Source organism: Aulonocara sp. 'chitande type north' Nkhata Bay, linkage group LG9 (genome assembly GCF_057382095.1).
Source record: "Aulonocara sp. 'chitande type north' Nkhata Bay isolate Kocher_YH1m ecotype deep benthic linkage group LG9, A_spYH_male_GT1.1, whole genome shotgun sequence".
In the NCBI taxonomy this organism is placed as follows: domain Eukaryota; kingdom Metazoa; phylum Chordata; class Actinopteri; order Cichliformes; family Cichlidae; genus Aulonocara; species Aulonocara sp. 'chitande type north' Nkhata Bay.
The window spans coordinates 10,977,577-11,049,665 of NC_141352.1; the positions used below are offsets into that span (position 1 = coordinate 10,977,577).

The 72,089-nt window shown below is 39.5% G+C and overlaps 4 protein-coding genes, 1 long non-coding RNA gene and 2 pseudogenes across 6 annotated transcripts in view; 5 read left to right on the forward strand and 2 right to left on the reverse strand.

Moving 5' to 3' along the window:
- The first annotated feature begins 4,624 nt into the window (after positions 1-4,624).
- On the forward strand, positions 4,625-6,415 carry LOC147321676 (uncharacterized). The gene is made up of 2 exons (XR_015130877.1): positions 4,625-5,127; positions 5,858-6,415. It is a non-coding gene; the product is annotated as an uncharacterized LOC147321676 (long non-coding RNA).
- Positions 6,416-14,728: 8,313 nt separating this feature from the next.
- LOC147321677 (uncharacterized) lies at positions 14,729-16,708 on the reverse strand. Its single transcript, XM_086305102.1, has one exon. The coding sequence runs from the start codon at positions 16,706-16,708 to the stop codon at positions 14,729-14,731; it is 1,980 nt and encodes a 659-aa protein (XP_086161228.1).
- Positions 16,709-22,518: 5,810 nt separating this feature from the next.
- Positions 22,519-24,507, reverse strand: LOC147321678 (uncharacterized). Its single transcript, XM_086305103.1, has one exon. The coding sequence runs from the start codon at positions 24,505-24,507 to the stop codon at positions 22,519-22,521; it is 1,989 nt and encodes a 662-aa protein (XP_086161229.1).
- A 6,098-nt stretch (positions 24,508-30,605) lies between these two features.
- LOC147321679 (caspase recruitment domain-containing protein 8-like) lies at positions 30,606-32,242 on the forward strand. The gene has a single exon (XM_086305104.1). It carries the CDS (start codon positions 30,606-30,608, stop codon positions 31,989-31,991), a length of 1,386 nt encoding a protein of 461 aa, XP_086161230.1. The 3' UTR covers positions 31,992-32,242.
- Positions 32,243-34,606: 2,364 nt separating this feature from the next.
- LOC147321680 (uncharacterized) lies at positions 34,607-37,263 on the forward strand (annotated as a pseudogene).
- Positions 37,264-45,061: 7,798 nt separating this feature from the next.
- On the forward strand, positions 45,062-46,509 carry LOC147321681 (NACHT, LRR and PYD domains-containing protein 1a allele 5-like). Its single transcript, XM_086305018.1, has 2 exons — positions 45,062-45,116; positions 45,275-46,509. Exons 1-2 carry the CDS (start codon positions 45,062-45,064, stop codon positions 46,507-46,509), a joined length of 1,290 nt encoding a protein of 429 aa, XP_086161144.1.
- A 21,869-nt stretch (positions 46,510-68,378) lies between these two features.
- Positions 68,379-72,089, forward strand: part of LOC147321682 (NACHT, LRR and PYD domains-containing protein 1a allele 5-like) — a 6,284-nt pseudogene continuing 2,573 nt past the window's right edge. Inside the window, exons 1-2 of the transcript XR_015130999.1 lie at positions 68,379-68,541; positions 71,571-72,089. The exon at positions 71,571-72,089 is cut by the window's right edge and continues 2,573 nt beyond it. The product of XR_015130999.1 is annotated as an NACHT, LRR and PYD domains-containing protein 1a allele 5-like (transcript). The remainder of the gene's footprint in view (positions 68,542-71,570) is intronic.

Sequence of the window (72,089 nt, forward strand, 5' to 3'; positions counted from 1 at the left end):
TAGTGCCTCTGTGCTGTCTTTCAGTCTAGCTTTGTCCAGCCGTTGGTAGGATTTCTCAGTATCACTTGTTCTGTTTGGCGGTTGTATATGCTGTAAAGCAGCCTGTCCTTCCATAATGGCTCCTCTTTATGCTCCTCTTCTTTCTTGGGTTTCTGCTGCCTGAGCTATTCTCTAAGCACATGATCAGTTGTGGCCATCTTGCTGATGTTGGAACACTGAGAAACGAGTTATTTTACCGTTAGTTTACATATTTGATGTCAAAGAATCCATAGGTCCCACATACTTTTCATGTAACCCCTTCTGCAGGGATTACTCGTGTAGCATTCCAGTAGCTCCCTATTCTCATTCCTTTTCCACTTATGCCTTCTTGTTCCAGTAGCCCACTTCTCATCAGTGTGTCCTGGTTCCTCAATACTTGACACAGACCTTGTTAATCCAAGCAACGTCCAAGCAATTAAAATCTTTCTTTTTTACCAGAGGTTTATTATAAATCACTGTTCTTTATATTTTTGTATTCAACGTGCCCTTGCAAATGAGATGCCACATTCTCTGTTTGCGTTTGCTTGATGTGTTATAGTCAACAAGTGTTGCATGTATGTAGCTTAACGGTCACCACAACTTTTATTCGTGGTGGAATTATGTTTGAATTGCCACAAAAAACAGAATGAAGAATTTGAAAACCTCCCACAAAGCGGGTTTTTGCTAGCACTTTAACAGTGACTTTAAGCTTATATTTGTTTTGTTTTTCATTCATACCGCCACCACCTCATATTAAACTCTCACTTCATAATAATTATCCCCTTCTCTACCACCACTCTGTATCATTTCTCTCTGTTCTTCATTGTTGTCTTTCTTAGGTCAATAAGCAGCAGCTACAGGCAGTAAAGGAGCGTTTTCTTGCTTTCCTCAATGGAGAAACTCAAATTGTGGCTGATGAAGCTTTCTGCAATGCCGTGAGAAGCTACTATGAGGTAAATTGATTGAGTGAGTTTTGTAAAACATTTTTCACAGAAACAAATGTGATTTTAGCTTTACAATTCTATGGCAGGACAGGGACTCTCTTCAGGCATTGCCTTAATTCCTGTTATGTTGTTTCTGACCCACAAACTGTCTGACAGAAAGGTGGAACCAACCTGACGATATACTCTTATAGTTACTTGACTATGTCCTTCTTATTTGTTTTCAACAGAGGTGGTGAATTTACCCAGTTTGTCAATATTAATGCTGACATGAAACAACTAGAACTATCTTTATTCTTTGTAAAGCTGACTGAGGCTAGTATGAAACAAAAGATAACTTTTCATGCTTATAAACTGCCTTGAATGCTGTAGCAACATATATAAGTATAAGTAAATCCTATTTTTCATTTCTACTGAGTTATTGTTATTGATGATGCACTACTTAATTTGAAAAGTGAATCTTTAGTGGCAACAGCTTTCTTGCTGGGAGCTTCTACTGTTTCAAGCTGACAGGCCTATTGTCTCATTTATTAAGATTTTCTTGTTAAGTTTATTAAGTTTATTTATTAAGTTTCCTTCAAAATGCTGTCAGAGTAAAACTGAAAGAAATCAACAGACATATCCTGCTCAGACACTCATTTACATACAGTGGGGCAAAAAAATATTTAGTCAGCCACCGATTGTGCAAGTTCCCCCACTTAAAATGATGACAGAGGTCAGTAATTTGCACCAGAGGTACACTTCAACTGTGAGAGACAGAATGTGGAAAAAAAATCCATGAATCCACATGGTAGGATTTGTAAAGAATTTATTCGTAAATCAGGGTGGAAAATAAGTATTTGGTCAATAACAAAAATATTCAATTCAATTCAATTTTATTTATATAGCGCCAAATCACAACATAAGTCGCCTCAAGGCGCATCATAGATACAGAGAAAAAAAAAACAACAATCATATGACCCCCTAAGAGCAAGCACTTTGGGAACAGTGGGAAGGAAAAACTCCCTTTTAACAGGAAGAAACCTCCGGCAGAACCAGGCTCAGGGAGGGGCGGCCATCTGCTGCGACCGGTTGGGGTGAGAGAAGGAAGACAGGATAAAATGATATAATAATAATATATTATTATTATTAATAATAATATAATAAAAATACAACTCAATGCTTTGTAACATAACCTTTGTTGGCAATAACAGAGGTCAAACGTTTACTATAGGTCTTTACCAGGTTTGCACACACAGTAGCTGGTATTTTGGCCCATTCCTCCATGCAGATCTTCTCGAGAGCAGTGATGTTTTGGGGCTGTCGCCGAGCAACACGGACTTTCAACTCCCGCCACAGATCTTCTATGGGGTTGAGGTCTGGAGACTGGCTAGGCCACTCCAGGACTTTCAAATGCTTCTTACGGAGCCACTCCTTTGTTGCCCGGGCGGTGTGTTTTGGATCATTGTCATGTTGGAAGACCCAGCCTCGTTTCATCTTCAAAGTTCTCACTGATGGAAGGAGGTTTTGGCTCAAAATCTCACGATACATGGCCCCATTCATTCTGTCCTTAACACGGATCAGTCGTCCTGTCCCCTTGGCAGAAAAACAGCCCCATAGCATGATGTTTCCACCCCCATGCTTCACAGTAGGTATGGTGTTCTTGGGATGCAACTCAGTATTCTTCGTCCTCCAAACACGACGAGTTGAGTTTATACCAAAAAGTTCTACTTTGGTTTCATCTGACCACATGACTGTGGCGTGAATAAGGCACGGCGGGACCACGGAGCAACGTTCAGAGCCAACTTTATTTAATTCACGTCACACCACACACACACCAACCCCTGAGTCCCCGTGTTATAACACGGCGGGCGTGATTGCGGATGCCGTGCAGGTGCGTCCGCACGGCACCGCAGACCACGCCCCACCACAATGACATTCTCCCAATCCTCTGCTGTATCATCCATGTGCTCTCTGGCAAACTTCAGACGGGCCTGGACATGCACTGGCTTCAGCAGCGGAACACGTCTGGCACTGCGGGATTTGATTCCCTGCCGTTGTAGTGTGTTACTGATGGTGACCTTTGTTACTTTGGTCCCAGCTCTCTGCAGGTCATTCACCAGGTCCCCCCGTGTGGTTCTGGGATCTTTGGTCACCGTTCTCATGATCATTTTGACCCCACGGGATGAGATCTTGCGTGGAGCCCCAGATCGAGGGAGATTATCAGTGGTCTTGTATGTCTTCCATTTTCTGATGATTGCTCCCACAGTTGATTTTTTCACACCAAGCTGCTTGCCTATTGTAGATTCACTCTTCCCAGTCTGGTGCAGGTCTACAATACTTTTCCTGGTGTCCTTCGAAAGCTCTTTGGTCTTGGCCATGGCGGAGTTTGGAGTCTGACTGTTTGAGGCTGTGGACAGGTGTCTTTTATACAGATGATGAGTTCAAACAGGTGCCATTCATACAGGTAACGAGTGGGGGACAGAAAAGCTTCTTACAGAAGACGTTACAGGTCTGTGAGAGCCAGAGATTTTCCTTGTTTGAGGTGACCAAATACTTATTTTCCACCCTAATTTACGAATAAATTCTTTACAAATCCTACCATGTGGATTCATGGATTTTTTTTTCACATTCTGTCTCTCACAGTTGAAGTGTACCTCTGGTGCAAATTACTGACCTCTGTCATCATTTTAAGTGGGGGAACTTGCACAATCGGTGGCTGACTAAATACTTTTTTGCCCCACTGTAGGTTGCCATATAAACAATGGAGACACACTGTAAACAACAATGTAAAAAACAACAAGTCCTACTGTATAAATGCTGCATTAAACATGAAAGTTTTATACAATGTCACAAAACTAGGCAGCTGGGCAACTTTCCTAAGCACAACAATAATGCATCTCTGCGATGCTAATTGATACAGCCTTCTTCAAATGTGGCCAAAAAAATGACGCAAAACTCAGTCATATGTCTTCCGCACACCCAAGTGCCCTGACCTATCATGAGCTAGGTTCAACACCTGACCACGATACTTTGATGGAATTACTACCTGGAACACTGGATCCCCCCCCAAAGTCCTCCCCATGGGGCACCCACTTCCTCACCAGAACACCATCCTGCAAAAAATAGCCAGCCACACTTTTCACCTCCAGAGCTGACAACACAGACTCCAACTGCCATTCCAAGGATGGGTCAGCCCTCTGCGCACTCATCAACTCACTGCGGGGCACATCCAGAGGCAAAGCTGGCAAAGTCAGTAAAACAGGTTCATCCTTAACAGCGGCTTCTGTACACTCACCTTTACTTATTGCCCGTGTAACAGCACAGGCCGGGTAAGAGAAGTGACGACTGCTGGCACTATCCAACCGATCTAACCTGGAAGGCGAATCCGTAACTACTAGTGCTGATGACACCTTTCCCCACACCTGACCTCCGGCCAAATCATTACCTAGAATGATATCCACCCCTTCCACTGGCAATGCAGGCCTAACCCCCACTAAAACCTCACCAATTCGCCCTCAGTGTTCAACCTATGCACCGAAACCGGAACCACCATTATCCCCATTCCTCGCATAAGGATCTTATCCCCAGTAGCTGTCTCATCTGAAAGTGGGAGAATGGACCCCACAGCATAAGAGTTGACAGCGCCAGTGTCTCTCAAGATCCTAACTGAGACTTACGGTGTGTTCACACCGAACGCGATGGGCGCGTGAAAAAAGCCCCAAACGCCCCTAACTTGACGCGTGCACATTCGCACCTCTACGCGTGTCCAAGAAAAATCCATCGCGCCCCAAAATATCATATTTTAACGCGCGTGAACCGGAAATGTGGGAGGGATGTGGGAGGAAGTTTTGCAAGACCGGTATCTTTGCAAGATGGCAGCTGTCGAGCTAGCGCTTGAAGAGAGAGTCTCCCTTCTCTATTTACTGTGGAGAGCAGAGTAGCGGCGTAAAGGACATCCTTGCCGTACCTGGGTCCATCAGGTCCTCCAGAGGCGTGAGCAGTTTGGTGAGTTTCACCACTTGCTCCAGGAGCTGCGCCTGGATGACGGCCGATTCCAGCGCTATCACCGTCATTCACTCGGCCAGTTTGAGGACCTGCTGTCCCGCGTCGGTCCCAGCATTGCCCGCCTAGACACCGACTACAGGCGCTCAATCCCACCTGCAGAGCGCCTGTCCGTCTGCCTGAGGTTAGTAAAAGTGTTTAATACGTAGTCCTTTATTGATACCTGTGCTAATATATGCTAAACCATCCATTTATACACTGCTAACATGGATGTGCTATGCTAACAGTGAATGCTCTCGGTGTTTGCTGATATCAAACTGTAGCATTAGGACCACTGAGTTAACCTTTGTAGTGATGCTCACTCCTTTTTATTTAGACCTGGTTTAATTCTGGGATAGTTGAATATTTGTATATAATCCCTGCAGCTGTCAGACTCTATAGCAGGGGTCACAGCCTTTATTAAAACAGAGTTAGATAAAACTGTGAACAGTTTGATTCATCTCTAGTTACATGGTTCTATCTTGATAAGCTGTCTTATCACAGATTAATTTTTCAAAAATATTAATGATTTAAGCAAGGAAAGGGCTACATGTCAACATACAACTCTTTATTTCTATTAATGTCTCACTTCATTCCTACCTGATTGACATGTTTAGGAATTATGAGTGATTGGCTCACTGTAGTTGCGAAAGTTGCTACCAATCAAATTATAATATGTTAAAGTTAAAACAAAACACAACTGTTTTAGATATTATCTAATATACATTTTGTAATTATCCTTATAATTACAAAATGTTTTATGTAAGATTTAAGTTTTGTGATTAAATCTGACATCACCAAAGTATTTTGGAATTTGAATAATGTATTTTGTAACTGCAGTACACATAATACTGATTTTGAACAATTTTGTCCAGGTTCCTTGTCACCGCGGACTCCTTCAGCACCAAGCGTTCAGTTACAGAGTCGGTGTGTCAGATCACCCCCCAGGCAGCGACGGCCATCTGGGACTGTCTAGTGGACGACTTCATGGCTGTGCCTTCACCTGGAGACTGGCGGTCCATCACAGAGGGACTCCAGTAGCGCTGGAACTTCCCTCTGTGCTGTGCAGCTCTGGATGGGAAGCACGTCCAGACAAAGGCACCCCATATATCATATAGGAGACACACACATTGATATACACTAAATATTTATTTCATTTCTTTTTTGTGGTGCCCAAATTTATGCACCTGCTTGATTTTGTTTAAATAATTATTGCACACTTTTTGCAAATCCAGTAAACTTCTTTTCACTTCTCAAATATCACTGTGTGAGTCTCCTGTATGATATATTTAACTGACATTTTTTTATTGTAACAACCAACGATTTATACAGGAAAATGATGTCTATTAACAAGGTTGCCCAAACTTCTGCATCCCACTGTATTAGTATATTTTGTCATTAGTATAATATGAAATAAATTCTACATGTGTCAAGTCGTGTGCCAACATTTGCTGTGTAGTAGAACTGAGACATTAGTCATTATAAAAATTTATTTGAAATAATGTTAAAATTCTCACACAGAAATACATTAAACATAAATATATAAAATATAAGTAGCGAGCGATACAAAGTTATCTCGGTTGTTTGGATGATTATATTCCAGCTTGATCCAAAAGTATGCAAAAAGAAATATGCGCATATTCAGTGAAACTGGAACAGGACGCAACGCTGTAAACAGCCTGAGTGTGTTTAACAAACCGAGGTTGTCCAACCTGCATTTCAGCTTCGCTCCTGATCTGGACAGAGCCACGTTTTTACACTCGTACGTGACAATCAGGGCCCGAAATCTCTCTGGATGTGCGCTCTGTATAAAAATGTTCATGCCACAACTAAAAAAAAAATTAAAAATAAACGCCACTTTAATTAACAGAGAAATGTTAATCGTTACAGACAAACACGGCCCGCTGACGCCGGGGTGCAAACGGGAGTTCTAAAAAGTTTGTAAGAAAGAATTTGTTTCTGTAAGCTCTTCTTTTCTTAACTTTCATATTTTTAAAATGTTCTCTACAAATGTTTTAAAATGTTTCTCTGCAGATAACCCAAATGTTCACATTCTACATTACCTGAAGCTTCCTTAACGTTTCAGTCTTGATTTCCTTTTTCGGTGTGATCCACCGACTGCACCTGCCAAGATCTGACTTTGCCTTCGACCAGTAAGTTTTAAGAATATATAAACGAAAACGGCTTAAAATCACTTTACCACCTATCGACCTTGATCCCATGTACACCTCAGCTATTAGAAATGTTTTTGTTCATTTCAAAGTCCAGCAGGGCGCGGCCGACCTGTACACGTCACCAGTATCTCACCCTTTTAGTTTATTTCGATTTATTGTTTTTTGCTTTGTGTTTAATAAATTTTCAAATCTAATTGAAAATTTGTGATGGGCTCCGCCAGGGCTGCCCTTTGTCTCCGGTTCTGTTCATAATTTTTATGGACAGGATTTCTAGGCGCAGCCAAGTGGCGGAGGGCTTTCGCTTTGGTGGCCTCAGAATCTCATCTCTGATTTTTGCGGATGATGTGGTTCTGTTGGCTTCATCGGGTGAGGGCCTCCAGCTCGCACTGGAGCGGTTCGCAGCCGAGTGTGAAGCAGCGGGAATGAGGATCAGCACCTCCAAATCTGAGGCCATGGTTCTCAGCCGGAAAAGGGTGGAGTGCCCACTCCGGGTTGGGGATGAGTTCCTGCCCCAAGTGGAGGAGTTCAAGTATCTCGGGGTCTTGTTCGCGAGTGATGGGAGAAGGGAGCCGGAGATCGACAGACGGATTGGGGCTGCAGCTGCAGTGATGCGGACGCTGCACCGGTCCGTCGTGGTGAAGAGGGAGCTGAGTGTAAAAGCGAAGCTCTCAATTTACCGGTCGATCTACGTCCCTACCCTCACCTATGGCCACGAGCTGTGGGTAGTGACCGAAAGAACGAGATCGCGGATACAAGCGGCAGAAATGAGCTTCCTCCGAAGGGTGGCTGGCCTCTCCCTTAGAGATAGGGTGAGAGGTTCAGCCATCCGGGAGGGGCTCAGAGTAGAGCCGCTGCTGCTCCACATCGAAAGGAGTCAGCTGAGGTGGTTCGGGCATCTGACAAGGATGCCCCCTGGGCGCCTCCTGGGTGAGGTGTTCGAGGCATGTCCCACCGGGAGGAGGCCCCGGGGCAGACCCAGGACACGCTGGAGAGATTATATCTCTCGGCTAGCCTGGGAACGCCTTGGTATTCCCCCGGATAAGCTGGAGGAGGTGGCTGGGGAGAGGGAGGTCTGGGCCTCTTTGCTTAGGCTGCTGCCCCCGCGACCCGGCCTCGGATAAAGCGGATGAAAATGGATGGATGGATCTAATTTAAATCCAATCTAAACTATTTTGCTTGTAAGAAAGGAACATGCTGCTTTCAAAAAGCATAGATTAGAAGTGGGCAGAGATTTATAGTTAAAGAAAGTGAAACAAAAAGTAATGTATAAAAACAAACGCTGAGCTGTCTGACTGCTCCAGTAATTATGTAACAACAAATGCAGTTCCTGCTTTTTTGTTTGTTTGCTTGTTTTAATCAATTTTAAATCATGCTTTTTATTTGTTTTTGTTTCTAATGTCTCTGTAAAGCACTTTGAATCACCTTGTTGTTGAATTGTGCTATACAAATAAACTTGCCTTGCCTCTCTCTCTCTCTCATTTATTTTTTTTTAAGTAAATGATTCACTCTCACCTGTGTTTTCACACATTTAATCTAATATTGTTATTGTTAGTTCTGGTTTAGGACTACAGCTGAAAAAACTGTGACTACATTTTCGAAGGTATGTTTTGGCGCATCAGTAAAAACCTCAGTATGGAAACATCAGGTTTTACAAATCCACGATCAAGACACACGAAGCAGACGATGTCCGACCTGCTTTTCAGCTTCGCTCCTGACCTGGACAGAGCCACAGTCTCTACTTTCATTTTTACACCTGTGCGTGACAATCAGCGCCCGAAACCTCTCTGAATGTTTGAAAAATGTTCGGCGGGGCCGACCTGTACACGTCACCAGTATCTCACCCTTTTAGTTTAATTCGATTTATTGTTTTTTACTTTTTTGTTTAATAAACTTTCAGATCTCATTTAAATCCTTTGCAAACTATTTCGCTTCTACCAAAGGAAAATGCTGCTTTCAAAAAGCATAGATTAGAAGTGGGCAGAGATTTATAGTTAAAGAAAGTGAAACAAAAAGTAATGTATAAAAACAAACGCTGAGCTGTCTGACCGCTCCAGTAATTATGTAACAACAAATGCAGTTCCTGCTTTCTTGTTTTTCACTTTTTCCAGGATTTTGATTAAATTAACCTAAATGAATCCAAAATGTCTTGGAAAGCTCAGAATTACATGTCAGGGTTTTGGTAGCTGGCAGTCAGTCCTGATCACCTTCACTAAATCCCTGTCCAACAAAGTAGTATTGAGGCCTTATTGATTTAACTTGAGCTCCAGTCCTGAGTTTTATGTTTATGTGGGTGGTTCAGTTTTTTCTGGGATACATTGCCATGGTAACCTATGGTCAAAATAAGAGATCCGTATAAATGCCCAGGGACCAATCGAATTTGTAAAAAAATAGCATCACCTGGATTAGTGAGAGGAAAGATCCCTCAGACGTCAGTGGGTGGATGGTGTCTAATGCTTTTAAGAGCATCAGAAGTTTCTGTATTCACCCAAAAAACATCAGGAAAAATTATCAGTTCTTAGAAGCAACATAATACTCACAAATTTAAATTAAGTTATTATTTATACATATCAATATAGGTGACCTTTTATTAGGTTTGGTAGTAGACCAAGTCTGTGTGTGACTTGTGTTTTGTGTCGTACAGATAAGCATTCATCTAATGGAATCGCAGGTTAGAACAATGTAGCTTTAATACTGAGATTTCCACAGTCAGCGTTTTAGGAAGAGCAACGGTGAATGCATGTCATTCTAAAAGTACCGTAGCAAAGTTTAAGGCTATCATTTATTCAATGTTATGTGCCAACTAAGCAAACAGCAGCTGCTGCTACTCCCTCAACAGTCGATTGTCCTGTTTATTCTGGTTCATCCTGCACGCAAACATCACACGATGCTCATTCTCGAGTTACTTAAAGTTTTGCGGGTGACAGTCTGTACTTCTGCGTGACAATGTATACATGTGTGGTCTGTTCATCAGGGATTCCCAAACGCTGACACTGTCCACAACACAACGGGTAAATGGCATCGCCTCAAAAAAAGAGGACGTGGTTTAAATAAGTAAAGAAATGTTCAGGCCACAAATAACCACAACATAAACACTTGTTTGTTTAAAACTCAGATGTTAATCAAAAAGAAGAAAAATATGAATACATTTAAAAGTTAGTTTTTGATCTGTAAATTAGAAAATTGTTTTGTTCCCGGGTGCAGCACCGTTTTCCTTTGAAGTCTCTCCCTCTTTCCTCCACCTTTAATCTTCTTTGAAATATTTGAAATATTATCATCAGAGATGCAGAAAGACCCTGCGTGTAGCTTTGAGCCCCAGAAACAATCAACAGATGCTGATCGTATTGAGTTTCATGCAAACAACCATAGACACTCATTCTCCTCTTAAAGTTTCGCATGTAACACTCTTGTTTCTGCGTGACAATGTATACACGTGTGGTCTATTCATCAGGGATTTCCAAAAGTCACACTGGTCACATCAAAATGGGTTAATCTATCACTTAAGAAAAAGGTGATAAATTGAGTACACAACCACAAACTATGTACACACTTATTTAAAACTCAGATTTTAATCAAAGAGGAATAGGAATACGATTAAAAGTAAAAATTTGAACTCTAAATTCAGGAAGCTATTTAAAAAAAAACAAAAAAAACTATATTTATATATATATATATATATATATATATATATATATATATTAGGGGTGCAACGATATTCGTATCGATATTGAACCGTTCGATACAGTGCTTTCGGTTCGGTACGCATATGTATCGAACAATACAATTTTTTTCAATTTTTTTTTTTTTTTTTTTTTTTTGTGTCCCGTTTGGATCTATAGCCATCAGAATTGTTGTCTTGAGGCCAAGAAAGATGCCAAGAGGATTTATTTTAAGTGGATCATCATATTGGTCCATTTGATTGACCTTTATTATAATTATGAATTTATTTTATTTTCAGTTGCAAACGGGACAGACATGACTGTGGGATAGGACAGGGGGAAAGAATGAAAGAAAGAGGGGGAGAGAAAGAAAGAAAACCAAAGGGGAGAAAAAAAAAAGAACAATACAAAATTTGTAATTTATTTTATCAACTTTCCTTCTGACGATGCTGTCTGTGTTGAGCGCTCAGTGAATCTGCATTTGACTACTCCGCCTAGGCTCGAGAGTGCAGCCTAGGCGGAGTAGTCGAACGCAGATTCACTGAGCACTCAACACAGACAGCATCGTCAGAAGGAAGAGCGCAGGGCAAGCTAGCGAGACAGAAGTGGACCTCCCCACCCTCATTCAGATCTGGCGTTTGGAATTATTTTGGTTTTCATGTGACGTATGACCCTGAAGGTAAGCGAGTCATGGACTAAAGTAAAACAGTATGTTGGATGTGCCATGCAATGCTCAATTACATGGGTGGGAGCTAGTGTGTTAGCGCAGTTAGCTCGTTAACGTGTTGGCCGTCTAGCCCCTCTGTATAGGGTAGCTCGTTAACGGAGATTTGCCGTATTGTGGCGTTAAGGTCATTTCAACGAGATTAACCTGAAAGCACTAGTGGGAACACAACGAATATGACTGCACATTTACACCGACATCATCCTAGTGCAAAGACAAAAACAACAAGCATGCTACTAACTTTAGCCGAGTCATTTAGACAGCTGTTAGCACAGGATTCTCCTTATGGAGACCTGATATGTTTAATATGCTGCTGAGAATATAGCCCAGAAGAAACGGATAGTATAGCTTTTATTTTGGAAAGAGACATTTCTCTGTAATAAACTCTCTTTTCCAAATATGAGTGATTCCTCAATCAGATACAGGGCTCGCAATATCGCTAGCCCGACGTCCCGGGGCTATCTCTGCCCTGCCTGTCGGGCTATTGTAGGAAGGAAAAATATATGTCAATGCTTTTGCATTCTTTCAGAAATGTAGCTGGGTAATTATGTCATTGGCATCGGTGAGCCACTGTCAATATGTGACATATTGAAATCATGTTTGAATTTGCGCTTGTTTTTTTGCTTTCACTTTGCAATCGCGCGAACTGTGTATAGAGAGCGACAGCACTGATCTGTGAGTGATGATAATTTGTGCACCAATTCCTCTGACATCGTCTTATTAATTGTTAGCTTACTATGCAAACATGACAAGTGAAATCTCCCGCAGCTTAAACATGTGAGAGGTTGATCGCGCAGAGAATCGCTGAGCTTATGTGAGTGCGGCAGGATATATATTTCACTACGATGACCTGGATGATTGAGAACCTTCACAGACAGATATATATTTTAGTTCTGCTGAGCCAAATAAGACAGGTCAGGGTGAAGAAGTGACAGCCAAAGAAAAGCTTACCGCAAAACGGAGAAGTTATGACAAATCAGACTATAAGGCAAAAAGAAAGTGCAGCTTTATGGTTTCATGGACAAAATAATTTCTGTGGCTGCAATATGACGAGCTAAAAAACAACACGCACAAGGGTTAGGGTTAAATTTAAAAACTGTACTTTTGTGTTAAAATATATATTTATAATTTTAATAAATGACAAATTAAAAAGGCATGAACATTTTTTTTGTATCGAAAAAATATCGAACCGTGAATTTTGTGTATCGTTGCACCCCTAATATATATATATATATATATATATTAGGGGTGCAACGATACACAAAATTCACGGTTCGATATTTTTTCGATACAAAAAAAATGTTCATGCCTTTTTGTCATTTATTAAATTTTCACGGCACATTCTGCACCACATCTCTGTGCGTTCATCATTTGTTTGAAGCCAGCTCACCTCCTGCAACCACTTTTCTGAGAATACGCGCTTCTTTTGTGGTTCGGCCTTCTGACATTTCTTTGGAGGTGGAGGAACATCACAGTAATTGCTTAAAGGAGCTTCTTCGACATCTTTAAGAGTTCTAAACAAATGTCTGTCCTCCTGAAAATCTTATGTACGCAAACACGTTGTTGCAACTTCTTATCTTGTGCGTGTTTTTTATTTTGACAGCGAATGCGCACCTGCGGACCACTTATGTGCAGCCCTGGTTATTTAGCTCGTCATATTGCAGCCACAGAAATTCTTTTGTCCATGAAACCATAAAGCTGCACTTTCTTTTTGCCTTATAGTCTGATTTGTCATAACTTCTCCGTTTTGTGGTAAGCTTTTCTTTGGCTGTCACTTCTTCACCCTGACCTGTCTTATTTGGCTCAGCAGAACTGAAATGCTTTTACACACTCACTCACATAAGCTCAGCGATTCTCTGCGCGATCAACCTCTCACATGTTTAAGCTGCGGGAGATTTCACTTGTCATGTTTGCATAGTAAGCTAACGATTAATAAGACGATGTCAGAGGAATTGGTGCACAAATTATCATCACTCACAGATCAGTGCTGTCGCTCTCTATACACAGTTCGCACGATTGCAAAGTGAAAGCAAAAAAACAAGCGCAAATTCAAACGCATTTCAATATGTCACATATTGACAGTGGCTCACCGATGCCAATGACATAATTACCCAGCTACATTTCCGAAAGAATGCAAAAGCATTGACATATATTTTTCCTTCCTATGACAGCCCGACGGGCAGGGCAGAGATAGATTTTGGTAGCCCGACTGAAAAAATCGCTAGCCCGACGTCCCGGGGCTTGACAAATTGGTCTCCCTGTGTGAGTTTTTTGGCTGCAAGAGGGAGAAAGGAGAATTGGAAAGGCTCCTCACAGATTTGCTGTCAGATACCAGAACTGCAGACAACTCACGCTCACAGAAGGCCTTCAAAATGAAGGTAAGCAGAGCCTGTGTCATTACCGAAATTTAAATGTGAGCAGTGAGCGCTCAAAGTTTTCGCAGTCAAGCTGATAGAGCATCTATATGATATGATATAAAGCACAAAAAATTGAATTACAAGTTGATTATATAAGATTTAAAAAGGGGTTTGTGCAAGGTTTTAAGGTTGAATAAATAAAAATGAATGACAAATTGAACACGGCAGTAGTGGGTGCATAATTTTCATAGAGCTGTTTATATATTCATAAGTCACATTTGGCATCACTGTTTTATCAGAGCTGCAGAAATGCACCGAGGAACTCGGGAGAAAAAATAAGATGAGACATTGCATCTTTTAGATTTTTCAAACAAAGAAAAAAACCGTAGAAATTAGTCCACAATGAAAAGTACAAGAAAACTCATGGTTAAATAAATACCTGACAGAAAAAACTGATTCACATTCAATCATGAAAAAAATCCTTATGTTTTAAACAGCTCTGTATATACAAAAAAATAAAAGCAAATAATTAAAGACAAAGCAACATGCTGCTGTTTGTCTTCATGAAAAATTCAGAAACACATATACATGAGACATATCCATACAGATACTTCTGTATGGATTCATCTGTATGCATGTAATAATAATTAATAATAACTATTCATGAAAAAGTACTGAAATCAGTTCACAAGCTGTTAGAGTTTCATACTTTAAGTTACATTAAAATCCATTCAGACAATGGTAATAAAAATAATTTAAAAAAAGGTTGCATGACACACACTAGAGAAATGCGTCATAAATGTAATTATTCTTACTGTCTGTTCACATGGATGCGTCAGACCAACCCAAGATATTCACAGAGGAAGGGGTCAAGCTCACACAGAAACTCAATCATCTGTGAACTGGCAGCTTCACCTTTCTTCCTCACAGTGTCGATAACAAAGCGAGCTCTGTCTCTTCTGTTTTGTATGACGTCTGCTGCATCCATCTCAGCATCAGTTATCACCCTTTCATCCAGCAGTTTGTCCATCAGATTGCTGAGAACAGGTCCTGATATACTTTTGATGAAGCAGCTCCGTAGAGCTGATAGTCTCTTTATTGGATCAGTGTCCAAAGTATCAGTTTTCCCTCCGCTGGGCAACAGACAAACCTCTCTTTCCCAAACACAGCTGGAGCTGCTCTTGTCTCCCAGACTCAGGTTAATATCTGTGAGGATTTTTTTTAAGACTACCTGAAATGATGGGAAGTAGCTTTCATGGTGCTCCTCATCAAAATCAGCTTCTTTGGGTTGAACTTTAATCAGGTCATGCTCAGGATCAGTGACCAGAGTGTAAACCTGCTTTGGGTGCAGTTTACAGTGAGATGATGTCTCTATGTATCTCTCAGTTTTGTCTGACGTCTTCCTGTTACGCAGAATTTTGCTGAACACAATATTTCGTGGCAGCATGAACACAGTGAGGACAGATCTGAGATCAGGATCAACTGGGGGTTTGTAGAAGAGCAGAACCAAAGCTTGGACTGGGTCAGGGGGAGAGTCTTCATCCTTCACATTACCATAACCAGAAAACCCTGTGATGTTTATAAAAGCATGACTTTCTGTTATCTTGTGGGGGGTAATAAACTCGATGCCCTCCTCCTTCACATGAGCGACCTGCAAGAACTGACCTCCACCTGTGGAGATGAGCTCACAGTGTGGGAGACAAAGCTGACACACAGACTGCTGCTGACATTTGATGTCAAACAGGGGTCCTGCAGGCTTCTTGTGGTGTTGGGCCAGCAGCCTCCTGTTCCAAGGGACAGTCCTGTAAACCACGTCTCCTTCTGCCTTCATGTCAAACACCAGGCCGGTCACACTGCACTGGTACAGGCCTGCACAGGAGCACTGGAACGTGTAGTTTTCATCATCAAAATCATCAGTGATAACTGGTGTAAACCCCTTTAACCTCATGTCAGGTGAGCTTGCTGCTTGTATCAAGTTCTTGATTGGTGTTTTGGTCAGTGAAGACAGGCTGTGAGAACGAGTCAAGTAGCAGGAATCTGTGGAGGAGAACTGTACACGAGAACTGTGTGAAAGGGTATTGGTTGATGACATGTTCTTAGTCATGACAGGAGGATCTGCTTCTCTTGACTTGTTTTTTATCCATGGAGAAGAAACTCTGCAACCATCTTCTTCAATTGTTCCTTCACTTATATATTTAGGCAACCCAGTGGATTTACAGGGTGATGAAGTCTTGCCCATCAGGTCTGTGGAGCCAAACTTAATTTCACCACATTTACCTTCAGTATACTGGTGAGATGTGTTTTGTTCCTCTTGTGAATCTTCCATCTCATGAAAAACAACAGTAACAGACAAATTAAACTGTCTAAAATCACTGTCTTCCACTTTGAGCTCCTTACAAACAATTGCCGGCTCCCGTGATGGGGAAGGATTGTGGCTTAAAGGTTTACGTTTCTCCTTTCTGTCTGACTTCTTCAACTTAAAATGTAAAATCTTGAATCGATGTTTATAAGCTGAAATCTTTTTTTCTTTAGGTAGTGAAATACTCCTGTAGCAGACACCATCATCATCATTGTCGTCGTCTGTGTTCAGCTGTGTTCTGATGTTTTCATCACTGATGCAGTATGTCCTACAGGAGGGCCTTCTGAGAAAGAAGCACCAACCTGCTCTTACATCCTCCTCACCTTCTTCATCATGTGACTTAAATGCATAATTTGTGTCTTCTTCTGTTTTTCCTTCACTTATTGGATCATCTCTAACTTTAGTGATTTCTCTCTTTTTCTCCTTTAAGTGTCTGTTCTTAAATAAACACTTCATCTTTTCTTCTTTAAATGTCTCTTGTTTAAAGAAGCTGCTTCAGTCTTCTTTTTGGCTCTGATGGTATCCGTCACTTTCTTGAACCTGGAAAACCAATTGTAGACTTTGTTTTATTCTGTAAGAATCATTCAGTAGCTGGTGTGTATACAGAATAAATACAAATCATTATTTACGCCTACACATTCAATTCAATTTTATTTATAGAGTGCAAAATCACAACAACAGTCGCCTCAACGCACTTTATATTGTAAAGTAGACCCTACAATAATACATACAGAGAAAAACTCAACAATCATAAGACCCCCTATGAGCAAGCACTTTGGTGACAGTGGGGACGAAAAACTCCCTTTTGACAGGAAGAAACCTCCGGCAGAACCAGGCTCAGGGAGGGGCATCTTGTCTAATGTAGACAAGATGCAATCCCGGATTGAAAATGCTGATTTGAGATGGTTTGTAGTGGACCTGTGTGGTTAAGATTTGGAATTGCAAATAAATAACACAGAATTGAATAAATAAAACAATCCAAAATTGAATTCAAAATCCTGCTCCTCACATACAAGGTCTTAAATAATCATCTTTTACTCCAGCAGAGTTCATTCGAGTTCGTTAATTAAACAAATGTATACAAATATTATAATATCATATAACATCTGTAGGGCTCTGCACAGCATGGAGGCTGCATCACATGAAAGTACCTGGCTGGAAAAAAATGTTCAGTGAGAGAGAAGTTACTTACAAAGGCTACACAGCAGTACACTGAAGCAACCTCCACTTTGTCACCAACACTTGTGACCAGACAAAAAATATGAGCACACGTTTTCCCCACACACCAGCTGGTGTTTATACAGGAAGTAAAAAGAACACAAAAGTGTCCGAACGCATCAGAGCCTGATTAAGTGACGCTAAAAGAAAAAGGCAAGAAAGAATTTAACATAACATAAACCAATGAACAAGATGTGTTTCACTCGGACATTTCAGCTTAAACTATATTTTCATTTTTCGTTAATAGTTTTATTATTTAATCATTGAATTTCATTGAATAAGTGCAATGAATATATTGTCCTATTTGAGCCAAGTAGCTTATTTGTCTCTCTCTTATTTATTTTTCTTTTCCGGCAAACGAACTCATGTGTGTTTTCACACATTTAAACTGATGTTGTTATTTTACTCCTGTAGAGAACTACTGTTGACATCAGTTTTTACAAATCCATAATCAAGAAACACGAAGCAATTAATTATTTTTCTTTGTTTTTGTTTTTTAAGCGAGCGATACAAAGTTATCTCGGTTGTTTGGATGATTATATTCCAGCTTGATCCAAAAGTATGCAAAAAGAAATATGCGCATATTCAGTGAAACTGGAACAGGACGCAACGCTGTAAACAGCCTGGGTGTGTTTAACAAACCGAGGATGTCCAACCTGCATTTCAGCTTCGCTCCTGATCTGGACAGAGCCACGTTTTTACACTCGTACGTGACAATCAGGGCCCGAAATCTCTCTGGATGTGCGCTCTGTACAAAAATGTTCATGCCACAACTAAAAATAAAAATAAAAATAAACGCCACTTTAATTAACAGAGAAATGTTAATCGTTACAGACAAACACGGCCCGCTGACGCCGGGGTGCAAACGGGAGTTCTAAAAAGTTTGTAAGAAAGAATTTGTTTCTGTAAGCTCTTCTTTTCTTAACTTTCATATTTTTAAAATGTTCTCTACAAATGTTTTAAAATGTTTCTCTGCAGATAACCCAAATGTTCACATTCTACATTACCTGAAGCTTCCTTAACGTTTCAGCCTTGATTTCCTTTTTCGGTGTGATCCACCGACTGCACCTGCCAAGATCTGACTTTGCCTTCGACCAGTAAGTTTTAAGAATATATAAACGAAAACGGCTTAAAATCACTTTACCACCTATCGACCTTGATCCCATGTACACCTCAGCTATTAGAAATGTTTTTGTTCATTTCAAAGTCCAGCAGGGCGCGGCCGACCTGTACACGTCACCAGTATCTCACCCTTTTAGTTTATTTTGATTTATTGTTTTTTGCTTTGTGTTTAATAAACTTTCAGATCTCATTTAAATCCAATCTAAACTATTTTGCTTGTAAGAAAGGAACATGCTGCTTTCAAAAAGCATAGATTAGAAGTGGGCAGAGATTTATAGTTAAAGAAAGTGAAACAAAAAGTAATGTATAAAAACAAACGCTGAGCTGTCTGACTGCTCCGGTAATTATGTAACAACAAATGCAGTTCCTGCTTTCTTGTTTTTCACTTTTTCCGGGTTTTTGATTAAATTAACCTAAATGAATCCAAAATGTCTTGGAAAGCTCAGAATTACATGTCAGGGTTTTGGTAGCTGGCAGTCAGTCCTGATCACCTTCACTAAATCCCTGTCCAACAAAGCAGTATTGAGGCCTTATTGATTTAACTTGAGCTCCAGTCCTGAGTTTTATGTTTATGTGGGTGGTTCAGGTTTTTCTGGGATACATTGCCATGGTAACCTATGGTCAAAATAAGAGATCCGTATAAATGCCCAGGGACCAATCGAATTTGTAAAAAAAATAGCATCACCTGGATTAGTGAGAGGAAAGATCCCTCAGACCTCAGTGGGTGGATGGTGTCTAATGTTTTTAAGAGCATCAGAAGTTTCTGTATTCACCCAAAAAACATCAGGAAAAATATCAGTTCTTAGAAGCAACATAATACTCACAAATTTAAATTAAGTTATTGTTTATACATATCAATATAGGTGACCTTTTATTAGGTTTGGTAGTAGACCAAGTCTGTGTGTGACTTGTGTTTTGTGTTGTACAGATAAGCTTTCGTCTGATGGAATCGCAGGTTAGAACAATGTAGCTTTAATACTGAGATTTCCACAGTCAGCGTTTTTGAAGAGCAACGGTGAATGCATGTCATTCTAAAAGTACCGTAGCAAAGTTTAAGGCTATCATTTATTCAATGTTATGTGCCAACTAAGCAAACAGCAGCTGCTGCTACTCCCTCAACAGTCGATTGTCCTGTTTATTCTGGTTCATCCTCCACGCAAACATCACACGACGCTCATTCTCGAGTTACTTAAAGTTTTGCGGGTGACAGTCTGTACTTCTGCGTGACAATGTATACATGTGTGGTCTGTTCATCAGGGATTCCCAAACGCTGACACTGTCTGCACCACAAATGGGTAAATGGCATCGCCTCAAAAAAGAGGACGTGGTTTAAATAAGTAAAGAAATGTTCAGGCCACAAATAACCACAACATAAACACTTGTTTGTTTAAAACTCAGATGTTAATCAAAAAGAAGAAAAATATGAATACATTTAAAAGTTAGTTTTTGATCTGTAAATTAGAAAATTGTTTTGTTCCGGGTGCAGCACCGTTTTCCTTTGAAGTCTCTCCCTCTTTCCTCCACCTTTAATCTTCTTTGAAATATTTGAAATATTATCATCAGAGATGCAGAAAGACCCTGCGTGTAGCTTTGAGCCCCAGAAACAATCAACAGATGCTGATCGTATTGAGTTTCATGCAAACAACCATAGACACTCATTCTCCTCTTAAAGTTTCGCATGTAACACTCTTGTTTCTGCGTGACAATGTATACACGTGTGGTCTATTCATCAGGGATTTCCAAAAGTCACACTGGTCACATCAAAATGGGTTAATCTATCACTTAAGAAAAAGGTGATAAATTGAGTACACAACCACAAACTATGTACACACTTATTTAAAACTCAGATTTTAATCAAAGAGGAATAGGAATACGATTAAAAGTAAAAATTTGAACTCTAAATTCAGGAAGCTATTTAAAAAAAAACAAAAAAAACCTATATATATATATATATATATATATATATATATATATATATAGGGGTGCAACGATACACAAAATTCACGGTTCGATATTTTTTCGATACAAAAAAAATGTTCATGCCTTTTTGTCATTTATTAAATTTTCACGGCACATTCTGCACCACATCTCTGTGCGTTCATCATTTGTTTGAAGCCAGCTCACCTCCTGCAACCACTTTTCTGAGAATACGCGCTTCTTTTGTGGTTCGGCCTTCTGACATTTCTTTGGAGGTGGAGGAACATCACAGTAATTGCTTAAAGGAGCTTCTTCGACATCTTTAAGAGTTCTAAACAAATGTCTGTCCTCCTGAAAATCTTATGTACGCAAACACGTTGTTGCAACTTCTTATCTTGTGCGTGTTTTTTATTTTGACAGCGAATGCGCACCTGCGGACCACTTATGTGCAGCCCTGGTTATTTAGCTCGTCATATTGCAGCCACAGAAATTCTTTTGTCCATGAAACCATAAAGCTGCACTTTCTTTTTGCCTTATAGTCTGATTTGTCATAACTTCTCCGTTTTGTGGTAAGCTTTTCTTTGGCTGTCACTTCTTCACCCTGACCTGTCTTATTTGGCTCAGCAGAACTGAAATGCTTTTACACACTCACTCACATAAGCTCAGCGATTCTCTGCGCGATCAACCTCTCACATGTTTAAGCTGCGGGAGATTTCACTTGTCATGTTTGCATAGTAAGCTAACGATTAATAAGACGATGTCAGAGGAATTGGTGCACAAATTATCATCACTCACAGATCAGTGCTGTCGCTCTCTATACACAGTTCGCACGATTGCAAAGTGAAAGCAAAAAAACAAGCGCAAATTCAAACGCATTTCAATATGTCACATATTGACAGTGGCTCACCGATGCCAATGACATAATTACCCAGCTACATTTCTGAAAGAATGCAAAAGCATTGACATATATTTTTCCTTCCTATGACAGCCCGACGGGCAGGGCAGAGATAGATTTTGGTAGCCCGACTGAAAAAATCGCTAGCCCGACGTCCCGGGGCTTGACAAATTGGTCTCCCTGTGTGAGTTTTTTGGCTGCAAGAGGGAGAAAGGAGAATTGGAAAGGCTCCTCACAGATTTGCTGTCAGATACCAGAACTGCAGACAACTCACGCTCACAGAAGGCCTTCAAAATGAAGGTAAGCAGAGCCTGTGTCATTACCGAAATTTAAATGTGAGCAGTGAGCGCTCAAAGTTTTCGCAGTCAAGCTGATAGAGCATCTATATGATATGATATAAAGCACAAAAAATTGAATTACAAGTTGATTATATAAGATTTAAAAAGGGGTTTGTGCAAGGTTTTAAGGTTGAATAAATAAAAATGAATGACAAATTGAACACGGCAGTAGTGGGTGCATAATTTTCATAGAGCTGTTTATATATTCATAAGTCACATTTGGCATCACTGTTTTATCAGAGCTGCAGAAATGCACCGAGGAACTCGGGAGAAAAAATAAGATGAGACATTGCATCTTTTAGATTTTTCAAACAAAGAAAAAAACCGTAGAAATTAGTCCACAATGAAAAGTACAAGAAAACTCATGGTTAAATAAATACCTGACAGAAAAAACTGATTCACATTCAATCATGAAAAAAATCCTTATGTTTTAAACAGCTCTGTATATACAAAAAAATAAAAGCAAATAATTAAAGACAAAGCAACATGCTGCTGTTTGTCTTCATGAAAAATTCAGAAACACATATACATGAGACATATCCATACAGATACTTCTGTATGGATTCATCTGTATGCATGTAATAATAATTAATAATAACTATTCATGAAAAAGTACTGAAATCAGTTCACAAGCTGTTAGAGTTTCATACTTTAAGTTACATTAAAATCCATTCAGACAATGGTAATAAAAATAATTTAAAAAAAGGTTGCATGACACACACTAGAGAAATGCGTCATAAATGTAATTATTCTTACTGTCTGTTCACATGGATGCGTCAGACCAACCCAAGATATTCACAGAGGAAGGGGTCAAGCTCACACAGAAACTCAATCATCTGTGAACTGGCAGCTTCACCTTTCTTCCTCACAGTGTCGATAACAAAGCGAGCTCTGTCACTTCTGTTTTGTATGACGTCTGCTGCATCCATCTCAGCATCAGTTATCACCCTTTCATCCAGCAGTTTGTCCATCAGACTGCTGAGAACAGGTCCTGATATACTTTTGATGAAGCAGCTCCGTAGAGCTGATAGTCTCTTTATTGGATCAGTGTCCAAAGTATCAGTTTTCCCTCCGCTGGGCAACAGACAAACCTCTCTTTCCCAAACACAGCTGGAGCTGCTCTTGTCTCCCAGACTCAGGTTAATATCTGTGAGGATTTTTTTTAAGACTACCTGAAATGATGGGAAGTAGCTTTCATGGTGCTCCTCATCAAAATCAGCTTCTTTGGGTTGAACTTTAATCAGGTCATGCTCAGGATCAGTGACCAGAGTGTAAACCTGCTTTGGGTGCAGTTTACAGTGAGATGATGTCTCTATGTATCTCTCAGTTTTGTCTGACGTCTTCCTGTTACGCAGAATTTTGCTGAACACAATATTTCGTGGCAGCATGAACACAGTGAGGACAGATCTGAGATCAGGATCAACTGGGGGTTTGTAGAAGAGCAGAACCAAAGCTTGGACTGGGTCAGGGGGAGAGTCTTCATCCTTCACATTACCATAACCAGAAAACCCTGTGATGTTTATAAAAGCATGACTTTCTGTTATCTTGTGGGGGGTAATAAACTCGATACCCTCCTCCTTCACATGAGCGACCTGCAAGAACTGACCTCCACCTGTGGAGATGAGCTCACAGTGTGGGAGATGAAGCTGACACACAGACTGCTGCTGACATTTGATGTCAAACAGGGGTCCTGCAGGCTTCTTGTGGTGTTGGGCCAGCAGCCTCCTGTTCCAAGGGACAGTCCTGTAAACCACGTCTCCTTCTGCCTGCATGACAAACACCAGGCCGGTCACACTGCACTGGTACAGGCCTGCACAGGAGCACTGGAACAGGTAGGTTTCATCATCAAACTCATCAGCAGTAATGCCAGGTGTAAACCCCTTTAACCTCATGTCAGGTAAGCTTGCTGCTTGCATCAAGTTCTTGATTGGTGTTTTGGTCAGTGAAGACAGGCTGTGAGAACGAGTCAAGTAGCAGGAATCTGTGGAGGAGAACTGTACATGAGAACTCTGTGAAAGGGTATTGGTTGATGACATGTTCTTAGTCATGACAGGAGGATCTGCTTCTCTTGACTTGTTTTTTATCCATGGAGAAGAAACTCTGCAACCATCTTCTTTAATTGTTCCTTCACTTAAATATTTAGGCAACCCAGTGGATTTACAGGGTGATGAAGTCTTGCCCATCAGGTCTGTGGAGCCAAACTTAATTTCACCACATTTACCTTCAGTATACTGGTGAGATGTGTTTTGTTCCTCTTGTGAATCTTCCATCTCATGAAAAACAACAGTAAAAGAGCCAGACAAATTAAACTGTCTAAAATCACTGTCTTCCACTTTGAGCTCCTTACAAACAATTGCCGGCTCCCGTGATGGGGAAGGATTGTGGCTTAAAGGTTTACGGTTCTCCTTTCTGTCTGACTTCGTCAACTTAAAACGTAAACTCTTGAATCGATGTTTATAAGCTGAAATCTTTTTTTCTTTAGGTAGTGAAGTACTCCTGTAGCAGACACCATCATCATCATTGTCGTCGTCTGTGTTCAGCTGTGTTCTGATGTTTTCATCACTGATGCAGTATGTCCTACAGGAGAGCCTTCTGAGAAAGAAGCACCAACCTGCTCTTACATCCTCCTCACCTTCTTCATCATGTGACTTAAATGCATAATTTGTGTCTTCTTCTGTTTTTCCTTCACTTATTGGATCATCTCTAACTTTAGTGATTTCTCTCTTTTTCTCCTTTAAGTGTCTGTTCTTAAATAAACACTTCATCTTTTCTTCTTTAAATGTCTCTTGTTTAAAGAAGCTGCTTCAGTCTTCTTTTTGGCTCTGATGGTATCCGTCACTTTCTTGAACCTGGAAAACCAATTGTAGACTTTGTTTTATTCTGTAAGAATCATTCAGTAGCTGGTGTGTATACAGAATAAATACAAATCATTATTTACGCCTACACATTCAATTTTATTTATAGAGTGCAAAATCACAACAACAGTCGCCTCAACGCACTTTATATTGTAAAGTAGACCCTACAATAATACATACAGAGAAAAACTCAACAATCATAAGACCCCCTATGAGCAAGCACTTTGGTGACAGTGGGGACGAAAAACTCCCTTTTAACAGGAAGAAACCTCCGGCAGAACCAGGCTCAGGGAGGGGCATCTTGTCTAATGTAGACAAGATGCAATCCCGGATTGAAAATGCTGATTTGAGATGGTTTGTAGTGGACCTGTGTGGTTAAGATTTGGAATTGCAAATAAATAACACAGAATTGAATAAATAAAACAATCCAAAATTGAATTCAAAATCCTGCTCCTCACATACAAGGTCTTAAATAATCATCTTTTACTCCAGCAGAGTTCATTCGAGTTCGTTAATTAAACAAATGTATACAAATATTATAATATCATATAACATCTGTAGGGCTCTGCACAGCATGGAGGCTGCATCACATGAAAGTACCTGGCTGGAAAAAAATGTTCAGTGAGAGAGAAGTTACTTACAAAGGCTACACAGCAGTACACTGAAGTCACTCCACTTTGTCACCAACACTTGTGACCAGACAAAAAATATGAGCACACGTTTTCCCCACACACCAGCTGGTGTTTATACAGGAAGTAAAAAGAACACAAAAGTGTCAGAACGCATCAGAGCCTGATTAAGTGACGCTAAAAGAAAAAGGCAAGAAAGAATTTAACATAACATAAACCAATGAACAAGATGTGTTTCACTCGGACATTTCAGCTTAAACTATATTTTCATTTTTCGTTAATAGTTTTATTATTTAATCATTGAATTTTATTGAATAAGTGCAATGAATATATTGTCCTATTTGAGCCAAGTAGCTTATTTGTCTCTCTCTTATTTATTTTTCTTTTCCGGCTCATGTGTTTTCACACATTTAAACTGATGTTGTTATTTTACTCCTGTAGAGAACTACTGTTGACATCAGTTTTTACAAATCCATAATCAAGAAACACGAAGCAATTAATTATTTTTCTTTGTTTTTGTTTTTTAAGCGAGCGATACAAAGTTATCTCGGTTGTTTGGATGATTATATTCCAGCTTGATCCAAAAGTATGCAAAAAGAAATATGCGCATATTCAGTGAAACTGGAACAGGACGCAACGCTGTAAACAGCCTGGGTGTGTTTAACAAACCGAGGATGTCCAACCTGCATTTCAGCTTCGCTCCTGATCTGGACAGAGCCACGTTTTTACACTCGTACGTGACAATCAGGGCCCGAAATCTCTCTGGATGTGCCCTCTGTACAAAAATGTTCATGCCACAACGAAAAATAAAAATAAAAATAAAAATAAAAATAAAAATAAACCCTACTTTAATTAACAGAGAAATGTTAATCGTTACAGACAAACACGGCCCGCTGACGCCGGGGTGCAAACGGGAGTTCTAAAAAGTTTGTAAGAAAGAATTTGTTTCTGTAAGCTCTTCTTTTCTTAACTTTCATATTTTTAAAATGTTCTCTACAAATGTTTTAAAATGTTTCTCTGCAGATAACCCAAATGTTCACATTCTACATTACCTGAAGCTTCCTTAACGTTTCAGCCTTGATTTCCTTTTTCGGTGTGATCCACCGACTGCACCTGCCAAGATCTGACTTTACCTTCGACCAGTAAGTTTTAAGAATATATAAACGAAAACGGCTTAAAATCACTTTACCACCTATCGACCTTGATCCCATGTACACCTCAGCTATTAGAAATGTTTTTTGTTCATTTCAAAGTCCAGCAGGGCGGGGCGACCTGTACACGTCACCAGTATCTCACCCTTTTAGTTTATTTTGATTTATTGTTTTTTGCTTTGTGTTTAATAAACTTTCAAATCTAATTTAAATCCAATCTAAACTATTTTGCTTGTAAGAAAGGAACATGCTGCTTTCAAAAAGCATAGATTAGAAGTGGGCAGAGATTTATAGTTAAAGAAAGTGAAACAAAAAGTAATGTATAAAAACAAACGCTGAGCTGTCTGACTGCTCCAGTAATTATGTAACAACAAATGCAGTTCCTGCTTTTTTGTTTGTTTGCTTGTTTTAATCAATTTTAAATCATGCTTTTTATTTGTTTTTGTTTCTAATGTCTCTGTAAAGCACTTTGAATCACCTTGTTGTTGAATTGTGCTATACAAATAAACTTGCCTTGCCTCTCTCTCTCTCTCTTTCTCTCTCTCCCTCTCATTTATTTTTTTTAATTTCCGGTAAATGATTCACTCTCACCTGTGTTTTCACACATTTAATCTAATATTGTTATTGTTAGTTCTGGTTTAGGACTACAGCTGACAAACCTGTGACTACATTTTCGAAGGTATGTTTCTGCGCATCAGTAAAAACCTCAGTATGGAAACATCAGGTTTTACAAATCCACGATCAAGACACACGAAGCAGGCGATGTCCGACCTGCTTTTCAGCTTCGCTCCTGACCTGGACAGAGCCACAGTGTCTACTTTCATTTTTACACGCGTGCGTGACAATCAGCGCCCGAAACCTCTCTGAATGTTTGAAAAATGTTCGGCGGGGCCGACCTGTACACGTCACCAGTATCTCACCCTTTTAGTTTATTTCGATTTATTGTTTTTTGCTTTTTTGTTTAATAAACTTTCAAATCTCATTTAAATCCTTTGCAAACTATTTTGCTTCTAACAAAGGAACATGCTGCTTTCAACAAGCATAGATTAGAAGTGGGCAGAGATTTATAGTTAAAGAAAGTGAAACAAAAAGTAATGTATAAAAACAAACGCTGAGCTGTCTGACCGCTCCAGTAATTATGTAACAACAAATGCAGGTCCTGCTTTCTTGTTTTTCCTTTTTCCAGGATTTTGATTAAATTAACCTAAATGAATCCAAAATGTCTTGGAAAGCTCAAATAAACTGATGCACACACAGTCTTTCTGAGTTTTATTCTAAACTGTTATTAACTGAATATTTCAGACATTTTCTGGTCCAAATGATTGGACCCAGCACTAATCTCTTTAGAGCCATGAGTTCAGTTTGCTTTTCCATTTTTCAAAGCATGCAGTGCTATGGTGGCCCTGAAAGGTCAAACGGATTTCAACTTAGGAAAAACACCAGTAAATTGGTTTCTGTCACCTCTGCAGCTGTTCCTTCAGATACTTGTGTTGCCACAAACACTGCAGTTTTTTTAAAGTAAGCAGCATTTATTCAGTTTGTCTTTTGTGTGTTTTGGCATAATTTTTCTCATTGCTGTTTTTTTCTTAAGTTGTACTCCATTTCCATCCACTTCTCAGACCCACCATAATGTCCTCTACAGGGCAGCAATATAGAAGCAAGAGCTCACATTTATCATGGGTCAGACCGACCACATGTCCCGTATATGATAACCAGTTTGTTTCTTTCCGTTCAGTTTACTCACAAACTCTGTGTTTTATTTTCTGTCAGACTCCTGTTACGTTGCTCTTTGGTGTTTTGCTCAGTGAAGGCAGGCTGTGAGAATGAATCAGGAAGCAGGAAGCTGTGAAGGAGAGCTGGAGGTCAGAATTACATGTCAGGGTTTTGGTAGCTGGCAGTCAGTCCTGATCACCTTCACTAAATCCCTGTCCAACAAAGCAGTATTGAGGCCTTATTGATTTAACTTGAGCTCCAGTCCTGAGTTTTATGTTTATGTGGGTGGTTCAGTTTTTTCTGGGATACATTGCCATGGTAACCTATGGTCAAAATAAGAGATCCGTATAAATGCCCAGGGACCAATCGAATTTGTAAAAAAAATAGCATCACCTGGATTAGTGAGAGGAAAGATCCCTCAGACCTCAGTGGGTGGATGGTGTCTAATGTTTTTAAGAGCATCAGAAGTTTCTGTATTCACCCAAAAAACATCAGGAAAAAATATCAGTTCTTAGAAGCAACATAATACTCACAAATTTATTGTTTATACATATCAATATAGGTGACCTTTTATTAGGTTTGGTAGTAGACCAAGTCTGTGTGTGACTTGTGTTTTGTGTCGTACAGATAAGCATTCGTCTGATGGAATCGCAGGTTAGAACAATGTAGCTTTAACACTGAGATTTCCACAGTCAGCGTTTTAGGAAGAGCAACGGTGAATGCATGTCATTCTAAAAGTACCGTAGCAAAGTTTAAGGCTATCATTTATTCAATGTTATGTGCCAACTAAGCAAACAGCAGCTGCTGCTACTCCCTCAACAGTCGATTGTCCTGTTTATTCTGGTTCATCCTGCACGCAAACATCACAAGACGCTCATTCTCGAGTTACTTAAAGTTTTGCGGGTGACAGTCTGTACTTCTGCGTGACAATGTATACATGTGTGGTCTGTTCATCAGGGATTCCCAAACGCTGACACTGTCCACAACACAACGGGTAAATGGCAACTCTTCAAGAAAAGAGGACGTGGTTTAAATAAGTAAAGAAATGTTCAGGCCACAAATAACCACAACATAAACACTTGTTTGTTTAAAACTCAGATGTTAATCAAAAAGAAGAAAAATCTAAATACAAATAAAAGTTTTTGTTTTTGAACTGTACATTTGAAATTATTGTTTTCCAGGGTGCAGCACCGTTTTTCTTTGAAGTCTCTCCCTCTTTCCTCCACCTTTAATCTTCTTGTGTTCTCCATTCGATCATCCAACTAAATAAATATCAGAGAAGCAGAACGACGTCCTGCAGGACCCTGCGTGTGCAATGCGCGTAGCTTTGAGCCCCAGAAACAATCAACAGATGCTGAAAGATGCTGATCGTAGTGAGTTTCATGCAAACAACACGAGACACTCATTCTCTACTTAAAGTTTACCAGCTACACCTGTCTTATCTATGACCTATGACACCTTTCTCTGTAAGATCTTTAACAAAGTCTTAATAATAAAGTCCTTTAAAAAAAGTTTCAGTTTTTAATGAGCAATTATAGAGAAGCTATATCAGATTCCCTTATGAGAGAAATGAGTAATATAACATTGCTGCCGTCATCGGTCCATTACAGGGACATTATTGTAGATTATTTGAGTGCTTGGACTCGTGGGAGAACCCCAAGTTCGATTCCAGCTGCAGGAATCACTCGGCTGTAGTAGGTTTTCTGAGCACACAGACTGTGATCAGATGACCTGCTGTGGATGGTTCTAAGGTTTACTGCTTTTTGTGGATTTAGCCATCATATTGTATAAGCACCTGTCACGTTAGAGATGCTTTCAAACCCCTGGTCATTGTCTAAACACCATCAGCTGAAAATCACATTTTAAAATCTCTGCACTTATTGGCAATTATTTAGTTTTGCACACTTAATCACTGTGGTAGGCTGCCACTTATGAAACCCCTAAATGACATCACAGTCGGCTGGGAAAGAGGAAGGAGTCACACGACAGATTGGAATAAAAAGACATGACAACCTGTCTAAAAGATTCAGTTATAAGAAAACGACGGACAAGTTACTGGGTAGGTGAGATCTCTTTTTTTCTGTCTTTAATGCATGTAGGTTTATGTAAAACTAGATAAGTTTACATAGTTTATCCAGTTTATTCTGATGTCAGTTTTCATAAGAAAAGGTCAAATTAGAAATGCAATACAGCACTGCTAGTCCCCAGCCTAGATAGAAAACAGACCTATTAATTGCACTTGTGTGAATACTATGCATTTAATTTTTGCTGAAAGCGTTTAACTTGTAATAATCTTGTGATTATTATTATTATTTGCCAAATTCCTTTATTTAAAAAAGTTACATATGCTGAGAACAAACTAGCAGCACACAGAGTTTTTAATAATTTCTGTCATGATCTCTTTTAAAACAAATCTGAGATCACACTATTTCAAAATGTTTTATAAGAGTTGAGAGTGAAAAGTGTTGCAATGAAGAGTTTATTTTTAATGTTTCACAGATGCAAACAAGACAGGATGAAACTCAGACAGAAACATCCGCACTGCTTTGATGCAGGAGACGCACCACTGAAGAAAAAGAAAAAGCTTAATGGACAGACTTCTGTACCAATGAACACACAATCTAACAGTCAGAGTGTTAATGGGCAGGAAAGCCTAGAAGAAATCAAACATACTGGTGCTATTACATATAATGCAATGATCCAGAACAAAGGTCGGCGTCAGTCACTGATCACAACACAACGAAGGACGGATTTAACACAAGCAACCTGTTCACCTGACATGAAGCCACAAAGCTGCTTTGAAGAGTTTACACCTATCATCACTGCTGATGAGTCTGAAGATGAAACCTACACGTTCCAGTGCTCCAGTGCAGGCCTGTACCAGTGCAGTGTGACCGGCCTGGTGTTTGACATGAAGGCAGAAGGAGACGTGGTTTACAGGACTGTCCCTTGGAACAGGAGGCTGCTGGCCCAACACCACAAGAAGCCTGCAGGACCCCTGTTTGACATCAAATGTCAGCAGCAGTCTGTGTGTCAGCTTCATCTCCCACACTGTGAGCTCATCTCCACAGGTGGAGGTCAGTTCTTGCAGGTCGCACATGTGAAGGATGAAGGCATTGAGTTCATCCGCCCTCATCAGATAACAGAAACTCATGTTGTTATAAACATCACAGGGTTTTCTGGTTTTGGTATTGTGAAGGATGAAGACTCTCCCGCTGACCCAGTCCAAGCTTTGGTTCTGCTCTTCTACAAACCCCCAGAAGAACTTAATCTCAGATCCTTCCTCAATGTATTGTTGTTGCCAAGGAACATCATGATCCATGATGTTAAAAACAAGAGGAGGGAATTAGTTGGTGAAGAGATGTACATAGATGTACCCTCAAAATGTATTCTGTATCCAAAACAAGTTTACACTCTGTCCACTGTTCCTGACGATGACCTGATTGTAGTTCAACCAAATGAGGCAGAGTTTGATGAGGAGCATCTTAACTACTCCATCACAACCTTCCAGGTGATTTTAAAAACAATCATTACAGATATTAACCTGAGTGTGATACACCAGGGTAGCTCCAGCTGTATCTGGGAAAGAGAGGTTTGTCTTTTGCCCAACAGAGTTAGAGACATGACTGCTTCTCCAAAAAAGAGGCTTTTAAATGTAAGGAGCTCATTCATTGATAGGATATCAGGACCTGTTCTCAGCAGTCTGATGGACAAACTCCTGGAGAAAGGGTTGATGGTTGATGGTGACAGGGAGGAAGCAGACACAATGCAAACCAGGAGCGATAGAGCTCGTTTTGTTATCGACACTGTGAGAAGGAAAGGTGAAGCTGCCAGTTCACAGATGATTGCGTTTCTGCGTGAGCTTGACGCCTTCCTCCACAGAAATCTTTTTTTGATTTGATGTATCTGGCAAATTTTGTTATGTTTGCCTAGATCTGATTGAGTCTTTCAGGCTTCAGCTACAAAATCAATAACCACGAGTGATCCAGTGTCGCCCATGCATCATTGTGTTGGAGGTTGATTTTAGTTTAATTTGTCCAAATAGGACTAATGCAGCTTTTTTTGATCTTTAAGCAAAGTTTAATCCTGACCTTTATCTTCAGACTGAAATCTGGTTTGTACCTTGTGGTGAATCCTCTTGGGGTTTTTTGTTTCTTTGTTTTGTTTGTTTTGTGAAGGCTCCTGTTTATGATACGTACACATAGACCACCCAGATAGCAAGGAAACATTGAAACAATGTTGAGTCAATATCAGGCGATGTCATTGAATCAATGTTGAAGTGTGACGTTGACCTAACGTCACTCTTGCACCCTTTTTTAACGTTGAAACAACGTCAGGTTTTGATGTTGAATCAATGTTGAAACCTGACATTGATTCAACGTTATATTTTCTAATACTGTTGACATTAAAACAATGTCAGATTCTGATATTGAAACACTGTTGAGCTATGGTGTTGATTTTCCACCTCTTTCGCACAGTTGCTTTTTATTAAAACAACAGTTAAATCATGACTGGAAATCTACCTTTCTTTATAGGTATTTTAACCAATACTAAACTACTGCATGTTTCCATCAATACTTCAACCACCTAAACACATAATTGTACTTATTCCTCAAATTGGACACCCTTTATAAAAAAATGTCTCACAATGTATCATGTCAATATTAATATCCTAAAATAAGAAAGCATTGCATGTGATGTAACAGAGAAAAAAAACTAAACAATAAAAGGTCAATAGACATGTTTCGTTTGCTAAATACTTTATTAAAAGACAGTTTCCTATTTACATTTATATGTTTCACAGAAGTTTGTAATTTTTACTCTGGGATGGGGATGGATGGTGTGGTCCTGCGCCACCCAAACGATCTGGGGCGTATCGGAGCCATCTCTGGACTGCTTATGCAAAGACAAACTCGGACATAGAATTATGCTGCATTTTTCTGACTTTTTCTTTCAAGTCTCTCCATCTCTCCTCCACCTTTAACCTTCTTCCGTTACCCTATTTCATCAGCCAACTTAAGTTGTCATCGGAGAAGCAGGGAGACCTCCTATAAGACCCTGCAAACAATTAATAGGTGCTTAAAGAAGAGCATGGAGGAATCCTGAGAACTGCGTGGGGTTGTTCCTCTCATTTAATTCATAATGTTGTTGATGGTTCATGCAAATCCACTGGTGAACAACACGAGACGGTTATTGTCACGTTACTTAAAGTTTTGCTGACAGTTGTGGTAGTCTGTACATCTGCGCCACAATGTATGCATGTGCGGTCTGTTCAAAACTAGTTAATGCCATCAATTCCAAAAAAAAGAGGATGTGGTAAAGAAAAGCACATTTCACAGACAACCACCCAAACCCCGATTTTAACCAGAGAAAAGAAAAAAACAATAAATGTAAAAGTAAGGATTTGAACTGTACATTTGAGAAGCTATTTTAAAAACATTTAGACTATATTTGTAATTATTGCTCTCCGCTAATACTTTTAAATTCTCCATAATTATGCTTTGGGTAAAGCTTTAATTTGACTTGATTTCCCAGCTGCACTTGTCCAAGTTATGACTCCAACTTTGCTCTTTAAGGTTTGTTGAAAATAGTAAAGAATAATAATAAAGGCCTTCAGGAAAAAAGTTATTTTTAATCATCCATCTTTATCCCATGTACAAGTCAGTTATTGTGAAAAGTTTCTGTTTACGGTAAACTTAAACCTATGTTCCTACCACCGCCATCATCGCCAACATGATGCGTTTTTGGAGTTTGACAGGTTTTTTTGTTCCATGAATAAGAACAAACAAAAAATAATAAAAGTTCTACAAACACTTTTATCATTTCGTTTGAGAAAATAACAGAAAATAAAGAAGCACAATATTAACATATATTTTCCTCTTTTTTCACAGTGAAAATAAAAACAATATTGTAATCATGTGACGTATGAATGAAACTGAAAGAAAAACCATGACGTCTGCTGTTACGTATAATCATATTGCTGGTGAAACGCTTTCGTGTTCTCCACTTTTCGGATATTTCACTCAATTCATTTAAATTCTCATATAAACAATATAAATATTTCAGAAACTTTTACGTACACAGGAAGCTGCATCATGTTTCTGTTTACACAAAATATTATATGTCTTACATAAAACCCCTGAGTTATCAAACAGTTTGCGTGGTAAACAGCTCTTTGAGAAGACTTATGTTCTGATATTTTAGTATTAGATTCACTATCAGAAATGTGTGATGTAACATTGCTGCCTTTCTCGCTCCATTGCAGTGACATTATTTAAGCTCTGAGCTTAGACTCGTGGGGGAACTCTAAGTTCCAGTCTACCTGAGGGAATCACTCACTTTAAACTAAGTCGTGTACATTTTGAGCTCCAGCAGATTTTCTGTGCAGACAGATAGTAATCAGATTACTTGATGAGGATTTCTAATTTTTTTCTGCTTTTTGCCATCTTTGTACATCACGTGGCAAATGGAAACAAGTGTTCATCTTGTCCAGTTTTCCTTTAAGTGAAGTATTTCATGTACTGGAACAGTTTCACTCTCGGTAAGGGTGGACTTATTCCAGGCCAGGAATTTGACAATAAGAGCAAATATTCAATGTTGTTAGTGGGATTTGAACCCGCACCCCCAGGGAAAACTGCAACCTGAACGCAGCACAATAAGCCGCTTGGCCATCCTGACACACTTCTGCTGAATAATCGTGCACAGCTACTGATGTCCACTCAACCACATTAAGTATATAAAAAATAAATAAATAAAACGATTATTCCTTTTTTTTTATATGATCTGCAATTTATTTTCACATTTCAGCATTACACCTGATGATGGACACAAACCTAAAGATCGCACTATCTCTATCTATCTGTAATAAAAATGATTACAAAGAAAATGTAATGAACTTTTTTGTGTGTTTTGTAAGCTGGATAGAGATAGAGCCATCTGACTTCCAATCTCGGTAGAAACTGAGTTTTGGGAGGTGAAACCATAAGACATGCACTATAGTGCATGTCTTCTCTGACACATTGAAATTGTGTTTTCAGTTAGAGTTGTATAAAATCAAGCAGCTGACTCTAATGTCTGCCTTTAGAAACACTTGTGAATCACTATGTGGTACTAAACTGTCTACTGTCTCACTCACTTACTGAGAGGACAGACGGATGCTCCACTTGACTGTCGCGTCTCTTACCCTCTCTGTTTTTCACATAATGATATTATCCTATATCCTCGCATGTGATTGGCCACAATATGGAGCGATTGGAGCATAACTGAGCCACTTTGTGAGAGCTGAGCAGCGAAAGGAAATTAAGTGAGGGTAGAAATGACTGAAAGATTATTATGGTCTGTTTTGAGTTTTGTTCAAAAAAGAATGACTTCATATATATATATATATATTGGCGTAATGGTCTATTTGATTCACCTTTTATTGTTTATTTTATTTATTTATTTATTTTCACTTGCTAGATACGGGACAGACTTGAATGAGGAAAAGAAAAGGGAGAAAGGAAGAGGGGGGAAAAACAGCGGACAAGAGGGATGGGGATAAAGGGCAAAAAACAAAAACCAACTAAATAAGCAGACAAAAATACATATATCGATCACCTGGATCACCTGTTGAGAAAGAAAAAAGAAAACAAGCAGAAGAGAACAAGAGTAATAGAATAAACAACATCATGATGATCTATGGGAATGTGACAGTAAATACTAAATATTAAACATTATTGTGCAGCACGTAATATCAACAGCGCACAGTGTGCTTTGAGGTAGGAGCCAAAAAGGGTGTAGTTTGTGTGTGTGACCACCCGTGTGTACACCTGTATTTTAAAAACCAAAAAACCTATACTTGTGATTCTTGCTCTCCACAAATATTTTTAAATTCTCCATACTTAAAATCAGATATCCTCTGGTCTTCTCTGAATAAACCTTGATTTGATTTCTCAGCTACACATGTCCAAATTCAATCATTAGGATTTTCTTCTGTTCATTTGAAGCCCAGTTGATGGACACGGTCCTGCTACATCATCTACATCACAAACTTTTTGTAGTTTCTCGTTTTCGTTTAAAGAGGAAAAATAATAATAAAAGACCAAAAACATTCATCAACATTTCAAATTATTTTTCCTCATTTTATTTCAACATTTCAAGAATTATAGATTAGATTATAGATTAACAAAGAAGCAGAACAGAAACATCAGATTTTAAAATGGAAGACTGAAGATAAAAGCTACATTTTTTAGGTGACTCATGATGAACGAAACAAATAAAAAGTCAAAATGTTGTGCTGTTGAGTAAAATCATGTTATTGATCAAAAGCTTTCTTGTTTTCCACTTTTCTGATTTTTTGCTTAATACACTTACATTCTCATTTAAAAAATAAAAAGGTTTTCAGAAACATTTACATACAGAGGAAGCTGCGTCACGTTGTTACAAAGTCACGTTGTTGTAAACATCACAGGGTTTACTGCTTTCGGTAATGTTAGTGAGGAAGACTCTCTGACCCAGTCCGAGCGTTGATTCTGCTCTTCTACAAACCTCCAGTTGATCCTCATCCCAGGTCTGTCCTCAGTGTGCTGTTGGTGCCGAGGACTGTAGTGATTCGTCATGTTAAGCACACCAGGAGTAAATTAATTGGTGAAGAGATGTATATAGACATACCCTTAAGATGTAGTCTGTTTCCAAAGCAGGTTTACACTCTGTCCACTGCTCCTGATGATGACCTGATTGTAGTTCAACCAAATGAAGCAGAGTTTCATGGAGAGTGTTTTAACAGCTCAGTTGCATCATTCCAGGTGATTTTCAACAGAGTCATTACAGATGTTAACCTGAGTGTGACACACCAGAGCAGCTCCAGCTGTGTCTGGAAAAGTGAGGTTTGTCTTTTGCCCAACAGAGTGAGAACATTGAGTCTCCCTCCAAATGAGAAGCTGTTAAATGTACGGAGCTCCATTATTAAAGGGATATCAGGACCTGTTCTCAGCAGTCTGATGGACAAACTGCTGGAGGAAAGAGTGATAACTGATGCTGAGAGGGAGGAAGCAATCGTAATACAAAACAGAAGAGACAGAGCTCATTTTGTTATCGACACTGTGAGAAACAAAGGTGAACGTGCTACTTCACAGATGATTGAGTCTCTGTGGGAACTTGACTCCTTCTTCTGTGAGTACACTGGGCTGATTTGAGGCATCTGGTAAATTTTGCTGAATTTGTCTTCAGGCTTCAGTTACAAACATCAACATCTTACTTTGATCGAAATAGGACTGCTCCAGCTCTTTTTGATCTTTAAGCAAAGTTGAATCCAGCTTTTTTCTCTAGACTGAAACTGGCTATTAATATTAATGTTACATGGCACAAAGCCCGCTGGAACACGAGACCACTAACTGCACAACAAAACAAGACTAGACAGAGCTCTTTGTCAGCCAAAGTCGAGGAAAAGATTCCTTCACCTGAACTCGACCAACTTCAACTGATTCCTTCGCTAGAGCCCTTTTTATTGTCAGCAAGCAATCATTCATGAATATGCAATTACACATACACGTGACATTCTTGAACAACATCAGTGTCTGTATTGTGTGCGTGTGTGTGTTTCCAGTCATACTATACATAGACATACGACCTTTCAATAAACTTAAACTGTATGCAGAAAAGCAGAAGTAAGCATCTTGCTAAACTATACAAAACAAACAAGAACTTGCAGTAGGTCATGTCTCAAAGAACATTTAAAGGTGTGAAAAAGTGTGTGCACTTTGAGATAACGAACAAGACAGTCGGGTCTCTGCAGCTATAATGGAAATTATAACGTCGAGGCTGCTTCCTCTCATCTCATGGTACAGAAGTGCACACAGAACCTCATCAGACCTAATAAGGATAGGATTTTTATCAGCATACAAATGATTAAATATTTCTAAGCATAAATGACAACCTTAAATTATTAATTCTGACAGTAACAATTAAAATATAATAATAATATCTTTAGTTTAATCTGAGATTTTCTTTGACTGGATGTAGTGAGTAAAAAAATGCAAACACAAACCACATTTTATCTGCATAATTTGAAACAGCTTTTATCAGAATTGTTAATGTGAAATACAAGATTGCATAAAAAAACTTGCAACTTTAACCACACAACACTCAAGTCATCACTGCTCTCATATGCAGACTGGCCATTGTCTAGTTTCCACCACGAATGTCCATCTATGAGGTTCTTTCACTTTAGTGCCCAGTTTTGATTTTAACAGTCAGTTTCATTTCACTACAAACGAGGTTTCTGTTAATGACGTGACAGTTTCACAGTTTTGCACGACAAAAGGAATTAATTTATTATGGGGCACATTTCAAATGCAGTGCATGGTTAAACATTTCACGGACCTGACCTGACTTCACTGTTAATGTTTTTAAACGTTCACCATGACCATGGTTCAATAAATATTAACATTTACAAACTGAAAACACATGTTTGAAAATAAAAATATGAAGTTATCCTTGACATCACTGCTGATGACTCTGATGATGAAAACTACCTGTTCCAGTGCTCCAGTGCAGGGCTGCACCAGTGCAGTGTGACCGGCCTGGTGTTTGTCATGAAGGCAGAAGGAGACGTGGTTTACAGGACTGTCCCCTGGAACAGGAGGCTGCTGGCCCAACACCACAAGAAGCCTGCAGGACCCATGTTTGACATCAAATGTCAGCAGCAGTCAGTGTGTCAGCTTCGTCTCCCACACTGTGAGCTCATCTCCACAGGTGGAGGTCACAAACAAACCCCAAGTTGTTGCTGCAGATGAATTTAGCGATTTGTCAAGTAAAACAGACCAGGACTGAATTAACTGGAAGAGAATTTACATGGATAGGACTGGACTGGAATCTGTCATAAATTACAGGATGGACCGTCACTCTTTTGATCCGACAGTGCAGCCTAAAAGGCCGCTGCGCACCAGCCGTACAAGCATTGACACACCTCATTTTCAGTATTGACACTGGATTGCCCAATCAAACCTCTTAATGCGACCAGCCCCTCCCCTACCTTAGCTGTGCGCTCACGCAGCTTGTAAAAAAATATAGGGTGGAAGAAGTGAAGGAAAGATACAGCTGAAAAACTGAGAGACAACCGTAAAAAGAAACTAAAAACAGATGCAGCAAAATGTGTAAAATTAGCCTATACTGGTCTTCACAATCCATAGCAAAAGTATTAACAACAAGGGGTATTGCATAGTTTTATACTTGCAAGTGAGCCTGCTTGTGATAAAAGTAAGTATAGCATTTCAGTAATAACAAGTTCCAACCCAAATAACTGATTTGCTGCCTGGAGCAGCAGGTAAGCCAGGTGTTGAAGCTGGGATAAAACATGCAAAACCGCTATTAGCCATTGTCACGTGACTTGGGAGTTTTGAACCACACCTCGGAGCAGTCGTTCAAAAGATCTACACAGAAGCTCAACCAGTGTCAGCGTTGAGCATCTCATAACAAAAATTTAGATCATGTCATTACTTGAATGGACCTAGAAAAACTAAAGGTGATAAAGCTGTGTGAGGTCAGACTGTAGAGGGAGAGTGTTTGATTCACCGCAGTGTTTCTGCTCTGTGACGACAGTCGTGTTAACTGCAGAGATTTTACACACTGAAATGGAGACTAACATCAGAAGCTTGGACCCCACACAGCTGATTTTCATAGTTTCATCACTAAAACTATTTAAAGTCACCTGAAAAAGATCTAACTGACCGCAGGTATCAGCGGGTAACTCACGTGACAAACAAAGACAACTGCTTATCTTTTTTGTGATCAACATTTTATTGATTTAAAACGGGGTTGGGGGGGGGGGGGGGGGGGGGGTAGGTACAGACATATACAGCACAACTGTAAACTGCAGTAGCAAAGCAAACATTAGCAAACAAGGCATAGGGATAGCAAAGAAAAGACAACTGCTTATCTTATCCAGTTTACCTTTAACTGAAGTATTGCATCTACTGGAACACTTTCACTGAGTTTTTATTGGTGTCAGCAAGCTGAGTTATGGATTACAGGACGCAGTGTTGGAGGAATTGTACAGCACAGGCCAGTTATTCCAGACCAGGAATTTGAGTGCTTCCAGGAGTACACACGGGACACATTATTGCTGTCTTTCTCTATAAAGATATTTTAGGAGAAAATTATGCAATTATTCAAAAACATCAAGTCTGATGAACAAGTGTGGAAAGGTTGTGTGTCACAATCAAGAATGCTGTGGACTCAAGAGCAGACTCAATTGCTCGAACTATGTACAATTTATTTGAAGGAAAAAAAAATACTTAAACAAGGCTGGGTCTAACAGAAACTATACGCAGGAACTGAGGGAGACCAGAGGACGGAAAAACGGACGTGAAACACAAGGAGAACATGGGTGGGAGCTTCTGCAAACACAGGAGACAGGTTTTACTGATCTGGAAAACAATTAAAGGGCTGAGGTGAGTGGTACTAGTGGAGAGTCTTGTGCTTACTTGAAAACACCGGCTATGAGGCAGAGGAGGGGTTGCTGTGGGAGCGTCCCAGGGATGGCTGGGAATACGGGGAAGCTGGTCCAGGTTCCAGGGTGTCCAGGAGGCAGGGATCCACCGTTGAAGTATGGGCAGGAGGGCAGGCCGAGGAGATGGTGAGTGTGTAGTCCTAGGGTTCTAGGCAGACTGGAGAATGGAGTGAAAACGGAACCAGCGCTGCTGATGAGCACGACGGGTGATGTATCTGGAGAACACATTAACCCACAATCCAGGCAAACGGAGTCCAAACACAGCGCAGGCCAAGTTTAACACTAGTGGTAGCAGGACAAACTGGTGAGGAGTGGCAGGCAGCGCTAGCTTAAAAACCCTCCAGATGGAGGACCGGAAATTGGAAGCAGGTGATGACCTGGCCAACTCTACCCCAGGGGACGGGCAACAGGAAACTGGACCACACCCGACCAGACACTCCCACGGCATATGACATTGTGAGAGTCTTCAGTAATAAGTCTACAAAGGTGTACAAAATAACAACAATTACTCCATTATTATTATTTTTTTATAAATGTAGCACAAAAGTAAAAAACAAAATAAAACAAGAAAAATATATACCCATGATGTTGTTATTGACGAGTGTATCACTGCTGTTCATGAACCAGTAAAAAGCCACTACAATTAGCCTGCACCAGCAGGTGTAGTTGAAGAAACACAAAAAACAGCTAGAAAAATTTGCATTTCCTGTGAAAATGCTGTGTGGATGCTGTAAAGCTGAAGCTGTCTGCAAAAACTAGCTGAAAAAGCTGAAAAGTTGCAGAAATTGTAAAAACTTTGCCGAAACATAACCGAAGAACTTTGCGAAGGTTTAATTACTTAGAAGAACTGCAATATCTTAGAGGAAACATGATACTTGGCAGAAATACAATAACGTAGCAGAACTTAGCAGAAATATTGTAACTTAGCAGAAACATGATAACTATAAGAAGTACAAGAATTTAGGAGAAATAGTATAAGATAACAGAAATAATATATTTAGCCAAAAATACTTAAACATTACAGAAATACTATGATTTAGAAAAATACTACAACATAGCAAAAATACTGTGATTTAGCAGAGACACTGTGATGTACCATGAATACTATAATTTTGCACAAATACTCTGGTTTAGCACAAATATTATAACATAGCAGAAATACCATTATATAGCAGAAATGCTATATTTAGAAAAAAAACATGTAATTTAGTAAAAATACTATAATTTAGCAGAAATACTATGATATAGCTTAATTAATATGATTTAGATTACATACTATGATTAAGCAGAATAGTAATAACTTAAGTTCAAAGATTAGAAAAGTAAAATGACCAGCTGAAAAAAAAAAAACAGAACATGGTTAAGTTCCCTGAAAACTAATTGTTGTCTGCCTGTGAAAAGAAAATAAAGAAATAAAAATGAATTTAAAAAAAACAACACCAAGAAAGACCGGCCAACAGATACACACAATTACAAATATGGACATACATACACACACAGGATCTATGCCAGTCAACCAGTGCAGCCCTTTTACACACACAGGCACAGAGAGAGACCGGCTTTTTGCTGTCTATTTCTCATATTGAGGATTCCCCTCAAACAAATGGCCATAATTTCCTAACCGTAGGGGCTAGAATGGTCATTCTTAGACCGTTTTGTTCAGAAGAGATGGGGAAATCTTCAAGTGTTGACCATTGATAATTTAAATATGAATTATTAAAGATATATGACTTGTAATGCACCATAACTGAGTAGAGGCGAAGCGAAAACCGCCTTGACTTGCCCTCAAACAACCTATTGTAAGTCTAAATCTATATGGAGCATCGATATCATTCTTTCACCGTAAGAGACAGCAGGCTTTGGTGAACAGTCATGAAAATTTTCAGGTCTCTGTGGAAATCCATCAAAAAGATATGACAAGAGAAAAAAGTGCCTCATTTCCAGAGTCTGAAATCTGAAGAAATCTGAGCGAAGGACGAATTTCCTACCCTCAAACAAAAGTAACTCATCTCAAAACGGTAATAGGTGATAAAAGAATTCTTCAATTGTGAGTGTCAGGAGTGTCTGAAGATATATTGGCACAAGCCTTATGTCTTAACTTCGCTTCGTTAAGGAGATATGACGATTCGAAAATGCCTCTCATTACAGAAATGCAGCGGTGATTTTGAACAAACTCTCCATTGACTTTCTATGGAGAGTTTTCAGACTTTGTGTTGGTCTGAGGACATTTTCTGAAAGCCAGCAAAAATACCTACGTTTTGATGTATAATTTGTCAGGGTTGAGTGAAAATTGATCGAGTAGCAAGAAGTTGTTCAGACATGAAGAGGAGATTCACAAAGGTACAGTGGCCACTCAAAGCCACCTGCGTAGCAACCATATCAACACATGTATTTTCTGAAAAATCATAAAGATGAAGCTGAAAACTTAAATAGGGATAAGATTAAAACAGTAACAGATATGAAAAAGCTGAATCATACATGAATAGCCCAAAAATTTGAGAACATTTTAAAGTTTGACTGGTTGTTCTACATGAAAGTATGACAAAGTAGTTAAGTTTCAAAAACAAGCAAGTTTTAGCAGAATTTTGGAAATTTCCCATTGATTTCAATGGGACAGAAAATTGCATAAAGAGCTTAATATTTTAAAAAGTATAATAGTCATACTTAAAGTCAAAGCACCCATCTCCGGAAATAGCAGAATATTGTGAAATTTGAATGGTGAAAATAGCACAAAAATTGTGAAAGTAGTTAAAGTCCAAAAAACGTATGGAAGCAACTGGAAGAATAAGAATAAAGTATAAAGAGAAACAGGAACTCAATTGTGTGGATGCTTAATCCACACATCAATAAAAATAATTTTGGAATGACATATATAAAGCTCTCAATACAGTTTTCTAACAACCATTAATAAAGGACCAACAGTGAGCCATTTTAGGAGTCTTACCAAATGGTTTTGCGGGAAATGATAAAAAGTAACTCTTAAGAATCTTGTTTACAGCAGCACTAAAGTGTATCACCATTAAATGGCTGAATCTTGACCCACCTTCATATAATATGTGGCTTGATAAAGTAAGAAAGATTTACCAGATGGAGGAAATAACATCTGCTCTGCGGATTCAGAGAGAATTGTTTACTGAGCGTTGGCGACCCATACATGCTTTACTGTTTCAATAATTTAGCATAGGTCTGTTTCTTTTTGTTTATTTATGGCTATTAAGATTGTCACATGTTATTTAGTATTACATTAAGTTTTGGTTTTTTTTTTCCTTCTTCTTGTTTGTTTGTTTGTTTGTGTTTTGTTTTGTTTGGCTTCCTAGTATTGTTTGTGTTTCCCTATTGCAGTTTTTATTTTAATCTGTACTTCTGCATTGCTATTCCTGTAACTGTCCTACTTGCGAACATTGACAAGTACAAGTTGCAATGTTGTAAATTATAATAAAAACTGAGTTTAAAAAAAACTCTGGTTTTTCACTTAATACGCTTAAATTCTAATTTAAGCAATAAAAAGCTTTTCAGAAACATTTACATACACAGAGAGCTGCATCACGTCTCTATTTGCACAAAATATTACATCACTTAAATTAAACTCCTTAATTATCAAACACTTAAATGACTGAATGGTAAATAGCTCTTTGAGAAGTGATGTTGTGATATTTCAATATCAGATTCCCTTCAGAAGCCTTTAGAAATAATGTAACATCACTGGCTTCCTCGGTCCAGCGACATTATTTAAGGTCATTTACGACCTTGGACTCGTAGGGGAACCCTCGGTTCTAGTCTGCCTGGAGAAATCACTCACTTTAGACTACATGGTGTACATTTTGTACTGTGATCTCCAGCAGATTTTCGGTGCAGACTGTGATCAGATTACTTGCTGCTGCTGATGATTCGAAAGTTTTCTGTGGATTTAGACTTCTATATTCTTCTGCTTCAAACCATTGGTCAGTGGTCAAACACAGCCAGCTGAAATTCTGATTTTACAGCGGATCTTGTGGGCACTTGTGGGAAGTTGTTTTGCTAGAGCAAACTGAAAAACTCTCAAATGACACGACATTCAGGTGGGAAGGAGAAAGGACTCACATGATCCAGCCAACCCATCCATCCAATAAAAAGACATCTGACGATCTGTTTGAAAGATTTGGGTTATGAGAACCCAATAGACAACTCACTGGGTAAGTCAGATCTTTGTTTTTCTTGTTTTTTTGTCTGTCCTGCATGTAGGTTTAGGCAAAAATAAATAAATGAACAAAACACATAAAAACAATACAAGTTTCCTGTTTCCAATAAGAAAATCCAGCAGAGACCAGAAATGAACTTCTTAACTCTTAATTGAACTTAACAGAGTTTAACTCTTCTGTTTATTATTGTTGTTGTTATTGTTGTTGTTGTTGTTGTTGTTGTTGTTGTTGTTGTTGTTGTTGTTGTTGATCATATATTTTGTTAAATTGCTGTGTGGTAGAGAGTGCCGCGACGGACCGAGTTCGATGGCGTTCCCTTGTCACCCGATGTGCCAATCGGCACGGGAGGATCCAAGTCTAAGTAAGAGAGTATAGAGATTACTTTGTGTGATGATGAGGAAAATCTGGACCCAAAAGCAGATTTCTGAGGGAATTGTTCCAGATGGCTGATTTGCCCTCTTGCTTCCCATCTACAAACTGTCCCACTGCCATTGAATCCTCTATTTTATTTCTCTGCAGATTTCCATGAGCCGAGTGAAATATCCAACTCTGTGAATCGCTCTAAGGACTTGCCGTCACTGAGAACAACATTAAAGAAGGATTTAACACAAGCAGCAAGTTCACGTGACATGAAGCCACAAAGCTGCTTTGAAGAGTTTACACCTATCATCACTGCTGATGAGTCTGATCATGAAACCTACCGGTTCCAGTGCTCCAGTGCAGGCCTGTACCAGTGCAGTGTGACCGGCCTGGTGTTTGTCATGAAGGCAGAAGGAGACGTGGTTTACAGGACTGTCCCTTGGAACAGGAGGCTGCTGGCCCAACACCACAAGAAGCCTGCAGGACCCCTGTTTGACATCAAAAGTCAGCAGCAGTCTGTGTGTCAGCTTTGTCTCCCACACTGTGAGCTCATCTCCACAGGTGGAGGTCAGTTCTTGCAGGTCGCTCATGTGGATAACCTTGAAGATATCGAGTTTATCACCCCTCTGCAGATAACAGAAACTCATGTTGTTATAAACATCACAGGGTTTTCTGGTTATGGTATTGTCAGAGATGACAACTCTCCCCCTGACCCAATCCAAGCTTTGATTCTCCTCTTCTACAAACCCCCAGTTGATCCTCATCCCAGGTCTGTCCTCAGTGTGTTGTTGGTGCCGAGGAATGTAGTGATTCGTCATGTTAAGCGTACCAGGAGGGTATTAAATGGTGAAGAGATGTATATAGACATACCTTCGAGATGTAGTCTATTTCCAAACCAGGTTTACACTCTGTCCACTGCTCCTGATGATGACCTGATTGTAGTTCAACCAAATGAAGCAGAGTTTCATGGAGAGTATTTTAACAGCTCAGTTGCATCATTCCAGGTGATTTTCAACAGAGTCATTACAGATGTTAACCTGAGTGTGACACACCAGAGCAGCTCCAGCTGTGTCTGGAAAAGTGAGGTTTGTCTTTTGCCCAACAGAGTGAGAACATTGAGTCTCCCTCCAAATGAGAAGCTGTTAAATGTACGGAGCTCCATTATTAAAGGGATATCAGGACCTGTTCTCAGCAGTCTGATGGACAAACTGCTGGAGGAAAGAGTGATAACTGATGCTGAGAGGGAGGAAGCAATTGTAATACAAAACAGAAGAGACAGAGCTCGTTTTGTTATCGACACTGTGAGAAACAAAGGTGAACGTGCTACTTCACAGATGATTGAGTCTCTGTGGGAACTTGACTCCTTCTTCTGTGAGTACGTTGGGCTGATTTGAGGCATCTGGTAAATTTTGCTGAATTTGTCTTCAGGCTTCACTTACAAACCTCAACATCTTAGTTTGATCGAAATAGGACTGCTCCAGCTCTTTTTGATCTTTAAGCAAAGTTGAATCCAGCTTTTTTCTCTAGACTGAAACTGGCTATTAATATTAATGTTACATGGCACAAAGCCCGCTGGAACACGAGACCACTAACTGCACGACAAAACAAGACTAGACAGAGCTCTTTGTCAGCCAAAGTCGAGGAAAAGATTCCTTCACCTGAACTCGACCAACTTCAACTGATTCCTTCGCTAGAGCCCTTTTTATTGTCAGCAAGCAATCATTCATGAATATGCAATTACACATACACGTGACATTCTTGAACAACATCAGTGTCTGTATTGTGTGTGTGTGTGTTTCCAGCCATACTATACATAGACATACGACCTTTCAATAAACTTAAACTGTATGCAGAAAAGCAGAAGTAAGCATCTTGCTAAACTATACAAAACAAACAAGAACTTGCAGTAGGTCATGTCTCAAAGAACATTTAAAGGTGTGAAAAAGTGTGTGCACTTTGAGATAACGAACAAGACAGTCGGGTCTCTGCAGCTATAATGGAAATTATAACGTCGAGGCTGCTTCCTCTCATCTCATGGTACACAAGTGCACACAGAACCTCATCAGACCTAATAAGGATAAGATTTTTATCAGCATACAAATGATTAAATATTTCTAAGCATAAATGACAACCTTAAATTATTAATTCTGACAGTAACAATTAAAATATAATAATAATATCTTTAGTTTAATCTGAGATTTCCTTTGACTGGATGTAGTGAGTAAAAAAAGTGCAAACACAAACCACATTTTATCTTCATAATTTGAAACAGCTTTTAACAGAATTGTTAATGTGAAATACAAGATTGCATAAAAAAGATTTCCAACAGTTAATCCATTATTTTAGTTTTTTTAACTCCCAAAATTAAAAGTAAATGTCTGCACTTTAACCTCATATTAAACACATATTTGCAACTTTAATGTGTTTTAGCTAAAAAAATAAACTAAAATTGTTATTGTGCAGTAATTTCCTGATGTATCTGTATATATTTGATCCATCTCTGTTGTGTATTTGTGGATTTTTTTTTAATGAGGCTAAAACAAATGGCAGGAATTTGATCTTGTTGGCCCAAAATGATCTGATGTGATTGCTTATTGTTGTCAAGTCTTAAAATATTTTATATTTGCTAAAGATTTGTTCACTTTATGATTCAGTGTTCACCGTAAATTTGACTTGAATCCAACTTTTTTTGAGTACTAAATGCTATGTATTGTCTATCTGAATCGATCGCCCTGTAATTAAAAAGAAAGAATGAAAATAAATTACTTGTGCATGTAATGAAGTTTGGCTGAGTTTCCTCACAATGACACTGAAGGCCTTCACACGCTCGACCAATGTGAACATTTCAGGTGTTAAAAATGTAACATGACGGTTCGTTATGTGGCTCTGAATCTCTCTGAACTATTAGAAACAGCAAGATGAAGATGGATAACTTTCTTAGCAGCACCTTTAATCTCCACACAACAAAAACAACACTTCCTGTGTGCAGCCCCCATGAGACTTCGCTAGCCAATCAGAAGCCAGGAAATCCTAGACTCAGGTAACTGCAGCATTCAGTACGTACTTATTACTGCTTTGAAAGTGCATGTGTAAACATTCAAATATGTAAATATGTAAATATCAAAACATGTAACCATCAAATGTAAAAATAAAATGGTTACATAACTAGCTCTGTAATCCTCATAAACACTCCATTGTGTATTAAATGACATATAAATTTACTTCCAAACTTTACAAAATTATTTGTCTGTTCTTCATGCAGCCGTTCACACCAACTGCCTGCCACCAACACCAACCAAGCTCAATTTTCCCAGCTTAACAGATCTCATCAATCAGATCACTGCACAAGTGAATCAAAATGTGCATCAACACTGAACTTACAACGAGAAGAAACAGTTAAAGACACACAGCTAAACGCTGCTCCAGGTCATCTCTGAAATGATTTCTCTGCCTCGTTAGATGTGATCTCAACTTTGCCAAGAAGACTTCAAAGTGTCCCATTAAGATCCTGAAAGCAGTTTTGATTCAGCTTCAACTCCTAAATAAAACTATGAACTTCTCCCACCTGCTGCCTTCTACTGGTTGTCAGATGAACGCTCAAATAACAGACACTCCAAACTGCCAAAATAACATAATACAGAAATGAAGAAAACCAATATAGAACAAGAACATAATCCCTTCACGAAACCTGAATGAAATCCATCCATCCATTTTCTTCCCCTTATCCGGGGTCGCAGGGGCAGCAGCCCAGGCAGAGAAGCCCAGACCTCCCTCTCCCCAGCCACCTCCTCCAGCTTATCCGGGGGAACACCAAAGCGTTCCCAGGCCAGCCGAGAGATATAATCTCTCCAGCGTGTCCTGGGTCTGCCCCGGGGCCTCCTCACGGTGGGACATGGCAGTCTCTCTCTCATATTTTAGGAGAAAATTATGCGATTATTCAAAAACATCAAGTCTGATGAACAAGGGTGGAGAGGTTGTGAGAGTCTTCAGTAATAAGTCTACAAAGGTGTACAAAATAACAACAACCACCACCATCATCGCCCAACATGATGCGTTTTTGAAGTTTGACAATTTTGCTTAATGAATTAAAAAATGATAAAAGTTTTACAGACACTTTTATCATTTCGTTTGAGGAAATAACAGAAAAATAAAGAAGCGCAATATTGACATATATTTTCGTTTTTATTTTCACAGTGAAAAAAACAATCATGTGACTTATGAATGAAACTGAAGGAAAGACTATGTCATCTGCTGTTACGTATAATCATATTGTTGGTGAAAAGCTTTCATGTTCTCCACTTTTCTGACATTTCACTTAATTCATTTAAATTCTCATATAAAAAATGTAAAGATTTCAGAAAGTTTCACGTAAACACAAAGCTGCATCATGTCTCTGTTTACACAAAATATTATATGTCTTACATAAAACCCCTGAGTTATCAAACAGTTTACGTGGCACACAGCTCTTTGAGTAGACTTATGTTCTGATATTTTAGTATCAGATTCACTATCAGAAATGTGTGATGTAACATTGCTGCCTTTCTCCTCCATTACAGTGACATTATTTAATCTCTGAGCTCAGACTCGTGGGGGAACTCTAAGTTCCAGTCTACCTGAGGGAATCACTCACTTTAAACTAAGTCGTGTACATTTGTACATTTTGAGCTCCAGCAGATTTTCTGTGCAGACAGACTGATCTTTGTACATCATGTGACAAACAGAAACAACTCTTCATCTTGTCCAGTTTACCTTGAAGTGGAGTATTTCATGTACTGGAACAGTTTCACTGGTATCGGCAAGGGTGGACTTACTCCAGGCCAGGAATTTGACAGCAAAGGTGAAGACTCAATGTCAGGAGTGAGATATGAACCCACGCCTCCAGGGGAGACTGCGACCTGAAAGCAGCTCCTTCGACCGCTCGGCCATCTTGACACAATTAGCCCACATCTAGCTGAAGAATCGTGCACAGCTGCTGATTTCAACTCAACATTCCTGCTGAGTATATAGAAAATAAACAAAAATAAACAAATCTATTAATAAAAATGATCACAAAGAAAATGTACTGAACTTAATTAAAAGTTTGTGTTAAATTTTGTAAGTTGGACAGAGACAAATAGATAAGTTGTGTGTGGACAGTGAATGATTAGATGTGATCTTCAGTGATGGAAGCGAAAGTGTAAGCAGGTATAAAATTGAGGTAAAGAAGAGATTCTGGGTTCTTCACTTTTGTCTTCTGTGAGATGAGCAGTTCAGAAGATTGGATCTAAGAGGTTCACAGTTGAAAGTTCAAGCAGAACTTTCAACTGTTTGTCCACATGTTGGCCTATGGCTCCCCCCATAGGCCAACATGTGAATTGATTTCCACTGAATGGCAGCTGCTTTCCTGTTGGGTGATTATCATCAACATATGATGAGCTCATCTTTGAGTCAAGTAGTGCTCATCCTTTCTCCATCCTCTCCTCACCAAAGATAAGAACAGAATCTGCATTAACTCAGAGTAGGTTAGTTAGATAAGTGTAGTTTACATAATCTGATTTTGTTTTTGTGATTTTACTTGATTTTGCTTCGCACCTGTATAAAATCAAGCAGCTAACTCGAATGTCTGCCTTTAGAAACACTTGTGAATCACTATGTGGTACTAAACAGCTGTCTGAAATTCAGCTGCATCCCACACAAAGTTACACAGTGGGGTGTAAGTTGAAGTTTTAAGCTCTACACATATTAAATCTGTAAGCATTGTGCTTTGCTCTTCTTACAGTTGTGATGAAATACACTTGAAATTTGAGTTCATCAGGAGGTTTCTGGAAACTTGTGTAAGTAAGTAAGTAAGTAAAATTTTATTTATATAGCACATTTATAGATAAAAGATCACAAAGTGCTTCACAAGGTATAAAACAAAAACAGTCAAAAGTTAACAAAATGCAATTTTAAAAAGATGTGTTTTTAGCTGTTTTTTAAAAGTAATCACTGAGTCTGCAGATCTTAAGTTCTGAGGAAGAGAATTCCACAGTCTGGCAGCCACAGTAGCAAAAGCTCTATCACCCTTGGTTTTCAGTCTTGTATACTGAATAACAAAGTAGGCCCTGATCACAAGACCTCAGGGACCTACTAGGGGCATAGGGCTGTAAAAGTTCAATGATGTACGCTGGTGCTTGTTCTTGAAGAGCCTTAAATGTCAGAACCAGAATCTTAAAATGGACTCTGAATTCAACGGAGAGCCAGTGCAGCTGTATAAGCAACGGTGTTACATGAGAGTATTTCGATGTTTTTGTCAGAAGCCTTGCTGCAGCATTTTGGACAATCTGCAGACGCTCCAGGGAGTTTTTGTTTAGACATGTAAACAGTGAATTACAGTAGTTCAATCGTGATGAAATGAATGCATGAATAACAATCTCCAGTTCAGTATGAGATACTATGGGGCTCAATTTAGAAATGTTTCTTAAATGATAGACGCAGGACCAAACCAGAGATTTAACGTGGACATCCGGGGTAAGAGCAGAATCAAAGGTTACCCCGAGGTTCCTGATAGACGATTTCACAAATGTTGAAAGAGGACCAAGAGCATTCATTATGTCAGGTACATGTCTGTCTGGAGCACATACAAGGACTTCAGTCTTTTTTTCATTAAGTTGGAGGAAGTTGTCAGCCATCCAACCTTTGATGGTTTCTAAGCACACATTTAGAATCTGCAGCTTAGAAACATCTTCAGGTTTAAAAGATATATATAGCTGGATGTCGTCTGCGTAGCAGTGGTAGCAAATGTCCTCAAAGGGGCTCAAAATATGCTGGAGAGGAAGTAGATATATTAAAAACAATAAGGGCCCCAGCACAGAACCTTGTGGCACACCATAGGACAGGGACGTGGAAGATGACCTGTACTTAGAGACCGCCACAGAAAAGTATCGTTCATAGAGATACGAGGAGAACCACTCTAAGGCAGACCCAGATACACCAACCCAGTATTTCAGCCTTTCAAGCAAAATGTAATGGTCAACGGTGTCAAAGGCTGACGTGAGATCCAACATTAAAAGAACAGAACACTTTCCTGCATTGTTTTGCATCAGAATGTCATTGGAAACTCTAAGAAGGGCTGTTTCAGTAGAATGAGCTCTACGAAAGCCAGACTGAAATTTGTCAAAGATATCATGTTTGTCTAAAACTGCTGTAAGCTGCTTCGCCACAACCTTCTCTAAAATCTTAGCAATTAACGGTATTTTTGAGATTGGTCTGTAATTGCTAGTGAGAGATGGGTCCAGCATAGGCTTTTTTAACAGGGGGTGTATAACAGCAGTTTTAAAATAAGCAGGGACTTTACCAGATCCCAGTGAGGTGTTAATTATGGTGAGCACACAGGGACCAATAGAGTGGAAGACATTTTTGAATAACGATGCGGGTAAAATGTCGAGTGAACAGGAGGATGCTTTTGTTGCATTAACTATTTTTTCCAGCTCTGATAGTGAGACGGGTAAAAAGCATTCTGAAACAACAGGCCGAGCTGGCATAGGAACTGACAATGCAGATGCTGATGGGGACAATTTTTTCCTTACATTACTAATTTTTTCTAGAAAGAAAGAAAGAAATGTTTCGCAGTCTTCATTAGAAGAAATAATGGCAGCAGGTGGAGCAGGAGTAATAATATCAGTAATAGTGTCAAATAATACCTTAGGATTATTTGACACGTATGAGAGTTGTGCACCGTTCATCCCTGAATAGGACATTTATTCAGGTAACTTTTGGGTTTTATGTTTGCATCTTATAATCACAGGTTTGAATGACTGTGTTGAGATGGCACGATACCATTTTTTTAATGTCAAATACGATATCATAAATTTGGATATCTGCCGATACCGATATGAATCTGATATATAGTGTGTTTTTTAATCAATAAAACTTTTTTATATCTTGCTACATTTTGTATAAGGTAGACTGTATAACTGCATCTCTACCAGTTTCTCTGCACTCCAGCCTCTTCTGTTCCACGTGAAGGGATTTTCCTTAATGCAGGAGAAATTATCTCCACGAAAAGGAACAGTTTCAGCCATCGCTTTCCAGTTCTCAATCAATTCTACCCCCAGTTCAAAAATATGTATAGGAAAATTTCCCCAATATAATATTATTTATAAATACACCCGTCTAGCGATTAATTGCATAAGTAATGGAAGCATGACCTCACAGCAGAAGCATATTCCATAATGTGTTGTACAGTATTATATGCATATTATATGTAACGTGGTGTTTTCCAGTTATTGTATTTACCAACATCAAGAAGTGAAAAGCAAAGAAAGACCACACAATGGTGCATGTTTAAACAAGGAGAGTTTACTGGTCAAAATTATTTATTACACAAATAAACCACATTTTTAACCCCAAAAATACACGTTCAAAGCAACACAACAGCGGCCCAATATCAGACAAAACTCCACTCTGTAGAGTGAGTGGGCAATCATAATGAAGCAGTTGGTTTTATTTTGTGGATTCAAGCGGCTCTTCATATTTTGGCCACCAGATGTCACCAGAGAGGACTGTGTTGAAAAGCTTCGAGTAATGAACCGTTTTTCAATACAAGCTTCAGAAAGCTTCATTTGGCCATCACTAGGCGGGACTATTCATTTCCGGAGTTTTTGAAGAACTGGAAAAGATTACAAACGTGTATGTCTTTACCTGAGTAGCGTCGATAGAGTCACTAGGACTTTTTAAATTTATTTATTTAATTATCTGAATCGAATAAGGAAATGCCAGATTGGATTTAAAATGGGACCTTCAACAGCAGGTACGGAAACAAGAGAAATTGTATCAAAGTCTTGAAGGAAGGGTCTAACTGGGGTTTGTTTACACGGATTACATGTAGACCTAATTATTTCAAACTTCGACCTTGATTAATCCTAACATTAAGATCTGGAGTGAGAAACGGAAAACAAGGAAGTGTAAAGCAGATGTCTGTACTATGAAGTACCATTAACGGCTTGTCGAGCTGAACGTCAGAGTTCCCGGCTAGGAAATATGGTCGTTATGTTTAGAGTTTCGGTTTAAAATCGGTTCGCAGTGGTCTGTAGTTTCTGCTTCTAAAGGCTGACTTTGGTCCAAGATGGCTCCGGTGCGTGTTGCTTGCCGTTTGCCTCTGTAAATTGCGTTATTGTTTGTTTTGTTTCTTACAATTTGTGCCACCAAAATCAACTCACTCTGGTGTATGAACGCCCAAAACGTTTGGATCTTCAATATTTTGCCACTAATCAGAAAGACTTTCCTGCTTACTACGTGGTGCGCTCCTGCCCCTAAGCATAGACGCCGGGGTAAACGTGCCGGGTGTTGTGCCAAAAAGTGATTGTCTGCCAAAAACTGATTTCCGGTATTTGCCAAAAAGCGATTGCTCATATTTAAAGTGCTATAAGTAACTTGTTGGGCTATAATATGTTAAACATATGTCAAATGCATCCCTTATGGATGACATAAAGTCATCTTGAGCCACAAACAACATTCGTGTAACAAGATACAAGCCGCAATCAGTTTTTGGCAGCGACTTTTATATAACCTTTATTTATGCAGTAAAAAAAATCTCATTAACATTAAAAATGTATTTTGTAAGAGTAAGTTGCCCAACAGGACAGCAGAAACGGCAGCAAATATTACAATAGTTCTGTAAAAATATTTTAAGTGGGGATAAAGGACCGGATTGGTTATAATGTAAGTACAAGTTGTAAAGATACTTAAAAAACAGATAATTTTTTAATTCTTTATGTAACCCCTTTGTATCCCCTGTTCACTGAAGTCTATTTACGAACATACGTAAAGATATTACACATAAAAAATACACAGAAACACTGGAAATCAGTTTTTGGCAGACAATCACTTTTTGGCACAACACCGGTCAGCTGGTGAAGCTTAAAGCTTCAGCGCCTGCTGCAGTTGATTATGGTCGGTTCCATCGCATCCCTAGGCGTCTTCTAAAAAAAAAAAATATCTCATGCAACCCGCTTGGCAGGGGCGGATCTAGAGAAATTTTCTTAGGGTGGCATGAGGGTGGCAAAGAAATCAAATGGGGTGCCCCCCCCCCCCCCCCCCCAACACATATGCAGGTGGTTACATATGGTTAAAATGTTTCAAACGCAGTAAGTATACACGTTTTTCATATAAATATAGTCTGTAACTTAATTATTGTCTGTAGCCCACATAATTACACACTTTAGTTACATAAAACATGTGCGTTTTGATATTATGTACTGTACAGCCTGTATAATAAATACATATGTAGCCCAATAAGTATAAAATCCAGAAAGCTACACAACATGGGACGCTTCATTTACAAACACAAGTCTAACTTAAGTTTCACAGTTTTTGTTAGAAAACAGTCACATTGTTACAGCTTAAATTACACAAAATTACAGAAATCTGCACTGTCATGAACAAAAATTTAAAACTAATTTTTCATGATTTGTTGGATTAACCCTCTGAGATTTGAAGTACAACCGGCCATGTTTGACTCCTTTTCAGTTTACATTTGTGTTTCACCCTCAAATTGTTTCATTTAATTTTTTTCCTCTTACCTTGTTTGGTATCTTTTCAGCTCAACTGAATTTAGTTGTTTTTTTCACTGACATACTGCATTAGTATTACTGATCTGAAATCACACAAAGAACTTAAAATCCTAGTAGTATTTTTTTTACTGTAAAAAAACCACACAGACACGTTGAGTAAATTTTTATAACTTGAAATGCAAATATAAATTGTACATTTTGTAAACATATACAACTATTTATCTAAAAATGCAGCCAATACACCTGCTGTTTTTTTTTTTTCCATTTTGTACAACCATTTAAAAGTATTACTAAAACTAAAATGAGAGAACAATCAGGTGTCTCAATAAGATGCTCCACAAATGATGTGTGGCATTAAAAAAAAAAGTTTGTCCACCAAAAGACAGAAGAGCACAGGGACAAACCTGCAGGCCTGACAACAGGAGGTGTATCACTCCGCTGGTTTTCTACTTAGTGACAGTGTTTACATTGCAAATGTGCCTTTGTGACATTCATTAGTGCCCTCACTGACACACAAAACAAAACGACTACACAAGACAGCACAACACACTAAGTAAACACTCCACGCTAAACGTCACAAATCTCCCACATCTAAAAACTCTCTCTCTCTCTCTCTCTCTCTCTCGCTCTGTCTCGCTGCCGTTGCTCCCAAAACTCTCCCTCTTCCTAAACAACCAAATCCTACGTGTTGCCTTTTTTTTAAAAATTGGTCGACATGGTACGTTTTTCCCCCGATAGGAAAGCTTTTTTCCCTTTCTTTACTGTTTTTGCGCTGTCCTTAGAAAATGCTTAAAACTCACACACACACAAAAACGTGACGACAGTATTTAGAACAAAGCGTGGCTGATATATATTATCATAACTCTGGATTTACTGACCTGTAATTAAAATTAAAAAACTTTGAAGTCCGAACTTTCAATATGGGCTGAAATAGAGACTCAGCGTGGCTGCAGCTTGTTGCTGTGTCAGCTTACATCAGTCATGTGATTTGGAGGTGCAGCGTGTCCGTGGACCACAGAGGGTTAATAACACTCACCTTGCTTCCATTTCCAGAGTGTAACAACCGACCACCTGTGTGAAATCCGAAATTCCCATGGTGTTATTCAAAATGTGCTCTGGCACAATCATAAGCATCGCTTGCTAGTGAAAACAAGAAAAAAGCCGGTCCTGCTGTGGGCTGAACCATTTGTTACTGGTGCAGGGGGGGAACACGATCCAATATATTCAGTTTTAGCATTTATATTCACTGTTGACTGTAATTACGCTCAAACTGTTAATGCTATCTTATTTTAATAAACACTGTCATATGCAAAACTGGGGTGGCACTTGGGTGGCAAGGGATCATTTTAGGGTGGCACTTGCCACCCCATGCCACCCTTCTAGATCCGCCTCTGCCGCTTGGGTCATTTATCAAACATGATGTCACAAATCTGGGAGTCATTATGGACTCGGACTTTAAATTGAATAAACATGTTAGTTCTGTGTCAAAAAAAAAGCTTTTTCCAGTGAAGGCAATTTTGTCAAGACATGACATGGAGAAAGTAATACATGCCTTTATTTCAACTCGCTTTGACTGTGGTAATGTAGGCTACTTTATGTTGGAGTCAGTCAAGGATCTCTTGCACATCTTCAGCTTGTTCAAAATGCTGCTGCCCGCCTCTTGACTGGTACCCACAGGCACAAACATGCCTGTCCGCTCTTCATTGGCTTCCTGTTTATGATAGAATTAATTTCAAAGTCCTAACGCTGGTTTATAAATGCCATGAATGGGCTTTCTCCACCATAGCTTTCAGAGGTACTTCAGCCTTGTATTCCTTCGCAGGCCCTAGGTCAGCTGTTGGGCTGCTTTTGGTTGTTCTGAAAACTAGGCTGAAACTCAGGAGAATGGTTTTTCAATTATGGCTCCCAAACTTTGGAATATGCCGCTATTAGACAGGCGTCTTCGCTTCCTGTTTTTAAGTCACTTTTGAGAACACACATTTTTTCAATAGTTTTTAGACTGGTGTGAGTTGATATATTTATGTGTGTATTATGTGTTTTTGTGAGTGTCAGTGGTTTTGTCTTGTGTTTTACCCCTTTGTTTCTGTACAGCACTTTGGGCAAACGTTCCGTTTTAAAATGTGCTATATAGGGGTGGGTTTTTATAATCGATTTATGCACTTTCACCTGCAGTGTGAACGTAGCCTAAGTCTCATCAGTAAATCCAGCAGCTTTAGCTACAAGAAAAGGCCCTGCACTGTTGGTAAATCTGACCCTAATGTTTCTTATTTAAAATAGAGCTTTGTACTGAAGAGATTTTTTTTTTTTTCCACAGGACTGTTCTCATTTAAACAACCTTAAACAGTAGGGGTGGAACACTTTCTGGTGACTTAAGATGCACATTTTGTGGTCCACCTTTGACATAATGGAACACCGCAAGATCCACTGTGACACATTGTTCAGGAGACTAAAGCAAGGTTGTTTAGTTTCTCAGCGCCTCACTCCTTTTTTTTTTCCTTTTTTAAAATTCTTTATGAATCATCCTAAACACCTTTCCTTGACAAAGGTGTTGGGTTTTTTTGTTTGTTTTTATTGTCAGACAGGCTGTAAAGAAACTATGTGCTGACACTGCTAAAGATTGAGACTTGTCTTTAACCTAACTTCACTACAAATGACACTGAAACCTCAGGCTATAGCTTCTTTTCATACAGATGTTTTGCTAGAGCTTTGAAGGTTTTTCTGACTGTTACGTCCTGTTAAGATTCAAAGTTGAGGAAGGAGAGTACACACCACCCATGGTCCAGTAGGTCTTTGGTCAAACAATGATTTTAATGAATACACGCGTGGGAAGACACTCTGTACGCAGACAGCCAGTAGTCCTCGACTTAATCAAAGCATGAACAGATATTTTATAGCATCAGGGTTTGAATTACTGATGCCCCTTCATACGTCACAGACAGGATATATACATACGTCAAATCAAAACCACAATGACCTTTTAACACAGTTTAAAAGAACATCGTCTTCCATCTTCATAACAGGTGCATCCTGTCGCTGCCGGATGCTCGCTTGTCATCTTGACACCTCAGCAGCAGTTCTGCGACAAACTGCTCTTTGCAACATCAGCAAAACATGATTAAACTTTCACCTATAAATGATTCTCTAACTAAGTGTGTGTCTGTGTGCTAACCACAATTGCACCCTGTTTCACCTCGCGACTAGCTCCTAACCTCTAACCAGACAGAGAGACAGAAACCACTCTCGTATATGTAATAATCGAACTGAAACTATGGATATGACTTATACTAAATAAATGTTTTAATCAAGAACCTCTACTAAACATAATAACTGTGTGCATAAGCATCTTAAGGCCTTCTTAAAGCTATCTGTTACATTGTTAAAGCAATGATCATACTGCAGATTATATTATGCTGGTCAAATACTTTTTGTTCATCCCCACAGTCCCCACGAAGAAGTGTGAGTGTGGGGACCGGTAACAAATGGGTCCAGAACGGAGTGAAAGGAAAACAGACAGGTGTTTAGTAAATAAAGCAGTTTTTATTATAGATAATCTTAACATAAACAGCCGGCAACACTGTTTTACCAATAACACTAGAAAAAGGTCGCAACAACAAAGAACACAACCAAACAAAAAACTCCACACCACGAGGAGGAACTTCCGGGGGCCCACAAGCCCACCCTGTCACTAACAGCAGGAAGTTCCACTGCTGCTGCTGCTGTTGAGGTCCACACTACTCACATGACGCAGCTACTCTCCCCACTGCTCCTACAGCTTGATACCACAGGCAGGACAATCACACAGGCAGGACCTCTTTTAACACCTAAAACACAATAAAGAAAGACCAGAGAAATCCTCATCCAGTTCATCCCCAGCTATATGACCTCAGAGGTGATTGCTGACTGGGCCCAGGTGGTAAATGAGGCCAATGAACAGCAGCTGTGTCCTGGGGAGAGAGAAGAGGGAGAGACAGAGGGGTGGAGCAAGAGAGGAGGAGGCGGAGAGAGACCACCACACCCACACAACAGTAGTTTCAGGAGGCCCTGCTAGAGCCCTAACACTGACTTTTATGGTGTTTCTCACAAATATAAGCCAAAATGCACCTTAAAATACAAAAACAAAAGGAAAATTTAACAGTAAAACTGTTCCTCTTCTTACATAAACAGGTCAGGAAATCTGCATTTAAAACTGATTACTGACCGGTGCTGTGGAAATACAAGAACCAGCTAAACTTCTTGCAGTTTAAGCAGGACGGCACATGCCATTCAGACTCTCAGCTGTAACTGTCACATTGTTGCAGTATTGTGTCAGATTGATATTGATGTTTATTTCTTTTAGGATTACAGTTAATCAAACATTTACCATTGTAACATTAAAATAAACACAAAGGAACTGTGTTTGAAACCATGAAGCACTGATTATTTTATAAGGGTTTTAATTGTTTGTTTGTGTTTTTTATTCTGTTTTTCAGCAGGGGAAAACTACAAGAGCGAAAAAAAGGTCATGAGGGAATAATTCAAAACATCTGACAGGAAGCAGTGAAAACCAAGACGAGACAAAACGCAGTGTTACTGGAGAAATGGATATGCTATTTAACACAACATCAAGGAGCGAAAGTAGGAGTGGGAGTGAAAGCACTGAAGAAAAAGAAGAGACAGATGTTAGTATGCATCATTCAGAGATCTCTGGATGTTATAGAGAGTTAAAATTGCCACAAGGCAGATATTACAGAATTGGTGAGACTTCCAATGCCTTGATGCATGACAGCGAGCAGTATAACATGTACAATCCAGCACAGAATAGAATATCAAGAGCTGAACTACCTACAGTGGGAACTATAAATCTTCCTCCTTCGGAGAGGCTGTTAAACACACAAAGCTGCTTCATTGAAGGGATATCAGAACCTAATCTCAACAGCCTGATCGACAAACTGCTGGAGAAAAAGGTGATAACTGATGCAGAGAGGGAGGCAGCAGACGCGATGGAAAACAGAGGGAAAAAGGCTCGTTTTGTTATCAACACTGTGAGGAGTAAAGGTGATGCTGCCAGTTCAGATTTGATAAACATTCTCCGTGAGCTTGACAAAACCCTCTTTGAGCACCTCAGGTTAAACTGAACAGATTTTTTTGTAACATTTGTGGGGAGAAAGTGAAGCAATTACCTGCCTGTGTGTAAATGGTAAATGGTCTGTATTTGTATAGCGCTTTACTAGTCCCTAAGGACCCCAAAGCACTTCACACTACATTCAGTCATCCACACATTCACGCACTGGTGATGGCAGCTACATTGTAGCCACAGCCACCCTGGGGCGCACTGACAGAGGCGAGGCTGCCGGACACTGGCGCCACCGGGCCCTCTGACCACCACCAGTAGGCAACGGGTGAAGTGTCTTGCCCAAGGACACAACGACCGAGACTGTCCAAGCCGGGGCTCGAACCGGCAACCTTCCGATTACAAGACCATATGTGTAGGGTCAGCATATGGTGGCAAATATTTTAAGAGGTAAAAACAAAAAACAGTTTGTTGGTCTGAAAATAATTTGATAACACACTTTAAATATACACAACCAGTCAAAATTTAGACACACATTCTCATTTAATGGTTTTTCTTTAGTTTTACTACTTTCTACATTGTAGATGCATACTGAAGACATCAAATATATTAAGCAAAATATATGGAGTCATGTAGCAAAGAAAAGAAAAAATTATCTGAATATGTCTTATACTATAGATTCCTCAAAGTAGCCCTTTGCTTTGTTGACAGCGCTGTAAACCCTTGGCCTTCTGTCAGAGAGCTTCATGATGTAGTCACCTAAAATGGTTTTCACATCACAGGTGTGCCTGTCAGGGTTCATTGGTGAAATGTTTTGCCTTCTTTATGGGGTTGGGACCATCAGTTGTGTTGTTTTTTGTTTTAAAATTGCCCGATGCTTTTGTACGCTTCCTTGTGTTATTTTACCTTACAGTAACACGATATAACTAACAATGGCATGACCAATATTTTAGGCTTCACACAGTAAAACTGGTCATTTCAGTGACTTTTTGCTTTGAAACTTTGCACTTTGTCACAGACGTTAGACTTCTTCTGTTAAGTTGTTGTGACTGTGTGGAATGAACCAAATCTGACAAGTGAATATAATTCTTTGAAAAAATTTGCATTAAATTAAACTTGATTTGATTCAAACAAGTTCTATAAAATTAAAAATGTTTATAAATTGTGTTTTACTGCAGATCTCACATGTTATTTACGGCAGGAAGTTTCTGATTAAAAATCCACAAACGCACCTTTTGTAAAGACAGCTGAATACTGACATGATGACAGTGATATCAACATCAGTCTGAGTTTAAATAAAGTGAATCTGTTTCAACAAATCTGACCAAAAGAAGCAGCTAAACACATTTACCTTTAAATTCCTGCTTTGTTTTGAAGCTGTATTGCAATATTGTGAATTGGGTTTTAGTTTGCTCTTTAGGCTACTTTTTAGTATTGTTTATTTATTCTCACTTTTATTTTTAGATTTTCAGTTTCTAGCTTGCTTTCTTAAATATAATAACTTGTATCCATGGTTATTTAACTTGTTTACAGTAAAGTGAAATGTTTTTTTTATTTAATTTAAGATTTATTTACTGTACCTTAAATTACATTAATTTACTTTGAAGATTTTTTTTTAATATTTCGGCGACTCTCCCAACATTGATGGCATAGACTGGGCATGGCCTCCCATCCAAGGCCCTGAGAAATCACTTGAATCATGGGTTTCCCTATGTACCCACGTAATTGGTTTTTGGTCCCGTATGGTGATGAATTGTTAAGTAACAATTTTTGTATGTTAAAAAAGCATTTTTTCTTTTTGTATATAAATAAATGTTGATGTTGTGTGATGGGATTGTGTGCTTCAGTTTTATTTATAATGCGCCAAATAACTACAACTGATGGCTCAAGGCAATGCCATCCAGAGTAAGGATCTTGTTAGTCACAGTGTTACTAAGAATTTTACATCCAGTACGATGTCCTCAGTTTTATCTGAATTTAGAAGCACATAATGATGAGCATTAAAAGTTTGTGAACATGTATGATATGCCTTCTGAAGCATGGATAATAGAAATAGAAATGGTCTCAGCATGAAACCCTGTAGAGCTTCATAATTAACCTCAGTGTGTGAAGAGGACTCTCCATTTAATAACAGCTGTAATAAAATATGGTCAACGGTATCGAACGCTGCTCTAAGGTCCAGCAGGAAAGATTTCAACATTTCAAAATGAATGAATGCTGGAAACTGATTAAATTAATGTCTGATGATCTTTTCTGTGTTTCTTCAAGTTTGTAACACTTTGCTTGTATTCTTGCTTCAATCACTGGCATGTTCAATATAATCACTATATCAGATGAGAAATTAAACCCTGTATAGTTTAAAACTTTAATTTAATCAAACTGAAATGTTGCTGAACTCTGATGGATGTGTTATTTAATCTTGTCAACAAAATCTGAATCAGAAGACTTTATTTATCCCCAAGGGACAATTAAGAAACAACATAGCAGCATAACGTTAAAGATAAGGACAATAAGAGTGAAATAATAAATGCACAGAATATACAGTATATACAGTTTTAAAATTACACAGTTTTAAAATGAAAGTGACTGAAAGGTGAATAAATAACTGTGACTAAAAGTGAATAAAGTGTCGGTAGTATAAGAAGAGTGTCGTTTATGTTTATGGGTGTGGGAAATGGAAATATCGGCTGGAGTTAAAAAGCAGAGTGGCTTTGGGGACAAAGGTGGCTAAGGACAAATCCTTAATCATCTAAATCTGACATTAACCATCTTTTAAAATGCTCCCCTGACACTCTCTTCTTCACCTGTCCCGTGCAGCTGGTCCAACCCCTGCCTCTTTAAACTGGTGTATTTAAATCTCTTTACCTCTGTTGTGAACTTCACACAAAGCTTGTGGTAACAAAATCAAACTGATGCAAATCTTCTTTGAAAAATTTACACACATGAGACAAAATAAAACAGACTGCTCAAAGTAAAAGCAGAGCTTTCTGTGCACTCTATGTGCTCTTTGAAAAGCTGATTGTACAAAACACAGTGGCAACGTGTGTATTAGATACACTCCCTACAAAAGCATAAATATAAAAAATGGAATCTGCAAGGATAGCATCCTAAAAACTGGCATTTCTGGGGGATGTTGCAGTGAAATAAAGAAAAAAAACTGCAGCCAAATTTTCATCTGAAAATGTTGAATTTTAGTAAAAACAGTGCTCTGTAGTTTGATACTGTCATCAGACAAAGTTGATGTCTAAAGCCTTTGGACAATATGGAAATGTTTAAGCCATAAAATGACTTTTGGGAGCAGCTAAAAACCATTAAACAACAGCAAAGTTGAGCCTGTTCCAAAATTTGAATGTACACGTGTTGAAGGCCAGTCTATGTAATCGTATCAGCAGACCTGCGACCATATGTTCTGGACACTCGGGTAAAGAGAGGGGCTGAGCTGTCAACTGATCACCACCTGGTGGTGAGTTGGATCAGGTGGCGGGGGAGGACGCTGGACAGACCTGGTGCACCTAAACGCGTAGTGAGGGTGTGCTGGGAACATCTAGCAGAGGCCCCAGTCCGCGAGATCTTCAACGCACACCTCCGGCAGAGCTTCGACAGCATTCCGAGGGAGACTGGGGACATTGAGTCCGAATGGACCATGTTCAGAGTCTCCATTGCCGAAGCTGCTGCATTGAGCTGCGGCCGCAAGGTGGTGGGTGCCTGCCGTGGTGGTAATCCCTGAACCAAATGGTGGACACCAGAGGTGAAGGGAGCCACCAGGCTGAAGAAGGAGTCCTATCGGGCTTGGTTAGCCTGTGGGACTCCGGAGGCAGCCGACAGGTATCGACAGGCCAAGCGGAATGCGGCTCGGGCAGTGGCTGAAGCAAAAACTCGGGTGTGGGAGGAGTTCGGAGAGGCCATGGGAAAAGACTTTCGGACTGCCTCGAAGAGATTCTGGCAAACCGTCAGACGTCTCAGGAGGGGAAAGCGGTGCTCTACCTGCACTGTGTATAGTGCTGGCGGAGCGCTGCTGACGTCGACTGAGAAAATTGTCAGGCGGTGGAAGGAATACTTCGAGGACCTCCTTAATCCCACTGACACGTCTTCCGAGGAGGAAGCAGAGTCTGGGGATGAGGGGAATGACCCGCCAATTTCCGGGGGCGAGGTCACTGAGGCAGTTAAACAACTCCTTGGTGGCAGAGCCCCTGGTGTTGATGAGGTCCGCCCCGAGTTCCTGAAGGCTCTGGACATTGTAGGGCTGTCCTGGTTGACACGCCTCTGCAATGTTGCGTGGAGATCAGGGGCAGTACCTGTGGACTGGCAGACCGGGGTGGTGGTCCCCATCTTTAAGAAAGGGGACCGGAGGGTGTGTTCCAACTACAGGGGGATCACACTCCTCAGCCTCCCTGGGAAAGTCTATGCCAGGGTGCTGGAAAGGAGAGTTCGTCCGTTAGTCGAACCTCGGATACAGGAGGAACAATGCGGTTTTCGTCCTGGTCGCGGAACACTGGACCAGCTCTTTATCCTCTCCAGGATACTTGAGGGTGCATGGGAGTTTGCCCAACCAGTCTACATGTGTTTTGTGGACTTGGAGAAGGCATTCGACCGTGTCCCTCGGGGTGTCCTGTGGGAGGTGTTGCGGGAATATGAGGTGTCTGGCCCATTGCTACGGGCCATTCGATCCCTATACAACCGTTGCAAGAGCTTGGTTCGCATTGCCAGCAATAAGTCGGACTCGTTCCCGGTGGGTGATGGGCTTCGCCAGGGCTGCCCTTTGTCTCCGGTTCTGTTCATAATTTTTATGGACAGGATTTCTAGGCGCAGCCAAGTGGCAGAGGGCTTTCGCTTTGGTGGCCTCAGAATCTCATCTCTGATTTTTGCAGATGATGTGGTTCTGTTGGCTTCATCGGGTGAGGGCCTCCAGCTCGCACTGGAACGGTTCGCAGCCGAGTGTGAAGCAGCGGGAATGAGGATCAGCACCTCCAAATCTGAGGCCATGGTTCTCAGCCGGAAAAGGGTGGAGTGCCCACTCCGGGTCGGGGATGAGTTCCTGCCACAAGTGGAGGAGTTCAAGTATCTCGGGGTCTTGTTCGCGAGTGATGGGAGAAGGGAGCGGGCGATCGACAGACGGATTGGGGCTGCAGCTGCAGTAATGCGGACGCTGCACCGGTCCGTCGTGGTGAAGAGGGAGCTGAGTGTAAAAGCGAAGCTCTCAATTTACCGGTCGATCTACGTCCCTACCCTCACCTATGGCCACGAGCTGTGGGTAGTGACCGAAAGAACGAGATCGCGGATACAAGCGGCAGAAATGAGCTTCCTCCGAAGGGTGGCTGGCCTCTCCCTTAGAGATAGGGTGAGAAGTTCGGCCATCCGGGAGGGGCTCAGAGTAGAGCAGCTGCTGCTCCACATCGAAAGGAGCCAGCTGAGGTGGTTCGGGCATCTGACAAGGATGCCCCCTGGGCGCCTCCTGGGTGAGGTGTTCCAGGCATGTCCCACCGGGAGGAGGCCCCGGGGCAGACCCAGGACACGCTGGAGAGATTATATCTCTCGGCTGGCCTGGGAACGCCTTGGTATTCCCCCGGACAAGCTGGAGGAGGTGGCTGGGGAGAGGGAGGTCTGGGCCTCTTTGCTTAGGCTGCTGCCCCCGCGACCCGGCCCCGGACAAAGCGGATGAAGATGGATGGATGGATGGACGTGTTGAAGGCTCAAGCTAAACACATTTATCTTTAAATTCCTGCATTGTTTTTAAACTATACAGTATTGTGACTTACCGTTTACTCTACTCTTTAGGCTATTTTTTCAGCATTATTTATTCTCACTTTAATTTTTGGATTTCAGTTTCTACTTTGATTTATTAAATATAATTACTTGTCCCCATGGTTATTTAACTTGTTTATGGTAAGGTGAAACAATGTTTTTCAGTTTTGAGACAGCCTTTAATAAGGCATCAATTTAATTTAATTTAATTTAATTTAATTTAATTTAATTTAATTTAATTTAATTTAATTTAATTTAATTTAATTTAAGGTACTCTTTTGTACCTTAAAGTACATTAATTTGCTTTGAAACGTCCTACAAAATAATTTAAACTGTTTGTACCTTCATCAGCCAGCAGGGGGAGGCATTTGCTTAATAAGAGTGCTCTTAAACTCACTGCAGGTGAAACCTGAAGAAGCCACGGTTTGATATCCTGCACAAAGGAAACCAAAAGCAGGACAATCACAGAATCTGTGCTGACATCTTTGCATTTACCTGTCACACAGGACAGCTAAATTTCACCCTAAGATAGTGTCTGTATGCGTGAAATATAATAATAGATGATTCTACAGCTGCACTCTGGTGTCCGCATTAATTCTGTGATGTGAGTAAACCGAACTAACATTTGATCTCAGCATTTACAAGTTCGCAACAAATGCAGAAGGAAAAGTTTAAAAAATAAGGTCATAATTATTTCCAGATGAGCAATTTGTATCTTTTGAGCTTGTTTTATTGAGACATGATAATATAAGAAATATTTGTCATGACAGTTGGACAGCAACCTAAAGTGCAAGCACTCTCTGTCAGTATATCATTTGACTGATTAGCACACTATAGAGTAGCTTATATTACATAAATCTGAATATGTTAAACCCAGGATGTCTGAGAATGTAACAGACCGATTCAGCTTCATCTCCACAAGGACAAACAGCCTACAGGAAGTCTTTCAAACCACATGCAGTGTGATGTATCACACCAGGGGTGTCTAACTGCAGGCCTCGAGGGCCGGTGTCCTGCAGGTTTCAGATCTCACCCTGGGTCAGCAGCACAAATTCAAAATGATTTCAGTGAAGTCAAATTATTATGATTGGGAAACAGACTTCGGATGCAGTATTTCTCTTCATGTAGGTGTAATTCCCATCAGGCAAACATCACAAAGATCTCCCAACTGCTGTGATAGTTCTACGTGGTTTTGGGAAAATGAATAAAATCTCTTTAAAACAGAATATAAATAACATTTGTTTTATATTACTGTATATCTCTATATATTGTGTATTACTTAACAGACATATTTTTTCTTTGTTTCATATTCTCTAGGTCACATGGCCGCAAACGTTAATACGTAAGATGTGTTATGGTACTACTTCATTCAACAATCTAATTTATCCTTTGTTTAATAAACAACCTGAAAAAACAACAAAGAAAAGTATTAACACACCCTTTAAAGCCAGGAGTTCCTTTCTAAATTAGGAAATGGATAATGTTTAAATAAAGTGTTTGGTCTACTTTAAAAAAATCGAATCTGGAATAAAATAAACTCACATACAGCAAGGGCATATGAGTTTAATATCAAAGTAAGGAAAAGGATCAGTGATGATTCAGTGTAAACAGGAGAAGTGGTTTCAACACCGCTAGCTGTCCAGTGGATTGAAGATGCAAACCCGCTGAGATCTGTGTTATGCTCAGACTCGAGTTCATCATTGGCCAGTTTATAAGACAGTCACTCAGACTGCAGACCTGACATCCTGATAGAGATCCAGCAAACGTTAAGGCTGACGCATTTGTTTGAGAGGATTTGATTGATTTTCACATTTCAGTCAAGACTCCAACCAGTTGGTGGCGGTAAAGCACTATTTTGCTGTTTGCAAACCATCAATAAATAATATCAAGAAGAAGAAGAAAAAGAAGACGCACCTGAAAAAAAGGTGGGCGGGACTATTCGTTAGCGGAGTTTTTGAATAACTGGAAAAGATTAGAAATGTGTACATCTTCACCTGAGTAACATCGACAGAGTAACTCGCAGTTTTTAATTTATTTATTTAATTATTCGAGTCGAAGGAGGAAATGCGAGATTGGATTAAACATGGGAGCTCCAGCAGCAGGTAAGGAAACACGAGAGCATCTCTAGCAAATTTATCTATAAACGTTACACTTTTAAAATGTATCAAAGTTTTGAAGGAAGGGTCTCGATGGGGTTTGTTTACACGGATTACCTGTAGACCTGATTATTTGAAACATAGGCCTTGATTAATATGAGCAGACCTGGTGTGACAGACAGAAAGCGAGGAAATGTAACCTCCTAAGACCCGAACTCTTCCATGGCATGCATTTTTTTTTATTTCTCTTTGATATTCGGGCATATTGGGACCCGATAAATGTAAAAACAAAGAATTAGCAGTTTATTTTATTTTTTTACCTAATTTTCTTTTCTAAGAAAAACGAGAGCCACACATGAGGATATTCGTTTAAAATTTCGATTGAACAGTAGTAGTATAACGTCCCCGTAAGTCATTCAGTTTCGGTTTAAAATCGTCTGATTCTTTTATTTACAGCATGTTTCATGCGCAGTAGTCTTTAGTTTCTGCTTCTTGTTCAGTTGTTGCCTTGCATGCCCTGTACAGGCTCTTGGTAAATGCATTGAGAAAATCAATGACTGGTTGTGCCACAATTTTCTCCAGCTAAACAAAAACAAAACTGAGGTAATAGTCTTTGGTGCCAAAGAAAAACGATTACAGGTCACCAGAGAACTTCAATCTATACATCTAAAAACCACAAACCAGGCGAGAAATTTGGGTGTAGTGATGGATGCAGACCTAAACTTAGAAAAACACATTAAGACAATAACAAAGTCAGCTTACTATCACCTCAAGAATATTTCAAGGATAAAAGATCTGATGTCTCAACAGGACCTGGAAAAACTAGTCCATGCATTCATCTTTAGTAGGCTTGATTACTGTAACAGCATCTTTACAGGTCTACCTAAAAAATCAGTCAGACAACTACAGCTCATTCAGAACTCTGCTGCTCGAGTCCTCACTAAGACCAAAAAAGTGGACCACATCAGTCCAGCTCTGAGGTCCTTACACTGGCTGCCTGTCCGTCAGAGGATAGACTTTAAAGTTCTGATGCTGGCCTATAAAGCTCTGAATGGTTTAGGACCAAAATACATCAGTGACCTCCTGACCCAGTATGAACCTTCCAGATCCCTCAGGTCATCTGGATCCGGTCTTTTATCAGTTCCCAGAGTCAGAACCAGACACGGAGAAGCTGCATTCAGCTTTTATGCTCCTTATATCTGGAACAAACTCCCAGAAAGCCTCAGATCAGCTGAAACACTCAGTTTATTTAAATCCAGGTTGAAGACTCACCTGTTCTCAGCTGCATTTGAATAAAGCACCAAATCCACACTTTTAAGCTTAAATTTCAAAACTTACATTTTAACTACTGATTTTATCGACTATTATTTTTTTAATCAATTTTAAATCGTGCTTTTTTTTTTATTGTTTTGGTTTTTTAATGTCTCTGTAAAGCACTTTGAATCACCTTGTTGTTGAATTGTGCTATACAAATAAACTTGCCTTGCCTTGCATGAATAACATCAATATAAGATAAGATAACCTTTTATTAGTCCCACACGTGGGAAATTTGTTTTGTCACAGCAGGAAGTGAACAGTGCAAAAGTTATATAGCAAAAATTAGAATACAATAAGAATAAAACACTGTACACAACTGTACAGAATAGAATAAAATAAAATACTATATACAGTAGAATAAATAGAATAAAATATACAATAGGGTAAAAATGGAATACAAATGCTTTATACAACTGAGTAAAAATACAAGGAGTTCTAATAACTTATCAAAGTGTGTTTAACATTCTGTATAATCAATTTGTATTATTATTTCCTTCAAATGACTTCAGCTGGGATAAGTGATGGATGGAGCGAGTTTTACTGCGGTCTGGGATTTTCCAAACAGGGGGCTGGAAAGGAATTGCACTGGAGCACAGCAGTTAAATATAAGAAATAAAATGCATTTCATTGGCTATGGGACATATTTGTTAGACAAAACATGCACCTACAAATGACATGATGTTACTTTATTCAACAATATATATTTTTATGCTAAATAAAAAAGCCTGAAACTAATATACAAATACAAAAAGCAAATCAAAGTAAAACTGTTGCTCATTCACATAAACGGGGAAAGAGAAAATCTGCATAAAAACGGACATCTGACTTGTGCCATGGAAATGCAAGAACCAGCTAAAGCTACATATTTTTCTTTGAAAAATGCATACATGGCTTGCAGAGTTTAAACAGTATTAAGATGGCACATGCCATTTACATTTTCACCTGTAACTTTCAAGTATTTGTAGTATTTTCTATGGGCTGTGTTATATTTATATTGTCTATACCAGCGGTCCCCAACCCCTGTGCCTTGGACCGGTACCGGTCCGTGAGTCGTTTGGTACCAGGCCGCGAGAGTTGAGGCTCAGGTGTGAAATGTATGGTTTTCAGGGTTTTTATCGGTTTTCAGCGTTATTTTGTTATTGTCTTTATCGTTAACTCTGTTTTCCTGGGTCTTTTCACGTGTGTTATGAATAAATCTTTTTTTTTCGGTACTAGTACTAGTTTTATTTTGTTGTATTTATCCACGACACCTTAAAGGTCGGTCCGTGAAAATACTGTCGGGCACAAACCGGTCCGTGGCGCAAAAAAGGTTGGGGACCGCTGGTCAATACCACAGGTGTCGAACTCCAGGCCTCGAGGGCCAGTGTCCTGCGGGTTTTAGATGTATCCTTGCACAGCTGATTTAAATGGCTAAATTACCTCCTTGACATGTCTTGAAGTTCTCCAGAGGCCTGGTAATGACCTAATCATTTGATTCAAGTGTGCTGACTGGTGTTATCTAAAACCTGCAGGACACCGGCCCTCGAGGTCTGGAGTTCGACACCCCTGGTCTGTACTGTTGATTGAAAGTTTTGGGTTTTTTTTTTTTTTTTTTTTTTTTTTAAGGTTACACAGTTAATAAATCATTTACCATTGTCGCATTAAAATAAACACTGTGAGGCACTGTGTTTATAAGAGTTTTAATTAGTTAATGAATTTTATTCTGTGTTTTCCACCAGGGGAAAACTCCAACAGCCAAAGTCGCTGTAAAATGTTTTGAATAGTTCATAACATTTTCAGTGGTCATTGAAAACAAAGGCAAGCTCAATTTCCCTTGATGGAGGAATTTGGATATACCGCTTAACAAAAAAAATCAAGAAGTGAAACTTCGAGTGGAAGCGAAAGCACAGGAGAAAAAGAAGACTCCGAAGTTAGATCGTAACCTAATGATCCAGAATAAACCCGTGTCTCAGCTTCTAAACCAGTGTTTTAGAAGTTCATCCCTAAATTCTCAGTAAGCTTGTTTTTCAACTCTTGTATATCATTGGATGTTCATACCTGGGTGCATAACAGCCATTAGAACAAGATGTACAGTCCAACACGGAATAGAACAGCAAGAGCTGAACTAACTTCAGTTCAGGCAGCACAAGATGCCCTTCGACCAGCACAAGATGCCGTACAGTTCTTTCGGCCAACACAAGATGCTGTTCAGCCCCTTCGACCAACACAAGATGCCGTACAGTTCTTTCGGCCAACAC

Coding starts and splice junctions, on each gene's coding strand:
- LOC147321679 (XM_086305104.1), top strand. CDS start 30,606: ATGAAACTCAGACAGAAACATCCGCACTGCTTTGATGCAGGAGACGCA.
- LOC147321677 (XM_086305102.1), bottom strand. CDS start 16,708: ATGAAGTGTTTATTTAAGAACAGACACTTAAAGGAGAAAAAGAGAGAA.
- LOC147321678 (XM_086305103.1), bottom strand. CDS start 24,507: ATGAAGTGTTTATTTAAGAACAGACACTTAAAGGAGAAAAAGAGAGAA.
- LOC147321681 (XM_086305018.1), top strand. CDS start 45,062: ATGGCGTTCCCTTGTCACCCGATGTGCCAATCGGCACGGGAGGATCCA. Junction 45,117..45,274: donor ACGGGAGGATCCAAGTCTAA/GTAAGAGAGTAT, acceptor ATTTCTCTGCAG/ATTTCCATGAGCCGAGTGAA.